The sequence below is a fragment of the Pterocles gutturalis genome, unplaced genomic scaffold, assembly GCF_000699245.1.
Source record: "Pterocles gutturalis isolate BGI_N339 unplaced genomic scaffold, ASM69924v1 scaffold23058, whole genome shotgun sequence".
Classification (NCBI taxonomy): Eukaryota; Metazoa; Chordata; class Aves; order Pterocliformes; family Pteroclidae; genus Pterocles; species Pterocles gutturalis.
Genome location: NW_010123645.1, coordinates 78,119 through 140,233, shown reverse-complemented (window position 1 = coordinate 140,233; position 62,115 = coordinate 78,119). Strand labels below are relative to the sequence as shown.

The 62,115-nt window shown below is 38.6% G+C and overlaps 1 protein-coding gene across 1 annotated transcript; it reads left to right on the top strand.

Moving 5' to 3' along the window:
* Positions 1 to 1,725: 1,725 nt before the first annotated feature.
* On the top strand, positions 1,726 to 33,287 carry TRIM66 (tripartite motif containing 66; the record flags this gene model as incomplete). Its single annotated transcript, XM_010077991.1, has 18 exons — positions 1,726 to 1,873; positions 5,508 to 5,640; positions 6,279 to 6,395; positions 7,170 to 7,284; positions 8,601 to 8,747; positions 8,893 to 9,010; positions 9,838 to 10,727; positions 11,731 to 11,892; positions 21,633 to 21,905; positions 22,076 to 22,304; positions 25,496 to 25,556; positions 26,274 to 26,448; positions 27,221 to 27,528; positions 29,067 to 29,190; positions 30,717 to 30,791; positions 31,929 to 32,081; positions 32,687 to 32,905; positions 33,228 to 33,287. Coding segments are annotated over 18 exons (3,507 nt in total), but the record flags the coding sequence as incomplete, so codon positions are not given.
* Between the last annotated feature and the right edge of the window lie 28,828 nt (positions 33,288 to 62,115).

The window sequence follows — 62,115 nt, the reverse complement described above, 5'->3', positions numbered from 1 at the left end:
AAAGCCGTAGTTACATGTCTTTTTACATCAATTATTTCAAAAGGAGAAGCACGAGCTCATCTGACTGAGACACAGCTGAACTGCCATCGTTTTCTTAATTTACCTAATATGTTCAAATGGGAATCTGTCTAGTCTTGTAAGAAAGTGTTTGGAAGCAAGATGTTTCTCAGTGTGTGAGACAGTGAAGCATAGATGATAGAATGTGCTATATACCAGCAGCAGGAGTTTCGAAAATATGCAGTTCAGAATCTCCTGCCCAAAACCCCGTTTTCACATCATAAATAATGTAACTCTGGGAACACTCTATTCTCTGCAACTTAAAAGTAATGTTAACACAGTACAGTGTCAACGTAAATTCTAGTCAGGCTGACAGCTGAACAGTCACAGGTGAACCTGTGATTAAGCATTTTTGGTTATTGCAGAGAAGGCAGAGCATCCCTCAACTTTTGACCTGTTCCCTAAGCTGGCCCTTCATGGGTACATTTTAAATTAGACACTTCTTTCTATATAACAAGCTTTGCTTCCCAGAATAAATACATTTGCATTTTGGTTATATATATATATTTGGTTATATATTTGGTTTGAACTGTTAACTCTACTTGCTGGAAAAAATTGTTGATAAACAAATGGCTAAAATAGCAGGGTGGCTTACACAAATAATTCCCTGCCTAGACAATCAAACACATTTCAAACTTTGCTTTGTTGTCTTATTGTCTAGAATTGCCCAATCTCTTTGAAAGAGATTGGGAATACTTAGAAACTCTTGGAAAATGAGTTAATAAGAGACCTGTTGTGAAATTCCAGCCCCATTGAAAGGAATGGTAACATTTACATTTATTTCAGCAGAACAAAAATTTTTCTTGTGCTGAAGTAAATCAGAATGTGACTCACTTGCATCTCATAATATAGGTGGATATAGATGTTCCAGTTAATGTTAAAGCCATGATTTAAAACTAAGATGACCAGCAAAGAACTATGATTGTTCTTCCATCAGCTTTTCTATTCCCTGAGACACCACAAAGAGAAGTTATGTTAAATTCACCAGGGTCTGCATCAGAGCTTATGTGCTGAGTGCATGCTGCCATATCCTTCTCTTCATGTTTCCCATCAGAATAGTTGGGATGCAATCGTAACTGAACTGAGCTGAAGCTAAGCTGATGCCCAACAGAAAGGACATCATAGGAAGTAATTTTGCCATCTGTTATTAGTTGCTTGAGTAGCCCTGAGTAGTAGCAATATTCAGGAACTATGCTTCAGTACAGTTGATGTATTGTAACCTTGTAGGAAACGTTTGAGTTTGATAAACTGGTGGCAAAGGTTTTATGCTTTGATGATAATAAATTACATCACTATGTTCACTCTGCTCATTAGTATCTATTTGTGGCTGTGGTAAATCAGAAACATTAATATTAAGAGTTTTCAAACAAGTCATTTTATGCTTGGTGCAAATCCTTTTTAAAAACAGTATCATTATAGCTATATTGAAATAACTTGAGTTCATTCTGGATACCAAAGATTAAATTACCCACTTCATTTACATGCTGCTTTATTCATTTCTCCTTTAGTGACACTTCCAGAAGGCATGGCCTGTATAACAAAGAGCATTTCCTAAATTGTTGAATCAGTAGAGATTAAGTTTACCAGTCTGAATCATAGTCTATTAAAGATAACAGCTTGTACGGCTAATTTGTTATCCTTGCATGTAATTACACTTTTTGTTCTTAGAGCTGCTCCACCTGTAAAGAGAAGAGACCTGCTCACAGTCTCTGTACAAGGTGCAATAAGTGGTTGTGCAGCTCGTGTACAGAGGAACACAGGCATGGCAAGGGAACTGGAGACTGCTTCCTGGCTGTATCCCTGAAGGGCTGCACAGGTACTGAAGACACACTTGGAAATTTTGTTTCTTCTCATGTCAGTTACTAAAAAGGAGGAGTTGCAGGCTCTGTGCTGCAGACACCATGCTCTGTGTGTGCGACTCAGAAGGATATGTATGTGCGAATGAGAGATGTGATTTTTCTGTAACTTTAGGGCCTTTGCCACGATCAGCATTCCACAGTATTTGAAAAATTTTGGATATTTGTGTTTTACAGAGGCTACCTTTTCCACATGCCTTTTCAGTCTGTGGAGTGATGGGCTAGGGTTTGGTAAGCTACAACAGCAACAGGCCTTGCTCTTTCAGTATTTCTGTCCTCTTTTGGGTAATTTCCTTCAGGAAACTACCTTAAGGTGTGCTTATGGACACGGTGTGGGAGTGGGAGTCTCAGAAGCAAAAGGCTGTGATCGCTACAGGATATTCCTTTTCTAAGCCTGGCAGGAAAACCGTGCTTCCTGAGTGTGGCCCCTATATTGCCATCAACAAGCACAAATGAAGCCCACTGGCAAGTATGTTGCATCCCTATGCAACGATGATCCACAGAAGGGATTATCATCTCCTGTTACTGAGGAGTATGCTAATTTACACTTGTGTAAGTAATTTGTAACCTAAATCGTTGTATAAAATTGCAAAACTTTTATTTTAAGTTTGCACTCTGCTCACATATATGAAGTTACTTGTGCTAGAGAGTTTGTGCTGCACTATCATTATTCTTCATAAGGCAGATGAAGGGCAGAACAAGGATCAAACATAGATGTAACCCCCCTGATTATACTTGGGTTTTTTTTGGCTTCAGAATTTTGCTTGTAGAAGCCTCTACTTTATGCTTGCCATAGATGGAGGAGTTCTTTTAAGTGCTGGGTGTTCATATCAAACAGAATTTGAGGCACTTGAGACCTGATATGCCATTGCCAAATAGAGTGTAAACAAAAAAAAAAGTCTGTACGAATAGTAATAGTTAAAAAAAAAAAAAAACCAGAACGCATGACATTTAAATGTTTTCTGGGTCTTTTCTAAACAATAATATAAACTGAAGTCCCCCCAGTCCTTCCTTCAAATGCCCTGATTGTATGGACGAAATGTTTTTCTTTTTGAGTTGATGGCAAGATAAGGACTGTGGTTAGGAGGCTCCAACTGTTTATAATTTAATTTCACTTTGAGTAGGGTTTACCAGCTCATATTGTAAGAAAACATACCTGTGGCTTAGTTGTGGTTTTGTGTGTGCTGTATAAATAAAAACACGCAAACACACAAACTAAAATGCTTTCTCATCTTTTTAGTCCTAAATTCTGTGTGCTGAAAGAAAATGAACAAGGAGGTTGGTAGTATATATATATATAGGCTAGTTAATCTAAAAAATTATTTGGGATGTAATTGTGGTTTTTTAAATTATTATTGTTTATGTCTATGTTATTTATTTAGGACATAGATATCACCTCAAGGTATTTCAAAGAAAGTAAATACTAGGATTTACTAGCACTCAGGCTATTTTTTTTTTTTTTGAGTTTAATATGGATAATTTGATTCTAAGTTTTCAGAAAACCAGCTTGCATGCTCTGTAGGTGCTAAACAGTTAAAGTGGCTCTTCCAAATCATGAAAATTGAGAGAGTTATTATGGGCTTTTTATTTTTCTTTTAAGATATAATATCTGACGCCATAGGGGACGAAAAAGTGATCTTCAACAACCACCTTAGTTGTATATTGGTTATACAGCCTGCTTGGTACATATTATTTGCATTGTCAGCTGCAGGTTTTAATGCAAAAATACATATTTGCAGTATAATCAGAGAAAGGTTTGCTGTTGAGGTGAGTTCAGTTTGTACCCTGGTAGAAAAAAATATTGGAGTGGGCCAAAAAACCCTCTGATTTTATTTCCTCTTTTAATAATGCTACCTATTACCATTTGATTCAGTAATAATATAAAACAGTAACTTTCCTGGAGAGTAAAGCATGATACTGTAGTATAACAATGTAAACTATGTAATGCTGCTACATAAAAATCTTGACCTAACCTATCACAAATTATCTTCTTGCCAATTATGTTAGGAAGGCAGAGGGGAAAGCCAGTTGAACTGAAGGAAGTAAATCAACCATCTCAGAAACATTTAGAGTAGACAGCAATCTAAAAAGTAGGAAATTGGAAATTTGGCATATTTTCTTCAAGGATGGCATGGATTTTCTCCAAATTTTCATTCTCTTTGTCAGCCATCAGATTTTTTCTACTTCTGTATTGCACATTTTCCAATTTGAAAATAGAGTCACTGAATTAGTATAGCTTGCAGACACTGTGTGTCTGTGTTACTGCAACTGTATCACTTCAGAGGCTTGATTCTGTAAAGGGCTCCATTTTACTACAGGATGAGACCATGGTCCCTGCCACAAGTTGGTTTTTTAGAATGTTTAGATAAGTAAGATAGGTTTGATGTGGGAAAACTGAAACATTTTTCTCATTTTACATGAGCATATAATGACATATAAATAAGTAAAGGTTTTATTTAATGTAAAGTTTGTATCAATAAGAATTATCTAACGATGTTTGTTTTGTTTAATTTCTTCTGTGTCAAAGAATAATGGGGTAGTGTCTTTGTAGGAATACTTTCAGGATGCAGTCGTGCTTTTCTTGTTAACCCTGTTTATGTCCCTATGCGCTAATAACGTCGATAGTTCTGCGGACAGAGGATTTGAACACTGACCTGCATAAGTCTGTCACTATACTTTAGCATTGCTTGTGCTTTTTGACCATTTTGAGAAAACAGTGCTTTTCACCAGTAATAATGATGAGTGATCCTTGCACTGGTTAATAAAATAAGGCTCTGGAGTCTGCATTTTTTGGGCTCCGAGAAAAGAGCTTTCCCCCTCCCTGCCTTGACTGTTAATATAGATGTACTTGTGAATGTCTTACTTCAGTGGAAGGGGTTTTGTTTTGCCATGGTTTAAAGGGCGGGTTTTTTTTTTAAATTATTTTTTATTCTTTCATTGACAGTGTTCCTTCTTTCTAAAACAATTGTGCAATATCCAGGAAAGACGGTGAGAATAGGTTGTACAGGAGCAATGCTTCCACTTTACATACCCACTGTCCATTCTTAATCTTCATCACATTACTCTAGAAAATCCTTTTAAGAACAGGTTTTAGTGCCTAATATCAATATCCCCCAGCTGCTGAAGTTTATATACTGCATTTACAACAAACACAAGTTTGAAAAACAATTCCCCCTGTGACTTTTTAAGGAAAAAGGATTTCCTTGCTTCTTCTGTGACTTCAGGTTTATTTAATATATTTGCTTTTCTACATTTTCCAATACAGATTTGTTGACTGGTTTGCCAGACGAGGACATTCAAAGTCATGAGGCAGGTCCCCAAAATCCTGAGAGATATTTAAAACTCATGACTGTTTAGAGGACAATATGACTTTGGTTTGATGATTTGTTTCTGAACCCCTTTGATCTCAGTTCGTAGGATGTATAAGGCCAGGAAAAAATATAAACAAACCCTGCTTCATATAATCAGATGGTTCCAGGGTCTGGGTCTTTTAAAAACAACATCAAGACTTTAAAAAAAATTGTGAGAGTTTGGCAACTCTTTCTAAACTATGAGTAACCCTTGTCAATGACACCATTGCTTTATATTCCTCAGCAACTGAAGATGAACCAAGCGAGTTTTCCTTATTTTGTTCAGTGCACACTCAAGAGCCACTCAAGCTGTTCTGTGAGACCTGTGATACCCTTACATGCCGCAGCTGCCTTCTGACACAGCACAAGGAACACAGGTACTACACATTGATTGCTTAATCATAATCCTGTCTAAAACTGTAGCTAATTTAGATTTAAGACTGTTCATCTGCATTTCCTGTCAGCTGAAGTTGTAGGCTAGTCCAAATTTAGAAGCCACAGCAAATTCAGTTGTCTTATGCCCAAGCAGTGTAACACAGGGGTTACAGCTATCACAGACTCACTCACTGCTCTCAGCAGTGTGTACCTTCCCAGTGGTATTTGCTGCCCAGATACTATATATGCATGCATGTAGTTAGTTCTTCGTAGTTGTCCACAAAGGCACGAATTGGACTCAGTACTTAGCATGGTTCAAATACTTCTGTTTGTCGTTATCAAAGGCATCATGACTGTACAAGACCAGAGTTAGCAACATTTAAGCATGCTGCTTGCCTGAGGAAGTGTGTGAGCCATGTAAGGAATTGTCTGTACACAGTGACACACTTTCTGAGTTGAGCCTGCCTATATGAGGGGTGATAAAGTTTAGCTTTCATGAGAACATTTGTAGTAGGAAATAAGCAGGGGACCATGTCCATACAGGTGTTAAGGCATCTGGTCCCCTAAGCTTGTCAACTGAGAAGTTGATTACTTATCAACAGAAAAAAACATGGTGTGAGAATTTCCCCTTCTTTCACAGGTTCAGACATCTTGATGAAGCTTTGCAAAATCAGCGAGTTATCCTGGAAAATGTTATAACTAAAGTGGAAGAGAAAAAAAATGGGATTCAGGTTTCAGCTAAACAGATTGAAGACAGGTAATTGCTATGGATGGTTTTTTCCATGGAAGTGAGTGATCAGTAAAAATATTATTTTCACTAATTGTAGGTTAAGAGAAATAAAGGCAGATGCTATATTTTTTTTTCCTTGGAGAGTAGGAAATAATAGGAAGAATAAAAACATCAAATTGATGATTAAGTGGTACTGACAAGTCATGGCATTGTAATACATTATTCTGTAGTCTTTATAAGGCATGTGACAGCTGACTTCAGAGTTAAGATTTCTTTATATAATGTTTCTGAACTAGTATTTGAAAATATTAGAAATAAAGATGATTTAAAAAATACCTTATTTCTTCAAGAACCTCAAAACAAGCTGCAATTCCTGTCAAGACTAGTATAAATATAAAAATATTTCATTATATGAACTGGATTTCATATTATGTATGTGTTAGCTGTTGGATCTCTCTTCTGCATTAATTTCAAACACCCCGGAAGAGTAAAAGTCTATTCATACTATTTATACGCTGGTATAAAGTGAAGGTTTTTTGGATATGGCTTCTGTGTGTATTTGTTGAGAAAGAACTTAAGACTAAGTCAATTGACACTGACCTGTAAAAGCCCCTTCCAACCCAAACCTTCCTATGATTCTATGTTTGAAGAGAAGTGTGGGAGAAGTTATGGGAAACGGAACAACTTTCATTGGAGTTCTCTGTCAATAGTTAGATCAGTTCTTGCGACAAATAACTACAAAGCTCTGAATAAATGACATACCAGTTGGCTCATCCAGGGATGTGTATCTCTTACCCATAGGTTGCTTGAAGTAAAACATTTATACAAAAAGGTAGAAAATCAAATAAAAATGGCCAAGATGGTTTTGATGAATGAAATCAATAAAAGAACAAACATCCTTCTTGAACAACTTGAAGTAAGTATAAGGCTAGTTTCTTTGATACCTTGGGAAATTAAACTAAATTAAATTTAATCCCAGTGCAAATGTAAAGAATATAGCATGTTAGAGGTATTGCTCCTTATGCTTATGTTTTCAAGTATTTCTTTTTTCTTCTGCAGAATTTTGAGTGGGATCAATCGTTGACAAAGATTCAGGATGAAGTGGCAAAATGTTTGCTTATCATGAGTTAACCACATTTTCTCATGCAGTTACTGAGAATATGTGTGCACCTTTTGAGTACCTACAAAACAAACCAGCTTCTGTTTTTGATGTTTAATTTATAGAAGACTGCTAGCAGCACATTTAATATCCTATTTTGAAAATGATCCACTGGTCTACTTTCTGTAACAGAGCCTGCAGTTTTAACTCTGTAGTTTTTGGATGTCCAGTTGAAGTAGATATAATTTTATTCTGAAATGTGCTGAGCCCAAAAATTGCTATAAGATCTGATCAGAATTTCCAGTTCTCAGTTAGTCTTGGGTAATTTTAGCAGGTATTGGGAAGACAAGGCACTCAGCACTTGCTGGCTACCTTTGAACTTACGTATTTGACTCAAATATGGCTACTCAGCTAAGTAGCCTTACAGAAAAGAGAAGCGTATGTTCTCATTTCAGTACTATTAAACATTAAGTAAATTCAGTGTTCATGTGTTTTGACAGCATTTCAGTGCTTGTTTGAGTTGGCTATAACCAGAACCAAACTGTTCGTACACTTGAAGTATATGCACAGTGCTCTGTGGGTGTCAAATGAAATCAGGAGGTGCTGGGCTCAAATCAAGCAAGGGCAGATAGTTCTTCACATAAAAAATAAGTGTGGAACTCCTTGCTGCAAGATATGGTGTGTGGGTTCAAAAGTAATTAGGCAAATTAATAGAAAAATACACTGAGGGTGATGATTTAGCCTCTGTCTTTGTGGTCCCTAGATAATGAATTGCTGGAGACTGGAAGACCATTCTGAGGAAATGCTGCATGCTTCCCCTCTTTATATTCTTTCTTGAGTGTATTCAGTTGTGTATTGTAAGAGACAAGAAAGTGGACCTGGTGCAAATGTGATCCAACTTCCACAGCTTTCTTGGGTTACGTTGTTCTGTTAAACAAGGTGGTGTAGGTTGTTTGCTCCTGAGAAGTCATCATTCTTCCTGAATTCAGACATATCTGTTGAATAGGATTTGCTTTCTTTTTATGATTGGTGGTTTAAAGAGATTCTAAATGACAATGTAGTGCCGATGATTGTATGCATTATGTGTGTCTGAAGAATGACTACTATCTTCTACTAATTCACATTATTAACAGAAAATCACCAGTGAAAGGAAGCAGAAATTGGAGCAACAACTGCAAGGTGTTGTGGTTTTAAGCAGACAGGTAGAACATGTGCAGAACTTTATCAGCTGGGCAGTGTGCAGCAAAAATAGCATCCCATTTCTCTTCAGTAAAGAACTGGTAAGAGCAATACTTATTTTCTCAGTAAATTGAAATTGTGCAGTAAATGTGAGAACTGTTTTAAGGATTTAATGTTTCTCAAATACAACATTTGTCATGATCTTATAATTGTGAATAAAATCGTCATCCTTTGATTTGTCACCAGATTGTATTTCAGATCCAGCGCCTGTTAGAGACAAACTGTAACACGGACATAGGCCCTCCTCTGAAGATCAGATTTACTTGGGATCACTCCTACTGGACTAAACAACTGTCCAGTTTGGGTAGGAAAAATATGTTGTTCCTTATTAGACAATTTTCTCTGGAGTTTCTGCACTGGGATTTGTGCTATTTTCTTTGTGTTACCCAGGGGCAGCTGGGCTCAGTCATGCCTGCACCCCTCAGATCCTTCAGTATCTTGGTGGCCAAGGGACCTGAGCAGTGCTTGAGACACTTACAATTAATCGGCATAAAGATGGCTTTAAGCCATTGACTGTATAATAATTATAGTGCTATCTGTATAATGAGTGTGCATACTGTGACTTTGTTTCTCACCAGCTATTAATTTTCCAACTGCAGTGCATTTTTACAGTAAATTCAGTTCAGTGGGCCGAATATTACAGGGAATATTACAGGGAATAATCTTCTCTTGACTAAAAGCATGGACAAGTTCATAGGTAGCTTCTATTTCTAGGTTTTACAATTCTCACCTACATAACATCAATATTTTTTATTTTTGTTGCTTTCACCCTGGAAGTAGTCTTTTGTACCTGTGCTTATGGATGAGAAGATAGGCTCATACTTTAGTAAAAAATGAAAGTATAAGCCATATCTGTCAGTTAAAATAGAACAAGTTGAGGTCAATTTTTCAAAGCAGTCGCTAGTAATTCAGCCGTGAGTTCCACTGACATCAGTGGGAGTTAGGTGTGATTTTAAGTCACGGAAAAATCTTGAAAAAATGTCTTTAAAGTATGTTGAAAGATTGTTTGAATAGGATATTTTAATATCTTTTATATTTGAAATGAAGACAAGGAAGTGCCCATCATTCACAGTTGTTATTGTGTAAATTTGTCGAGATCATAGGAGGGAGTAAATTTGCTGTTTTTTCCAGGAGGTTTCACTGTGGAAGGTGGCCACATTTCTCACTCAGATGTGCTACTCTGTGGAAATGTGCAAGGACTGCAGACATCCTTGTATCATGGGCACTGTTCACCAGCATCACAGCTGGAGCCTGTGAATAGCCAGCCACATCAGTTCCCACCTGCAGTTCAGTGTCCTGCGCCTGTGTGTTGCTCGCACTGCCTCAGCGTACCTCACTCAAACAAAGCTCAGCCTTCTTACCAAGACATAAACCGCCATCAGAATTTTTGGCAACCTCCTGAACTGCATCAGCAGGACTTTCCTCTGCAGTACAGTATGCAGCAACACAACAAAGAGGAAAGGGGTGCCCCCCAGCCTATGAAGGTAACACAGTCTGGGCTGGAACAGCAGTCACGGTCAGAGACAGAGAATGTGTCCGGGAGGATGGGAAAGCACTTGCCATCCCAGCAGCCACAGCAGACTGCACCCCTGGATTATGCTGTTGTATCACAGGAGGCTCAGCAAGTTCACACCAGCCATCCACAACCATTTCGCACGCAGGCTTCTTTGCAGACATCAACTGTGCAAGTGCAACTTGGTCATCTCCACAAGATAAAATCCAACCACTCGCAGCAGCCACCACAGCAGCAGCAGCTGCCACCAGCATCACCACCATCAGGTCAGAATGAAAACACCCACAAACAAGTCATCCAGCAGAGCCTGGACATAATGCACCACCAGTTTGAACTGGAGGAGATGAAAAAGGATCTGGAACTTCTTCTGCAAGCCCAAGGACAGTCCAGCTTGCAGCTGAACCAAGCCAAGCCACCTCAGCATGTTCAACAGACCATAGTTGGTCAAATCAACTACATAGTGAGGCAGCCAGCCCCAGTTCAGCAACGAAACCAAGATGAAGCACAGGTAAGTTCTCTAAAAGTTCTTTTCTATTGTGTTTAGTTAATGTAAGCTCAGAAATGGGAGACACCTTTGAGATTTCATATATTTCATTGAACTTTCAGTTGTTGTCTTGTCTATGTTTGTGTTCAGCAGAAGCTTCATGCATTATGCAGATTGGGCCAAAATTTTTTGTAAAGTTCTGCATAAACAACCTGGATCCCAAAGATGTGAATCTCTGAATAGACAGGGTGAGCAGCAGTTGGGAGAATAAAAGTGTCATCATTCCTCCTTTGCGAATAGGTAGCTGGAGGACTGCAGTAGTTTCACTCTCCATTTCAACTCATTTTGACTGGAAACTCTAAGCCCTAAGTCCTTGAAAAAATTAAAATTACCTTTTGATTCTGAATGATTAGTGAAAAGAGAATGAAAAACACCTTTTTTCCTGTCTGAGAGTTATTTCCCATTCTGATAGTAACTGCTCTGGCTACTGCATTGTGTCCTTTAAGATTTTAATCTGTATTCATACATGCTGTTCTGTTACAGTGTCAAGGCAATTCTCCTTTTTCCTTCTGTTGGTAAAAATCCTGCTTTTGAGAAAGTGATAGTGCTTGGTGGTGAGCATCCAAACTACAAAGCAGATAAGGTGCACAATAAGGTATCTTTGAAACTCATTCAAAACAGTGGGAATTGCCATGGAAAGGTGGCTGGGACTTCCCATTGTGTAAATTCTGTGGAGTTCCCACCTTGAATAGCTCTCAAAGCGACTTACCTGTCAGGGGCAGACTGCAGGCTTTGGAATAGCTGTACATCTCAGTAGCTTTATTGATTATTATTTTTTTTTAATTCATTAATGTTTGAGAGGAATATTTTTTCAGTTATCTCTCTACTTAGGGTTCCTTTGAACATCTTTGTTGTTTTAGAGTCTTTCCAGTCTTGTCACATTGTGTATGCTGCGAGTTGATGTGAATTTGTTACCGTTTTTCTTTCTGAGATTTCGAAAACACAAATTCTTAATTGTGGTTTGTAGGTCTGTGAGCGTTCCACTGAACTTGATGCCCAGAAGCCTGTAATTTCTCTTGACAACAATGATAGTCCCTCCCTGTCACAGTCACTAGATGAAGAAGCCAGTGTCACCGGTCACTCCCCTGAGAGCACGTTGCAGCAATCAGCTTTCCATCCAATGAGAAAGGTATAAAGAACTTTTTAAAAAAGATATTTAAAAGGGAAAACATGATTTGATGATATTGAATATCATATGGCATTGGAATTTGCAATCAGGTTGAAAAAATTAAAATACGGTAAAACTCGACAAAATGGCTTTGTAAATCTTGGAAGAGAGTCATAGCCTAACCTAGTGTGCATCCCCTAGTAAGATGCCTACGCACTGTGCTGTAGCCAGGATCAGCAACTGTTCTATAAGCTGGTAGTGCTTAGATCTGGTGGCATGATTGTTAAACATGAACTGATAAAAAAATAGGAGACCTATTTCTTCACTGAGTAAATTATGTCCAGTCCCTATCTGTAGGGATTTAACTGTCAATACTTGCGAACTACCATACTAACAACAGTTAACTTCAAAAAAAAAAAAAAACAGAGATTTTGATGAAATCAGGCCTGAGAAACAGCCTTCAGAATAGTAGCCCCGGAAATAACAACACTGTTACTGAAGATGTGGTGTCTGAAAGGGATATAATTCTGTTATACTCCTTCTCCTTGTTTATGTATAAGCAGAAAAAATAATAGATTTCTTTGTATCTAGAATATTTCAGCATGTAATAGAGCCATGTTTTGATCCTTCCACCTGCTGGGAGGCCCTAACTGTTGAAGAAGCAGCATAAACAAAACCAGGAGGGCTCATCTTTATCAGGAGATCCTTGCTGGCTCTGGATATCACTTGTGCATTTGAGGTAGAGAAGCTGCCTTTTATCTCTCCGTACAGTTTGTTTAAAGCACTCCAAACAGCTCTTCCTATTCTGGTTGCTCAAATTGCTGTTTGGTACTTCTGTGCATGACTCATGTTCTGTACCATGTAGAAGTCTTTCACAGATATTTTCACTTGGAATTTGTGTGTGCAGTATTGTGGAAGAATTCATCTTTCCTTACTAGCCCCAAAAAGGAAGTTATTTTGTTCTTCTTCAGTATGTAGCTTTGTTGCCTCAATATATTTATGATGCAATACCCATTCAGAGAGTTGTTGGAGAGCCTTTTGGGAATTGCAGAGACACAGAAAGGTAAGGATTACTGAGGGTCTAGAAGCAGCATGCAATTGCTAACTTAGTCCTATGGATGTGATGGAATTTCTGGATTGGGCTGATGGTGTCACAACATTCTGAGATGATACTCTTTGGCTCTGAACTTTCACACGTGGAAACAGATCTCCCTTAACCTCTGATGATAAAGTACAGGACTGAGGAAAGTCATGCAAATTTTCTAGGATAGGGCTACCTTTACTTTGTGATATGACTGTAAAAATTGAAGATGTGTATTTAAGACCTGAGCAAAACCATGAACCTGAACACATATTTCTCTTGTAATGCAGACGCACACTCAAAATTATTTGTGAAAATGAATGGTGATGCTAACCAACTAGCTTTAAGAGGCTTTTTCTATGTGCATTTTGAATAAGCTGTCCTTTGTCTTCTGGACCTGTAAAGGAAGGTTACTCCTAACAGCTTAAAGAAGAAAAGTTAGAAAGAGGGAAGAAAATGGAACAAAAAGTGCATGAGAGAGACTAATGTAGTCTGATGGGAAAAGGAAAAGAAAAAAAGGAAGCAGGACTGATTCATTGCTGTACAAGTTGAAAAGGATGCAAGAAGAGGATATTCCTAGAAAAAAAAATGGAACTTTTTCTAATGGTGCTGAGAAGTGCATACTCTTGTGCAGAAAGCACGTCTCTGTTTTTTTACTCGTTTCCAGATGCTTCTGCAAGAAATGAGCACATTCAACAGCAACAGTACCCCATCTTTGCTTGTATTTATCTCTTGTAATGATAAATATGGAAAAAAATGTTTGGGATGAAGCCATAAATGTACTGACAGCTCTGCCAATGGCTAATTAGAAAGTATGAAAGGAAACAGCACAGTAAGGAAGCCCTTGAAATATATTCTTCATGAATGCTGTTTAAATTGTCCGCTTTTGCTGACAATTAGATTAAATCCAGGCTTAAATGGGAGATCAGTTCCTATTTAAGAACAAGAAGACGCGTCTGTTCATTCCTATCTCTGTTTCATCTGATTAAATATTTTCACACTCATCTCCAGAGAAAAAATTCTGTCTGGGTGTTTGTCCATTTGCTTTCATATGGCTTGTATTCAGAACATTTAATCTATCTCAAGTGCTCGGAGGACATGGAAAAAGTGAATGTGGAGAAGTCTAAAATATTGCTCTTTGAAAATATGGTCGAGAAAATGTCTAGAGAAACCTTTTACTATCTGGAGAAGAACTGTATTCTGCCTTTTGGAGAATAATTGGTATTGGACTTCTTGGCCCTGTGTTGCAGCTCTGCTGAACTCTGACCGCCTTCGTTGCATGCAGCATTCCTTGTGGAGTAGGTAGTTCTCTGGCTGCTGAGGTTCTTTCATTAAAGAGAAAGCACTGAGAACCAGGATGTAGCCAAACTCAGAAAACTGTTTCGTGATATGTTTGCCAAGTTCTGTCAAAAAAGAAAAGCTTCCATTAGCCCAGTGGTTTCCTTTCGTTTGGAGGAAGTCAAGGCAGGATTATCAGAGATGTTTAATTACTCATGTAATTAAACATCTGTACATTAATTTTGCAACATGATTATGGTATGCATTTGATACTATTGCCTGATAACTAGATGAATTGTCTGCATATGGGATCATATTTATGTGTGAAGCAATATTGAGCAGATACTATTAATAGGTTGGGATCACAACTTTACTCATAAATGGGGAAACCGCAAACATGTTATTCAGACCATCCCAGACAAGTGCTAGTGCAGCCGTTACACCATGGCGTGAGGCACTCGTGTGGCATGTTAGTGCCTTGGAGTTCAAAGAATGCCTGTTCAGGTTATTTTGATGAGTCCTGTTTTCCATCCCTCACATTTAAAGCTGGTTATTGATAAGGAGAAGTAAAGAAGCAAGGATAAAACACTTCACACACTTGTAAAATCATAGAATCCTAGAATGGTTTGGGTTGGAAGGGACCTTAAAGACCATCTAGTTCCATGTAACTTCAGTTATGTGTGGGCTTGTTTACATTTGTTTCACTGTTTTTGAAACACTAATGGTAATATTTTGTCAGCTGTTCTGTCTTCCTGTGTATTCCTCTAAGTATTCTTTCTCTGTGAATAGACTTTTTGTGCAGGATAAATGTTTCTGTACTTAGACTACTGGTTGTTTGATATCAGTCAAGTACTGCACTTAGCATAACTTTGGTCTTGATTAGCACCTTTTAAGAATGCAACACTAAAAATGGAGTTTCCTGTCTATGTGCAAAATGGATATAATTTTCTCTTCGTGCTCCCCTGTCAGTATACTTCAGTTACATAGCTGGACCTCTGGTTTGGGTTGTGGAGTTGTTCCACCTCCATGTTTGTCAGATACCCAGCCTCTCCAGTAAGAATGCCAGCAAGACAGGGGATGAATCTCAGAATAACTTTTTTTAAGTGCAGATACATGCACTTTTGTTCTAGGGAATCATGCCAAGCTCTAGCAAACAGATGTTATACAAGCTATTGAATTGCTAAGTCACAGTGTGAAGGAATGAGTCCTCAATTAGATGAACAATTTTGTGGAACGGGTTACCAACTTTCTGCAATGATTTGTACTTTTACATAGTACGATATTGAGTTACTAATTTGCGCACAGGACTGGAGAGGTCATCTATTCTGGAGCAGAGGCAAGAATAATAAGATATTTTTGTCCTAATTGTGTTTTCAGGAGTAATAAAGGGCATACAATCCCTGTTTTGCTTGCATGTACCTAATTGTCATTTCTGCCTGTGATGAGCAAGAGGTCTGAGGGCTGTACCTAGCATTTGAAGAAATGTCATAATTACTGTACATCTATAGCACAAATTTGTAGTTTGAGCCTCAGGTACTGCTACAGCAGACTTTGGCATTGTTGCTGGGTCAGCTGGACATCTCTTCTCCTCAGACTCCATCAGTGCACCCCTTTCTCGAGTTAGGAGCAGGGCCTTCTCTTCTGGGAGGGAGGATACCTTGTCTTCCGCAGCTGTTGGGTTGGGTCCTGGGCCATGGAACAGTCTCTACAATCCCCACTCATCCTGAAAATCTAACTGTCTTGGGCACTGATGGTTCTGCCTTGTGGGACACTGATCAGTTGTGAGTAGGTTGGACAGTGTTTGTCAAACTCAGGTTTGTATATGGTCCTTAGCAACCTTTCAGGGTTTCTCCCCTTGAGCTATTGTTTCACCTTCTTCTTAAAATAAATCTCTGAACTGTCATGCCCTGTATTAGTAAATTATTACTGAACAGCTGTATCTGGTCATTTATAGCTGTAGCCAATAGCAGATGCTTAGGAAAGAGTATAAGAAACAGGCAAATATGACGTGATCCTTTGATGATACGCTATCCCAGCTTCTGAAAACCAGGACTTTAGGGACTTTTTGAACTGAAGGTTGTACCCAGACAATTGTGTTTTGCAGCTGTCCATGGACCCCTTCTCTGTGAATTTGTCTAATCCATTTTTTAGTCCATTTTAATACTATTGGTGTCCTCAGCATTTTGCAGCTGCAAAACTGAGTTTTGCGTCGCATGAGAAGTTCCTCTGTTTGCTTACTTTAAGTCTGTTGCTTGATAATTCAGTAGGATGCCTTCTAGTTCTTGTGTTAGGACAACCAGTGAATAATCATTCTGTATTCACCACCGTCATAATAGCTGAATTGTATAGGTCAAGATTGAGTTTCCTCTCAAACATTTATTTTTGAAGCTGAAAAGTGATTGCTCGTCTCTCTAGTGTCTTTTTTTCATGAAAGCCATTCTATACTTTGGTCCTTTGTATCTTTGGCCGTTGTCCCTATATTTTGTGGTTTTGATAAATCCCTTTTGAGACAGGGTGACCAGAAACAATGATCAAGGTGCAAGTGCATGGAAGTTTTGTATAGTGCTGTAACACTGATTTTTTGTTGTTCTTTTTCATTTGCAATAAGTCCCAGCTTAGTTCAAGAGCTCTGTTTGTCTCAAGCACCACAAAGTACCTGAAACAGGGAAATCCTAGAAAATATTCCATGCCATCCAAGGAATACTTCTCAGAGCACTCTGAGAGAGGCTTCTGGTGTTTTCCAGTTATGTGCAATGGTGGCATTTCTTGCCAGACTAACATAGTGACAGTTCATGGTGGAACCTCTCAGCCTCCCCTAGGACTTGATGTGTGTGAACTTCTAGGCTCTGACATGCCAATGCTGCTGTTGCTGCAGGATTATCAGAGAGAAAAGTTGATCTCAGTTTGCTCTAGGTGGCATTCTTGGGTATTTTGCCCCAACACATTTGTCCTAAGCTTTTTTAATGACAACTCTTCCATCTCGGTGGCAAGTACTTACTGGGAGCTAATGAGATTTTTTTGTGGCTTTTGAAGCATGTGAAATTTCTGGGAGAGGGGCTGGGGGGCACAGTGCAGGTTTTATTTTTGTTAGTTTTGCACTGAGCATGTTGTGATTAATTAGTGACTGAAAGTAGTAATAATTTAATAATAATTTAGTACCTAACCCTGGACTTTGAGCTTGGGACTGGGGTGGGTTTGTTGTTGCTGGTTTTTTTTTTCTTCTAATTGCTATTCATTTTAAGGACATTATAGGTGAAGGAAATAATGGTAACAGCCTGGAATTTAGGGTCCTGCAAATTCCTGAAGTATCTGAGTATTTCTTGACTTTAAAGAATTGAGCTGCTTGTAGCACAAGTGCATTCATGCTTAATGCAATTAGGTACATTTCCCAGAATGTTAATTTAAAAAAAACCTTTTCCTTTGACCTGGAAAAAAGGATAAATAAAACATGATGCTGCTTGCTCTGTACAATCTCTTCCTCTTTCCGCTTTAAGCCAGCTCCAGTGTATTCAGACAAAATGTTAAGGAAGATTCGGATTCTTTTTCTCATAAAAATGGAAAGGAAATTCTTTGGATTCTGTTCAGAAACTGGGAAATACGAATAGGAAGCATGTGTAGACTGTGTTATCAGTGCTGCTGTGTGCGGTGAGTTAAACAACTGGATTGGAGTAGTACATTTGTTTAACCTCCTAGCATAATGAGCTGCCAGGGGGATTGCTCCACTTAATAGCAGCCGTTCATTACTCTGCAACCATTTGCAGTGTGTTATTTCTCTTATAGCAAAGAGAATTGGCAGTTCCTAGTTTTAGCTGTCTTTATCTGTGACACTTAATGTCAACAGCCTTGAGACTTTGCCAAAACAATCCTAACAAATCCTAATCCCAGTGTTTCAAGGTAAGTATTTGCTTCTCAGAATTCTTCTGTATTAGTGCTGCATGTTTACACTGGACCTTTTTAAATGCAACAGTGATCAAGGAAATATTTGAACTGAACAATATGTTTATTTTTTGTTCCCTGGAGGCACTTTGCATGTTCTTTCTTCTTACATTTCACTACCATAGCTATGAAATTTGTGGTAGAAGGCATTTTGGGGTGGTGATGCTGCTGCCATTATGTTATAAGGATCATTAGACCAAAATTAATTATGAGATAATGAGAATTTCATTTATAGTGACACCGATGTAGTTCGATGTACCAGGCTGTACATTAAAATGTCCAAAGTTTCAAAATTAACCTACAGCTGAAGCGACCCTCTACCCAAGAGCATAATTAATGCTTGTTGTTGTTCAAAGGGTGCAATGTAAAAGCAATAGAGCTTTTATAAAACAGAGATCAATTCTTTAAAGGCATCCCGTTTGCAAAAACTAGCTGAACTGTCAAGGGAAGAGAGAAATTTTTGCTAATGGCAAAAGAAATGATTATTTTAGGGAGTGAATTAATAGGCTATTAATGAGCCTTGTTCCCAGTGCATTGTTCACTTCACACTTGACAGCAGCTCCATGGATCAGAATGGAATGTGTCTGTTCTTAACTGTGAGTTTTAATATTTTGCACTGAAAGATCATAATGTTGCTTCATCATTAAAATAACCACAAAATTAACTTTTGCCCCAAGGGAAAGACAGATGGCAGTTTGATGGCCTCATTATTCTTTTTTCTTTTTAACAAGAGTAAGGTTTTATATTGTCTTATATAATCTAAAAGGATCTCTGAAGAAACTGATGCTAGCTAGAAGAGTAAAAAAGGTATAGCTGCATAATGCAATTGAATTCCACCTTTCTAAAAATTTTAGTTATAACAAAGTCTTATGCGTGTGTCTGTTTCTTTTTTTTCTGCAGTAGGAGTTGTCCCAGCGACTGCTCCTAGTAAGTAAACTTGTCTCACTGAAGCCAGGAGTAAGTCTTACTATTGTCCTAGTAGGGCTAACGTTTTGCCTGCAGCGTATACACTTACACACGGACGGGTCTTCACAGGGTCGGATCTCAACGCATAACAGATGATGGCATGCTCCTGTAACATAAGTAAAGGAAGATGCGTGTAGTGATTAGAAGAAGTGGATAGCCACAAGGTCTCCAGTTAACTTGCTATGCACTTTTGGGTGGTGAGCCTACCACGTGTGTGCCTCAGCATGCCCATTTCCAGTGGAGCACTGCATTAGGTAGTTCCTTGGGACTCAGACAAGAATTTGTGGATGCTTCGTGCTTTTGAGAATCTGGCTAAATAAATATTTAACTGCCTCACAGGGACTTAATTAATGCTCACAATGGACTTTGAAATAAGTGGAAAAAGCAAGGCTGATTACAGTCCATCTGTTCAGTTCAAGCACAAATTCTGCTTATTGGCTTTATTTTCTGTAAGTGATATGAGAACAATTCACATGTTTATTTTGTCATCTGAAAAAGGCTTTTGATAAAAAGTGATGGAATGAAAAAGAAAATGTGTCCTCGATAGGCCATATTTGTCACTGCATGTGCAGGAACCTGTCACAAGCACATTATGACAGCAAATGAATATTTTTTGGTCTTTGTGGGCTTCTTTAGGATGTGTGACCATCAAAGCTGGATTCCTTTCTGACCTACATATATTCCTTTGGTTTGAAACTTGAGCATTCTTAGGAATGTTCTGTCAGAGGATACAGAAAATTGCGCTTCCACCAATGCATGTGCTCATTTGCTGTGTTCTAGTCTTCAGCTCAATGTAAGGTAGGAAGAACATGTTTGACTAGTTCCAACTGGTTCCAAGAAGTTATAGTAGCTCAAACAGCTTAGATGCAGGGACATTCGTTTTCCTGAAGAGGAGGAAAATGGCTAATACCCTGGCTTCAGAGACTCAGTACTCTCTGGGGTGCCTTCTACACGAAAGGACTGTTTAAAACATTTACTAGAGCACTGTGTGGTAGAATGGCACCAACCTTCCCTAGCCCTGCAGAAGAGCTGAATTCTTTCTGTCTCAAATGGAGGCTATTTTGTCTCATTGAATGTAAGTTGTCACTGTTCAGGCAGAACTCCACTGTAGTGTATTGCAAATTGAGCAAAAAGAAATTAAATTACATCCTTAGGTGGAAATTAATGTCTGTGGGCAGAGCGTTCTCTTAGCACATAGGTCACATGCATTGCAAGCAGAGAAATTCAAGACTGACTTCTTTGGCGTTTATGTAGGATTTACACAGGCACAACTGACAGCTCAATCTAGGCTACTGTCTTTACTGCTGTTGGATTAAGATGAGCAAAGGTATCAAAATCCAAAATGGTGTAACAGTTGAGAAAATACTAATTAAATGTAGGAAATGGGTCCTGTCTCAAATTCACTTCTAAGTCACAGGCCTCTAGCAGAAAAATATGTACAACGGTGAAATTAAACTAATTCAGATGCAATCACCACATTTCTTTTGCCTTGATTTATATTACAATGAGTGCTACTTACTCTGTTGTAGTCAAATAAAAAGGATTTATTCAGTCAGTTATTGAGGGTGAAACACCAATGAACTATGATGAAATAAATGGAAAATTACGTATTCAAATAGCACAGATCTTTATACTTCTTAAGACTGCTTATATTTGCTTCCATATGGAGTCCTGATTTCAGTACAGTCACACATTCTTGGATGTGAGGCAGCTTAAGGAAGTCACCTAGATGGGTGGATTTGCTTTGTTCTGCATGACAGTATTTTTGTGGGTTTGACAGTGACAAGTCATGAGGCAGTAGAAAATGCATGTTGCTAAAACTATTTCAGAGACTTTGGTAAATATTCCCTTTTTTGGAAACCAGACATGTACATCCTTTCATCATTAGTACATGTAGGATGTTTCTGGTTTACACTACATATTTAAAGGGCAAGTGCCGTAGGTTTTAATGGGACGCACTCACTAACTAGCATAAAGTTTCAGCATCATTACCGGTAACAATAGTTTCATCCGCTTCTGTCAGATCTGAATCTTATTTCTTCTGAATCTTCTTTCTGAATAAAGTGATACGATGATTTTTGAATAAAATTCTAGAATTTCTGATCTGAATCTTATTTATTCTGGAATAACTTAATGGAAACTAGTAGGGTTTAAATCAAGGATTGACTTAGTACAATGTTCTACATGCTTAGATTTCCCATTTATTGTAACAAGTTAAAAATTAGGATCCCCTGGACTGATCAAAGGAAGATATTTTTTGTAAATCATGGAAGAGTAACATTAGTGTCTGCTTTTCCAGTTTTCAGTTTTAACAGTGGAAACTCTAAAGCTTTTGGAAAAGGTGTAAGATTACAATAAATAGTTTCAAGCCCTCATGGCACAACTGGTTGATTACGTGTATCTGAAACAGAGCATCTCATCCATTATAGAAAGAACAGTAGCATTTTTCTGCTGAGAAGCTTATTAATGTGTTTGTTTTTTTATTTTTTTCTTTTCCCAGCATTCGGCATCCTTAAGCATTGTGGGCTTTTCAAACAGTTTAGAAATGGAATTACCTTCAACAAGATTATCTAGCTCGGCAGATCCACAGATGCAAGGTGCAGCTGCTGTAATGCTCGGCCCATCCCCGAATGCCCTTTTTGACTGTGATACTCCACCAGAGTCCATGCCCAGCTACAGCTTGATGTTGGGCAGAGCTCCAAGTGACCTGAGCCCTGGGGCTGCTGCTGGCCTTACACCAGGTGATGCACTCCAGGGCATCACTAAGTGCAAGGTAGGAATGACTCAAACTCCTCTACTGAAAGGGAATCCCTTTTCATTGATAGCACGTGTTATTGTTAGCCAGTTTTCTTTATCTGGTATTTGAAAACTGTTTACAAATTGTTTTCTTAAGATGGAAAGAAAGAAAACTAACATTTGGTATTTTTTTTTTCCCCCCTGAAGCTGGAAAATGAAGGTGACAATACTGTAGATCATCCTCTAGAAAACAGCTTGCCTACTGCAGGGCAAGATGTAGTTAATGAATTAACTCTTTCTATGCAAAAAGTGCTGGAAGAACCTATTAATCTTTCAATCAAAAAATCTGAACATTGCACTTCTCCTCCTGAACTGCTCAGCAACACTTCTTTCCTGCCCATGAATACTAGAATGAGACAACTTAGAAGCAGAGAAGGTACCAGGCTTTTCATTATTTCATTTAGTTTTTTGGTTTGTCTTTCTTTCTTAGCACTGTGCACTGCAAGCATTGCAAAGTAGTATGCTTATAAGTGTACTTACATCTAAATGTGCTTTTCCAGCAAGCTTCAAATATTATCAGGGTACTTAATCCAATGGAAAAGCGTGTTTCATCTCATTTGTGGAGAAAAAACATGGAAATCATATGCCTTGAATTTGTAGTATCTATGAGCCAGAAACAAGGGTGTCTGTGTGAAGTACCTGCAGTATCAGTTCTCTTAGAAGCACTCCTGTTAATGAGACTTGCAGTTATGACTACTGAAGAGCTGTTTTGAAGAGTCCAAATTCAAATTTTAAAAAAAATTACTTCCGAAATGTAATGTGCCTTCTGCGAAGTCCTTCACATCAGTAGCATAGCACGTTTTTGTTAGGTTAATATATTGCACAGTATGTTCTTTTGCTTGGCTCTGTCTACTGTGGAACATTCCCTTCAGCCAAGGCCTATTTCTTTAGCCCTAATGGAGAATTAGACCTTACTTAACTCTTTTCATGGGCAAATTGCCAGCATCCTTGTGCTACACTGGAAAGCCTCATTCCTGCAAACTCTAAAAGTCAATGGAACTATTCAGGCAAGCAAGGGATTGCAGGATCAAGCTGTTATCCTGTGACTTATGCCAATATTTGGCTGCTTTTCTCTGTAAAAGATGAATTAATATTTCTAGCTCTGTGCTGTATTTTTATTCAGAGAATTCTAATTAGTACAAAGGAGGCCTAGCTCAGTGAGCCAAGGAAATGTATTTGTCTTCTCCTATATGCACTATGCCAAACTGTGACAATTATGCCACAATCATTTGTGTGAGTTATAAGAATCAGGCACACCCCTAAAAAGCTGTGTCTTGGTGTCCTGGGTTAAGCTGAGGCAAACCCATCACACTTGGTCAGGCTTAAGAGTCTTTGAGAGGGGCAGCTTTGTAGTGTCTGGTTTGGATCGTGTGACACTACACACAGAAAGCAGCCCCAACATACAGAACCTCACTAGCTATAGCAGATGCTACAAATTTGCTCTGTGCAAAGCACGGGTCCTGCTGTGCAAGAGGGTGGAAAGACTAGAGCATTGAATTCCATATGCTCCCTTTTCACAAGGAAGGATCAGGAGTGAGCAATTCCCATCATGCTCTCACTGTTTAAAGGCATGCAGTGAGGGGAGACTTGGGGAGACACAGTCATCATATGCAGTGTGCAGCAGTGACAGAGATTCGTTTTGTTTCAAAGGCAACGTCATCTTTGCTAGTGGCTCTCAGTAGCACTTAATGTGCTGCCAAACCCCACTGCTTCTGGTATATATCTCCAATGACTCATCCTTGTCTAATATCAAATCTAAACATTTCAGCTTAATTTACAACGTACTTCTTATGCTGGCCCCAAGGGATGTGGTAACAATTGTACATAATTTCATAATTTTCCCTCTTACAGCCACTTTTCTTTTATCATGGCTTGTGTAAACAACCTCCCCTCCCATTTTCTTTCCTAGACTAAACAAATTTGATGCTTTCAATCTCTCCTCATGGGTCAGGGTTGTGATTTTTTAAAACCATCTAATTTCTGCTGCTCTGCTCTGGGTTCTCTGCAATTACGGAGTGCTGCCACAGCCAACTGCAGTGCTGCAGCTGAGGCCTCTGGGGTGCCATGCAGAGCCAGGGTATCAGCTTCCTGGTTTTACATTCCTCACTGCTGGTAGTACACTGCAGGATGGCATTCACCTTTTTGCAGCAGCATTACTTGGTTGACTCCCATGTAGTGAATGGTCCACATTACCCTCAGTTCCTTTGACAGAACAGTTCCCTAGTCATTATTTTCCTTTGTGATTACATTCATCTGATCCTTCATAAGCATAATACTTCCAGTTATCTCAATTCAGTCTTACTCAATTAGGAGATTTTTTTTTCTCTGATGTGCTAAGAAAATTTTTTCATTCTAAACATTCTTCACAGTGTTTGCAACCCCTTTAGTTCGGTGTTTCCCCCAAATTTTAGAGGTACTATTATTCCATGAGCCAAGTTGCTGATGGAAGTGTTAATTAATATTAGGAACCCAGCACTACTGGAACATCCTCTGGTTTGACAGCATGCAACGGGAGCTGCTCTGTCAGCTCAGTGGGTAGTAATTCTGTCCAGAGCCATGACTACCACCCTTCACCTGAGCACCAATCACAAGTGAATAACTCTTCAGGAGCGATGTGAAGTGCACCTTCTCAGTCCCGACTGTGTTTCCCGTGGCTAGGAACAACAGAGTATCTTAGAGGCACAGTGCTTTCAAGCCATGGGTTTGGTACCATTGACCCAAGCTAGATTTTCTTTACAAAAGCATTTTCCTGGCACTTGTGTATCTCCAGATAGCCATGATGTTTGATTTGTTTTCTTGTTACTATTGTCTATGTTAAACTAATTCCTAACAAAAGAAGGAGTTACTATGAAATTTGTCAGTGGACTGGTGATTACGAGGGCATGCACTAGGGCATTTGGCTCTACCCCACCCCATCTCTCCAAAGCTGTTTTGTTACTCTTGTGTCTAGTATCAGTCAACAGCTACAGTTACTTGAATGCTTATATAATGGATAGTTTTGAATTCATATGGTTAGATGTAACATACATTGGAGGATAGAAAAGAATCATACAGTGTAGCTTTCATCCCTCAGTGGGAGATGGGAGGCAAAATTTCCTTCCTGTTTTCCAGTAACTAGGATTATCCAGGAGTTTCTTAGCATGGAGCAGGAGACCACAGAGACTTCCTGAGCCTCAGGGGTTCAGACCTCAGTAGGTCTGTTTTGCCTAAGTGAAGGCTGTATAGCAAAGAGGCTTACTTATGTTCCATATATATGGATGAATGTGGCATGGCTGTGTACATATATTATTCCCTGGGAATGTAACCATTTTGACAAAATATTTTGGAAAGGCTCCTCATATGCAGTACAGAAGCTGTGGTTAAAAGCAAAGAGAAGGACAAAGCCTGTACCCCAGAATAGAAAATAGCATACACATTTTGTACACATATAGATTAAATGATTCCATAATTCACTTATGATATCATATTAAACACCAGTCAGAAGTACATGAATATTGAAGTACTTTCTACCCTAATCTGACTCTGGAATTATAAATATTTTATTCATTTTCTTATCTTCTGTTCCAGATTCCAATAACTGTGAAAAGGAACATTTTGAAATGGATATGAAAAGCAATCAGAATGTCAGGTAACAGAGTCTTTTTTTATACCAAAGCACTGGCCATGGAATTTTATACATGTATTTAGAAAATTTGTCATACTTAATGATAACTGAGAACTTCAAAAGAATGCAAGATTGCCTGTAGATAAAAATTCTGAAAGTTGTATTTTCTTAAACTTGAAAACAACAGTTTAAAAGAAGTGGTGAGTTCATGTATTTCTGTTATTCTGTGTAATTTTCCAGAATGAATAAATATTTGCAAACTTATCTCACTTAAACAATGAGAAACTGTTTAGCCCCAATTAAACCTAAAAAATATAATGGGAACAGGATTAACGTTATCTCAACAATTTTATAAAATTTTGTTTTCAGCTCCTGCTGTGATAATATTTTAAAGTAAATTTGACGATGTGCTGTGTTCCTGCTTGAAGCCAGCCATACCAAAAAGTATCAAGCACAACTTAAATTGGAAAAAATTAAAACAAAAATATGTGGAGCAGGGCAAAGTTTTTGCACAGAAGTTGGTAATGCATTTACACATACTAATTTAAAGTTATCACATTCACATTTCTTAAAGAACCAGCACGTGAAAAAGCCTCCATATTTTCAGTATTTAGCCAGCAGAGTCACTGTTACAAAGGAAGAAGAGCACAAAAAATAGTGTGTGAAAAATGTTGAAACTGAGTAGCGAGGAGAATTTTGTGGAATATGGCTGAATTTAACCATGTGTCGTTTTGATTGTAGAGCTGGCCCTAAGGAACAGAAGATCCCCTATGTGAGATTAGAACGTCTAAAAATATGTACATCAGAAGCAGGGGAGCTGCCGGTGTTTAAGCTCCAGCCACAGGACAATGAGCAGGAGGGCAATTTCCTCCTGATAATTGAATGTGGGACCCAGTCTTCAAGTATGTCTATAAAGGTGAGCGGAATTTCCTTGAGGCTTTACCTGCTTTCTTCCCTTTATCCCTCTGGCTTGTACCCACAGTTTCTGAAAGTTATTATACACTAAACAAGTCTGTTTCACCCTTGGACACTTCTGCGATGGGTTGAATAGAGAATACAGCTTTTAGTTTGCTGTGTAGCTCTCCAGTACTTCCATTTCTGAGAAGCCTGTCTCTGGGTTTGGATAGCTGTAGGATTGTTGGATTATAGCAAACAACCTAGCTCATCTGTCTAGTTACAAATATAGGATAAATAGCTTAAAACTGACCTAAATGCACATTTGAGTGATAGGAACGGATTCCAGAATCACAGTGAAATAGGTTTTAATGAGCTTTGTATTTTATTGCTTCATTGGAGTCTTGAGTGTGAACTTCTTTCCACAGAAGGAAATGGGATTTTCTGGTGGGAACAAATAAATATACCATTTTTTTGAGCTGTTTACTGTAAAATTTGTTAATAAGATTGTAAAGTATCTATCATCTTCAGATGTTCCTATCATCTGTTATATGAAATCTGTACAGCTCTCTCACCGTGCTATGACATTGTGGTATGTGGAGGAAATGATTTGATCACGGTGGCCTGGACAGCCAGTGGCAGACATGGGGCTGAGTGTGGGCCTGCTCAACCACAGTGCCCTCTCCAGTAGAGTTCACTGCAGAGAAACCATTTTGTCTGCAGATAACCACTGCTGTTACATGCTTATATATGAAAATGATGATTGTATGATCCCAGATTTTTCTTCCTTCAAGATAAATAAAGGTAGTCCACCTGAAGGACTGAAATCCAAAGAGGAGAACTTGGAGAACAGAAAATTTCTCATATCCCAGGCTACAGGACAGGCACAATCTTCTTCTGAAGATACTTCATCTGTTGATCAGAAGCTTAGCTGTGGCATTTCCATCATGAAAAAATCTCCAGTTACTCAGGAAGCCAATCCAATTGAAAATGAGGATTTCTGTGCTGTGTGTCTTAATGGAGGAGAACTGTTGTGCTGTGATCACTGCCCCAAGGTCTTCCATCTCTCCTGCCATGTTCCAGCCCTTCTCAGCTTTCCAGTGTGAGTATGTGTGACATTTCCCTAATATACTTGGTTTCTGCTCACTGCCTCAGGGCAGAGTGTATCCTCAGGGATGTATGTATCAACCTTGCACAAGGGCAAGGACTGCATCTCTCACTTGCCTTTTTTGTTACTTTTCTCGTAAAGAGAGGGATTGTCTTGCACACTAGGAACTAGATGAATTGTTAACAAGAACTGTTTCCAGCCTTGTATGCCCTTTCTGCAGTTAGGTGGCCAGTACAACAAAGGAAGTGGCAGGCCTGAGCTTTTAAAACATTATTATGACTTACTGGAGAAAAATAAAATCTTAACTCTCATTAACATCTGTGGCGTAGGCATCTCTTCTCTGCAAGAACAGTGACAAGCACAAAGAAAGAGCAATCAGTGAGTTCCTATTCAGTTGTCTAGCCAGTTTTTTGGGAAATGTAGGATTATTGGGGCTTTTGCAGAAATGTTGAGGACATTGATTTCCCTAAGACATACATTCCCTAGCAACTTGTCACAGATGAATTTTATGTGATAAAGAGCCAAAATTAGGTACATATCCACATACCAAACTTTAAAAGTGGGGCTGAATTTTGTGCATCACTGGTGGTGTATAATCCTGAATTCTGTTGCAAAGCATTACCAGGTGGGACCAGAGGATACTTCATTTGTGCCAAGCCCAAATAACTGTATCAGCTGAGAAAAATACATTGTGAGATATTAGTTTGGAGATTCTGGTTTGTTCTTTCTGTTGAAAAAGCAGGAATTTCCATCTCTTGGCTTTTCACTTTTTTCTCTAATAGCAAAGTCATTATTAAACCTCTAGTTTCAAAACAATATGAAAAACAAGTTTTTCTTTTAAAATAAACTTCCTAGGCAAAGTTAAATTCTAATGAAGTAAATGATTTCCCTTAACTAAAGTTCTGTATTCATAGTTCCTTAGTATACCTTCATCTGTAGTTATTCAGGCCCTGGTGTTGAAGAAGTTGCATCACTGCCTTCATGAAATTCTTCAAGAGGTTTCTGAAAATTGATCTACTATGAAGGACACTTATGTCTCTGCAGAATTATGTCTGTTTGGTTTGAGAACTTGTGTACTAGCACACATTATGACCTTTTCTGACAATGCTGATTTTTTAGATAAACATGTCAATTATCATATCAATATATAATAAATGTATCAATCATCAAATGTGTCTGGTCTTCTCTTATGACCCAACTGTTGTCTATTTTTCCTTAATATTTTTTTTTTTTTAAAAAAACAACAGCATTTGAATCAATGCAGCTGCATACACTGCCGGTACATGATTTCAAACACTTACTATTTTGTCTTTGTGACGGAAGAAGCGCAATGAGTGGAATCTAAGTTATTACACTTCAAATTAGATTCAAGTCTCTTGAAGAACATCTACCTCAATGGGCTTCAGGTTGGCTGCTATTGTAATGCCAGTTAAGGATGAGACTTGTTTCCAAATGCAGGGGTTCCTGAAATTTGTTATTTGACAAGGTTGCTGACAAAATTTGACACGAGTTTTTGGTTTCTTGTTTTGCAGAGGAGAATGGGTGTGCACACTTTGCCGTAATCCAGTGAAGCCGGAGGTAGAATATGACTGTGAAAACACGCGCTACAGCAACAGCTATAATGCACAATATGGCCTTGATGACTGTGACCAGAAGGTGGGAATAATTGTATATTGTGCTATTTAGAAAAAAGACATGATCTCAGCATGAGGCTTTGCCTCTTCATTGGAAAGATGACTGTTTTGATTTGGTTGCTACTCAAATATTTCAGAGAGTAATGAATACAACAAAAGCATTGTTAGTATTCACTTACGTTGTTCTCTTCTATACAGACATTGCTGTTCAATTTTAAAATTAATGACATGTTATAGAAAGATGAAACATGCAGATCTGGAATTCCTTTCACCTTTGAACAGGGAAGTCACACTCAGCAGCAGAGCAAGCTCTCCTGAGTCAACTTTACCTGGCTTTGTGACACTGAATGTTTTTCCTTTAAGACTTGGCACCTTCTCAGACATGCGCTTATGCCAGTTGCAATATAATTTGTTGTGATGTAGACACCTTTTGACTTTCAGTTGTATTGAAATCGTCATACAGTCTTCATATACCATTAATCCCCTTGAAGATGTCATTTAGGCACTGTTAAGTCAGCCTAGATGAAAGCTTATCTCTTTACGTCCCCATTACTGGTTTCCTTTACACAGTCTCCCATGAAAAAATGCCTTTTCTTAAAGTCCACTTGGTACTTGGAAGCCACAGGTTCCAAATAAATGTCCTGTGTATATTGGTGACAGCTGGACAGGGAGGCTAAGTGCACCCAGCTGAGTGCAGCTGCTGAGCTGGCCTTGCACAAATGAAGCCTAGAATAAGGCACTGATCTAGTCTGGGCACCATAAATAAAGACAACAGCAATGGTTCTTAGAGTACTGGGGCCCCTTGGCAAGGCCTAGGAGCATAGCCACAGCACTGCTCGAATTCATCCATGCTGTTTCCAGATCTGAGCTACGCTGTCCATGAAGAGCTGGACATAATTTCTTGATGCTGATGTGATCCTTGTTTCTGTTGGATTGGGTACAACTGGCCAGAAATAGTTGGGATGTGGGTCTTGATTAGTGAGGTTCTATTTAGAAAATGGAGTTGATTAGAAATTCCATTGCTTGTGAGCAAACATGGCTTATAATATTTTGTAGTGCATTTTTTGCATCAGTGAAAAAAACAAAGACTAGTATAAATATTTTACAAGTTGACAATGATTAAATGGAACTGTTTGCATGCAGTACTACCAACTTGTTGTATGAATGGATATGAAGAGTGTAAAACATCTTCCATTTAACTGTTTCCACACTGATGCTACTGTTCTTTAGTCAAGAGCCAAGGAATGCTTTTGGAGTGCAGAAAGAAAATAGTGATAGCGATGAATTTCCAAGAGTTTCCAGGAAAGAAACATGCATACAAAAGTTTTTACATTTTCTTTTCTTGCATTTCTTGACTATCCTCACTTTCAAAACTATAAAAGTACCAGGAGGCAAAACATCACCCAGATTGGAGTGAAGCGTGCCATTTTGCATCAGAAATGTACAGACTACATGAAAACTTCCTTTGTTGTTAGTATGATTGATTAACTAAAGGCAAGAATGAAACTCGCTTGTTTTGAATTAAAATTTAAAATTTGGCTTCTACAGAAGTGTGAAAAGCTGGTGCTTTCCCTGTTCTGCAGTAGTATGAGCCTCCCATTCCACGAACCTGTCAGCCCCCTGGTAAGTACTGCACACACCTGGGTCAGAGGGAATCCATAGAATACTCTGGCACACCTTGCAAGTTTCTCCTTTGTCTTCTTGAAAGGTATTAGCTAGCTTTTATTCTGAACAGTATTGCTTCCAAGGGAAGGGTAGGTGTTTCTCTCTTGCAGGTGCTTTGAAGGTGCCAGGTCAGAGGCAGGTAAATGCTAGCCAATGTTCCCGAGCCAGGTCTGGGTGCCAATTTAAGATGCTGGTAGGATACTAAAGGTATGTGGGGGGTTCCAGTGATTAAGAAAGTTGACTTGATGCATACGTGGAGAATATTGCACTGCCATAAGAGAGGTCTGCTTTAGAAATAACCCTGGACTCCCTCTTTTCTGGTGTTTTGCACAAAGGTGGTAATGTGACTGTGTTCAGGGGAGACTACTGTTTCATCCGTGTTTCCAATATTAACAGGCTATTTTAAGGAAGGCTTAGATTCACACTACTGTAACAATAGAGCACAACGTGGAACAAGTTGGAGGAGGAAAATGAGAGGAAAAAACCATTTAATGTGATGGAATTGTCCAAATAACAATATAAAAAACATTACACCTAATAAAGCTTGCAGTGAACTGATGAAACATGTTACCTAACAAGTAGGTTTTGACCCAGAAAGATTTAAGGGGTGTGATATCCTAGTAGCTGGTGCCCGTTGAAAAAGACTTCTGCTGAACTTTAAAAAGAGTGCACAGTAGCATATTTCTAGTCAGTCTTGGCAGACTGCTTCCCACAGTATCAGCTGCCAGTATCTCAGCAGATTATTTTTATAACTGCTTGGGGGAAATGTTAGCTAGTTGTCAATGTTACATATATTATTGATTATGGTTAAATGATGACATTTATATCTGGGGATAAACTTTAGAAAGTGCAAATAGCAGAGTAATCATTGAAGTGTACTATTTTCAAGATGAAACTTGTGAGCAAATATATTTTTAATCAAACCATTTTTGCACCCAGGAAGATAATGTGCAAGTGTAGGCACCAAAAGACTAGAGCTCTTCTTGATGCAAGGAAACCTCTGCAGACAATTCTGTCCATACTTGGATAGAAGTCACTGGAGAGGAAATGTTTTAATTAAAAAGGGTACATGCTCATATTTTATTCTTATTGCAGGCTCGGCATTATTATCAAATCATCAAAAGGCCAATGGATTTGTCAGTCATCCGAAAAAAGTTGCAAAAAAGGGACAAGTCCCATTATTCTGCACCTGAGGAACTTGTGACTGACGTGCGTCTCATGTTTTGGAACTGTGCAAAGTTCAATTATGTAGGTTTCTAATATGCATGGGCGGGGGGATACAAACCAGAGGGTTACTTGTTCAGGCTGTCACACTGGTGTAACTATTGACTCCATTGACATCAGATGTGGGATTGGGATATACAGAAGTGTTAATCAGTTTTACTCTTTGGAAATTGTGTAATTTTCTTTCTTTGAATGACAGAAATGGAGATATGTATGGATTTGAGAACATGAGATAATGTGGATCTGAAATTAAAGACGGACATCCACTAAGGACAACTTTTTGGAATGATGCTGAGTCTGCTGTGAGAAGCCAGTCATAGCCAACAAAATAGCTAGGGAAAATTCAGGTGCACAGAAATTCCCAAGCAATAATGACTGCTATTCTTTCTAGTTCACTGCACATCTCTTTTTCTTAGGCGTGCAGAAACATGTTCCTTAATAGCAGCATCTGGTTTTTACTTACATTGTAAATGCAGGGGGACTAATGGGCTGTAGAAAGTGCGCAAGATACTAATGGAGATGTAGCAGACAGAACCAGGGTGAGACATTAGGGTAGGGTAGTCATTTGGTTTTGATCCTTGATGATTTCCATGTGCAGTAACACTGACTGGTTATTTACTCTCTTACAGCCAGATTCAGAGGTTGCTGAGGCTGGACGAAGCCTAGATGTATTCTTTGAGGGCAAACTGAAGGAGATTTATCCAGATAGGCATTTTCCTGCAATGCAACAAGAAGACTCTGATTCTGAAGAAGCAGAGAGTCAGAATAGCAAAATGCTGCCCCAAGATTTTCAGTGGCCATCATACGGACAGGAGTGCACTCAGCCTAAAAGGAGACGGCGTCATGCTGTAAGACTGCAAAAGCAAAAGCATTTGGTTGCTAAGTGGCCACCCTGCTAACTCTGTTTACAGCTACTGATGGGAAGTTTTGACAGGGCCGTGTGGGAAAACTGTCAAGCTTCAAGCTTCTATCACAGAGATGTGATCAGTTCTACGATTTAATGTCAAGATCCTCTGAGTGGAATAATGTGTCAGTTGGGTAAAAATGTGTGAACATGAACAAATGAAGTCTCTCAGGCCACACAGTTATCTTCCTAGCAGAAAACTCTGCCAAGATTTTTAAGAAGACTAAGCTCTCTAGCTATTTACTGTTTGTTTCCTTTGTACACAGGAAAGTGAAAAAACTAAAAGAATGGTGTTTCAGCCAGCTAACAGCCTTCCTCAGGTATGACCTCCTCAAGATATGAGATTTGCTATGAGGAATCCAGCAGCATAACTGACAGAGTTAAGGTGTGTGGGAGGAAAGCAAAGCACTTGGGCTGTTTATTTAAACTCTCCTAATATGCTGACCATATGCCTTATTTCTAGAGCTTGCAGATAGATAAAGTGTTTGAATCTGTCAATATTCAATCTGTTAAATCATGTATATGTTTTGCAGTGTTTACACTAAAGTACTCATGTTTTGGTAATAGGTAATGATGATTAAAATTAACATGCTAATAAGATCTAATACTGCAGTACCATTTTATAATCTGTTCAACAGGACATCTCTGTTTTATAGAGCACAGGTAACCATGTAATAATGTTGCAACTCAGTGTGAATGTTGGCCATGCTTTGTGATAAATACAATGTGTAATCATAAAAGCCTGTTGTCTTGTTCGGTGATTTTTCTGGGAACTTGACTGCTCAAGGCTTGTGAGATACAGTCTGATGTGATTACCTGATTAGCTGTTTCTTTTGAAGCAGATCATTTTCATTAAGTCACAAAAGAAGAAGTGCTAATAGTGCTAGTCCTAGGGCTCTGTGTGAGCTGTTTCTGAGTGCATACTGGATGCTCTGTTTGCAAGGAATGATTCTTCTGATATCTAATTCGTGCTCGGTAAAGCAGTGTGGGATTTCCTGGGTCTCAAAGGTAGCATCTTTATACAACCCAAGCCAGTTGTTTTATTTTAAAGCAGATACTGGAATTCAGTAAATTAATTATGAAGCAAATTACTTGGTTATAGTAGTGCCTATAAAATAACGTCATATATTCCTGATTTTCTTTGCTTATTTCTTGTAGTTGTGATTACCAACAGAGCTAGAAGATGATGATAAAATGTATATGTAGAAGCTCAGACAGAATGAAAGGATGTCTAAGCTCTTTTTTTTTTTTTTTAACCAAATTCCACAGTGTATTGGCAGAACACCACCAAGGCCTGGAAGAGCAATTTTAGAGTTCAGTTGATCTAAGGGTAGCATGTAATTGTAAAGCCTGAAGGGTGGGATAGGTAACAAGACATGACACCTGATCAGAGAGTGATGGTTTGAAAGGTGCTTCCCACCTCTTCCAGAAGCAGGTGAGACAGATCTTTGCGTGGCCAATGCTTTCTTTCTGTGTGTGAGTGGCATCTTCCTCCTTAGAGCTCTGCCCAGCACCACAAAGCTGGGCTGTGGTCTGGCTCTGCGAGAGAAGAGTTGTTGCAGATCTCAAATGCAGTTAAGGTTAATTTTAATTAGGTTCCTGTAAATAAAGATTATATTTTCAGCATAGTTTATATGGGTTCTTTGGTCTGGTAACCATGTATGTTATTTTAGATAACACTTTAAAGTAAAGGTTTATATATGAAATAATAAGATGTGATTGTTATATTCTGCTATCTATGTGACTTACTGTTTGCCATTAACTTGGTAGTGAGCTAATGTTTTCTTTTCTTTGAAGAAATGAAAGTCTGGATATTATAAGCTGACTGGAAAAACTGTGAGACGAAGGGACAGCCTTTACATTTTCTGTATGTGAATTCCCATGTGTTTGCTTTCTGTCAAATTCCTGTTCTCAAAACAGTAAGTGTCTTGGCACAGGGAAATGAGTACAGGTTGGTAACTGAATTAATCACCCTTATCTGTGCTACAGGAGTCACCTTTTCTCAGTCGGTAATTAATTCCTCCACCAAAGACCTATCTTTTACCATTAATAGTGCAAAACATGATATACTGTGTAGCTTTCATCTAGGGGCAAAGGTAGAAATGGGAGAGACTATTGATGACTTCCTCTTTTCCTGGAAGAGCAGAGTCAACAAGAGCCTGCTTCTATTTCTTAAAGGCTCTAAGTTTGTTAACTGTACCATTAGTTTTGGAGAACACTTGTTTTAATAAAATTAATCCAGGGTATATTATAACTGTATTAAAAATAGAAGTGTACCAGTTTGTCATCATATATAAGATAGACTTTGGATGTGTGCTGGCAGGACTCTATGGCCTGAGCTCTCTTAAGTCTAACTTTGTTTTTGATTACTTCTCTAAGACATAGTAACAGTTAAAAAAAAAATTTGCAAAATTAATGTCATGTTGATAAGGAGAACAAAAACTGAACTCATATGTATGACTTCGCATACTTTCAAACAAATCTGTGGGTCAGCAACCTCACAATACTTTGCATATTGTAAGAACAACATTATCCATCTCGGACATTGCCTTAAAATTGCTAGTGTGTGATGGTCCTGCTGCTGGACACCATACCACCATGGCCCATAAATTCTTGGGACATTTACCCTGTTGAAGTCTAATTGCATGCTGGTAACGGCACTGACAGGTATGAAAGGAAGGGTCTTTCTTCTCAAGTCAGGTTCAGTAGTTACTTTTTCTTCTATCACACAGCCTGTTTTACAATCCAGAATGTGTAGGAAAGGAAGCAAGGAGGAGCCCCTGAAGTTTTCCACTGGAAGTAAGTGTAGCAGAAACCAATGCTGGGAACACTGTGGAAAGCCCAGCGAATGAACTAGGCCCCTGCAAATGCAAGCAATTTTGTCTTTAGTAATGTGTTACATGTAGAATGGGAAAATCCTCTTTGTGCTTAAGCAGTTGGAAAATAGATTAATTACACTTCAGTAATAGGTCTGTTCAAGAAGAAATGACAGCTACAAATTTGTCTTTCATTCCTCTACAGACAATTTCAAGGACATACTTCTCCCGGTATCATTACAGCAGAATGGTATTAGAGTTAATACAAACAGGTGCTTAACAATTCAGGTTATCAAATGACTGCATGTTTATATGTGTAATGTGCTTTGCTGGACAATAAAATATGTGAAATGTATTTTTGCACATCATTCTGAAATTTTTGCTCTGGGTATATCTGCTTTCAATTAATATGGATTATATAATATCATTTAACACTTAAGTTGTTGATAACTACCGATGGCAAAGCAGAATGGTTACAAAAGCAGCTATGCTAACACAGGAGATCAGCTTTACATTTGTGCTGGAATGTCTACTACCAAGTAGATATTTTACCTTTTCATTTTTCAATTAGTGTAAGTGAGAACCAAACCTGCCATGAACAAGTAACAAAAAATGTTTGTAGTTTAAATGTATGTACACATTAAAGTGCCAAGGAACATACCACTTACTAGTGAGATGAAAAACCTGTTGTAGTGTATTTAAACAGAAGGAATCAGAAAAGATATTCTAAAATTGAAAATGCTAGAAATTGAAGAATTATGGAATAATTTACAAAACTTAGAACAAAAATACTCTATTGGCAAAAAGTCAAGTGTATACTGCAAGTGTTTTTCTGTTGTTATTGTTTCCTCTCGGTTTAGTTTATGGGAGTATAAAACTATCAGCAGCAGCTTTCTGACCTGAAGGCCTCCTGGCTTGAGGGGTAAGGAATCCTTCTTTCAGTGTTACAGCTGTGCTGCCCTTTAGACGTAATTAAGAGAGAATTTGTAGATAAAGGTAACTTTTTAACTGTATAAACAGGAGAATGTGGAAAAATTTCTGGGCATGCAATTCCTTCAAGTGTAAAATGCAGGCAGTAGACTTCGAAGCTAAATACCAGCTGAGTTTCTCTGACTTTAGTTAGATATCAATGAGATAATCTGAGGGAAAATAAAGATAGGCAGTAGTTGTGGGCTAAGGAGGATGCACATTTTTTGAAGCTGTCTTTGTAGATCAGGAGAAGAAATGAGAGGTGGAGTCATTGGTTCTTGAGAAATGTTACCCCACTCTCTGCTCCTGTCCTGTAGTAAGTGTTCATGAAAGTCCAATTTAGTGTGTAGTTTTGTGCGTTTTCATGAGAGCATTTAGGAGATTGGTAGCATTTAGTCTACTAAGCAGACTTTCATATAAATTTATGTTAGGATCTTTAACAGTAGGAATGTGGGATTTGGATGGCTATGTTGTGAAAAGTGTTCACTGTGGTGGGAATACTTACTGTGGAGATGAGAAATAGCAACATTCAAATCTGTTGTGTCACATATCTGGCTCCACTTGCTCTATTTTCATTCCAAGTGTCTGAAAAGAGGTTCTTGAAAGATACTTTTCAGATAACTTCTTCCTGCATAGGATGTAATTTGTAACAGATTCCTTGCAAATTCTATCTCACAATATATTTTTGCTGTAGAAAAGTCCTTTTTAGCTTAAGGAGATAAGACATGCAAATGTTTTTCCCAAAGCAAATAGGGTAGTACCTGAAGGTCAGGGAGTGTTTTACTGCTTTTGGAGAGTGTCTGAGATGGTTACCAGTTTTATGGAAGTAGCAACACTGATTTACAGTTGTGCTGTGGATGTTAGTTTGTAAGTTACTGTTCTTGATCTTGATTGCAGTGCCTAGGACAATTATGTCAGTACAGAAGTGTTTCAGAGGCAGCCTGATACTCACTTTTTGTGAAAGTCAGGGAGGGAATCCAGGTTTCCAGTACAGATGATAGAGATGTCACTTAGTTATTTTAGGCGTAACATAGATGCTATGTTCCTAGATGGTCTGTGCTGAGATGGTATGTGTGCCCTTTATTCCAACATTCCTCCCTTCCCTCATGCACCTGATTACTTGCCACACTAGAATGGCTTTTTGACAATGTTTCTCATTAACAGTCATGAGTACACTTTAGATGGAAAAAACCCCTATTTTTATACACTGACATTTTGGCAGGATATGAAACATACTTAAATATTTTTCCTTGTTTGCTTATTAGCCTGCTCATGCTTCTGATGAGCTCAGTAAGAGCAGCAATGGTTCTTACATCTCTTATAAATTCAGTACTTGCTCGTTATTCCATGATATCCTGCTCTAGGAAAATGTGTTGGTGCTATTTCATTTTTTACAGTAGACTTCCTTGAGTTGATGTAGTGCAGGTATGGGACAAAAAGGAAAGTAATGAGATGCCTTATGGGAAATTTACAGTGAAAACACTATAAAACATTCAAATCAGACCTAATGTTTGGATTGTACCTCTGAAAAGGTGAGATTTGCTCCTGTGGATAGACATTATAGACTTAGCTGGTTGCCAGGTCTTGTGCTGACTGCCTGCACTGGGCTGAATTATCTCCTGGCTGAATGAACAAACACAGTGCTCTAGTAGTGTTTCAGATGTTGAGTTATGGTCATAGAAACTCACAGAACTTAATCTGGTTTTATATTGGGCCCAGCAAACGTCAGTGTAGAGTGATCATGAAAAAGCAGCAGAACAATGCTATCTTCAGACATTGAAAGTAAAACAGACAAACTGTGTTACAGTAGGAAAGTTAGGGTACTGGAGTAGTGGGGTATTTTATGTAGTCATTTCTGGATTGTACGGTAATTTTTAGTCAGTGTGTTCATTCTATAAATAATTGCATTTTTGCTATTTACTACACTTTTAATGCTTCTTGCAACAGCATTAAAACAGGCTTAAATTGAAGGCAAGGAAACAGTTTATGCACATGTCTATACTGTATTGTGTAGCTTGTGGTGCATAGTGCAACACTTCAGAATTTGCAGATCACTGGGCCAAGCTACACAGTTCTCTCCTGCAGCCGAACAGCAAATAGGAAACATCCTTCATCGCTCATAATGAAAATATTAATAGAATGGGATAATACCTATGAAACCAGCAGACTATACAAAAGTGTTCTGTAAATCACAGGAATTAAACAAAAACCTTATAGGATATTTTATTCTACAGTATAAATAAAAAAACTAGTATAGAGCTTAAAGTGAAAATCAATTCAAAATTCATCCTTACATCCTACCCAAACTCTGTGCTGCATTGTACACATAAATGTAAATACCTCAGGCATCTGCAGTGCAGTATATTAACACATACAGTTGGGCTTCAGTTTGAGAAATAACATTAAAAAATTCAATGCTTTAAGCAAACACAGGACACTCCTCTTTTTCCCTGTGGTCTCTGAGGTCTTTAGAAGCATTGGTAAACTGGCTCTCATCCATCTTTATGATGTATTTATAAGTATTTCCCATTTAAAACAGTGAAAAACAGCATGATAAACTAAGGGAACAAGTGAGCAGCAGAGATGGAAATTGAATATAGCCCTCAGGCCTGGCTGCACAATTATCGTCTAGCAGTGTTCAGTGAAGGTGTTGTGACATTTCAGGTTCGGGATGCCCAGCTAAAAGCGTTCGTTACAGAGGAGGGGATATGGCTGTGGCAGTGTGCTGCAAACAGTGCTTGACGTTAGCACCTCCAGCCCTGGAGTGCTACTGAGAATCACACAACCCTTTTCTTACCTACAGGGAAGTTTTATACAGTGAAAAGGAATGGGGTGGTGCTCAATCCTCTGCTGCAAATGTACCCCTGCGTTACAGCATGGGAGCAGCCGCAGTGGCCTGGGCAATGCAGATACTATAACGATAATCTCTGGTTGAGCGAGGTTATCTCAGGGATATGACAAACAGGATGGATTTTCTCCAGAGAATGAACATTGTAAAGACTCCCCAGAAGTAATATTCCATACCACTCGAGAAAAATGAAAGTCTTCATCTTTACTTTTGGTATTCTAAATACCACAAAAATCTCTGCCATGCCCGAATTATTGATTTGCATGAGTCTGCTGAACAAGGAAATCAGAGCAATGATCTTTTGAGCTGACAGTTTCACTGCTTGGTCGTAGCTCTTGCATCATGTTCAAAGCTCTTCCCAGACTGCTAGCGCTGTGCTGTGCCGTGTTGCATCATGCCAGCCCAAGCCCTGTGCCGGGGGGCCTGTAATCCCTGGGGGCAGGGGAGAGGCACTGTGCTGTGGACATGTGCCGGAGGGTTGGGAGCACCCTGGAGACATTCAGCCCCTGAGCTGGGAAAAGTGTCACTCCAGCACACCCTTCATCAGCTATCTAGATGACTCATATAGCAGAAGGATATGTAATGGAAGGATAATATACATTTTCACTCCTTTCGCTGTCCTAGTTAGGAAATACTGTAAATATCTATTTATAGCCACAAAACTCAGCCTTCTACTCCTCAGGCTAGAGAAGTGAAGATACCTGCAGAATTACTCTGATTCTGCAATTTATTAGATTTTACTGCTTCCAATTAATATATGTTCACTTTACAAATAAGTTTACATTGGTTGCCTCACCTCTTCCCAACTGTCAGTCCTACAATGCCCTTCTCATTTTGAGTTAAGTTCTCCTCCATTATTAATTCAGCAGTTTGTAATTAAATGATTATCTAGTCAAATTGATCCCTCAAGAGTACCTGTGTAAATGCATTGAAGACTGATTGATTTACTGATTGATTTAACTGAGGTCACTCGGAGGTAGTTTAGCCTTCAAACTCACCGTTATGAAGGATGAGAAACAGAGAGGAGCAGACCTCATGAGGAAAGGGTGCTCTCAGCTGAGGGCGGGACTCAACTGTGTCTTTTAACTTTGTACATCTTGTCTTGTAATTCCTGTGGGAAAAAAATGGTTTGGGAACTAGAGATTCAAAATTACAAGGGCTTTTGTGTTCAGATAACTTTACCTGTCAAAACTGCAGTTCAGATTTTTAAATGTATCATGGTAATTAGCTGTTTTCTCCTTTGTTTTACACTGTTTCACCATGTGGGAACAAAAAGGTGAGTAAACATAGAAGGGCAATACTACAGGGGTGGCATTGCAGTATTGTTGTTGCTGGTTTTGTCAGAGAAGTTAAGTTTTGTGTGTATAACTGTCCCCACTGACTGGAGCAAAATGGCTTCTGCAGCTTATATGAAAAGAGAAAATGCATGCTTGTATGCATACATAGTTGTAAAGGGGTGGGAGGAGATGAAGAGAACTTTTCTATTTATCCCTCAGTTAGCTTTTGCAATGAAATGGGTGTTTTCTCCGGTTCCTCAAGAGGATTTAGGTACTGGTTGCTTCCAGATGCGGTGGCACAGCCTGAGGGAGTCAGTAAACTTTAATGATGCAGCAAAGCTCGGGTTTTCCCGATACTCTCTTCAGACCAAATGACACAGTGAGGCTGCCCGCTTCTCTCCAGTGATGTGAGATTCACCGCCCTGTGGTAAATCACAGGAAGGATTTGGCAGGCAGGCTGCCAGGCTGACTGTAGGGTGTCAGCCAGAGCTGGTACTTGTGAAACAAGGCAGTTGGCTCCCTCTGCTGATTTGCAGCACATTTTAGTTGTTTTAAGCAAAGAGCAGTCTCTTCCCTTAGGTCCTGGAGGTTCCAGTATTGTTTTGCCTTCTGTTTTTAATGTGGATTCTTTCCCTGTGAAGTAGCTATGAAGCTGTATGTTTGCCTTTAGTTGAGAATCTGTACAGACCTTTACAAAGATTATTATATGTATTTATAACTGAGAATCAAACTGTAATGTGGCAGCTGAGTATAAGCATTTTAGGTAAGACCTCCATAAAATCATAATTACACCCATCTGTTTTCCTTAAGTATCCAGTAGAAAGGGGTTAGTGCTTATATATCTTTTGATAGCTCTCTTTCAATCTGGTGTTATGGAGAAAGAGGGAAATTTTTATTTTCTTTCTAGAAAAAGATAGCACTTAAATTCAAATATATGAGAAAACCAAGCTGAAAGTGTTTGTCAAAGGAGCTTAATTTGTATATGGATAGTGTCAAAACAGCAGAGTGTTCCAAAAGCCTCTCTAACCCTTACACGTCAATTATGGAAAAGACAGAACAGCCACATTTCTGATAAAGCTGTGGCCATAGAAATAGATATTAGCAATAAACAAACACATACTATTTCTTAAAAATATGTACAGTTGCACCAAAGCTGTTGGATATAAAAAGAGCTTTGTAAATAGCTGTAAACTGAATTCTCATTGTGAAGATGCACAAATAAGCCTTACTGTTATGGCCTGGCTATTGTGTGGTTATTTGACCAGATTCTCACCTGGGCTGTGAAAGGCCAGTTTCTACTGTGGCAGGACTGTGATACCCTGCCTCTGAAATTAATATGTTTCTATAGCCAGAAAGGGAACCGATCTGAGACACTGTTGGGGGAAAAAGGAAAAAAAAAATGGACTAAGAGAACTTGTCTACTTGTGTGGTTTTTAGCACTTACTGGTAACCATTTTGGGGACATTAGTGTTAGGATAGTAGATATTGCACACTTTTCAAAAGGATTGCCTGCAAGAATTTGACAATCTGCACCCAAGTTACGTAAACCTACGCTCCTCGTGCCTTTGATCTGTGCTCATGTACTGTATCGCTTGGAAGTTACTCTGGAGTCTCGGTGATTTTTGAGACCATTTGAAGGTACTTGAGGCTCTCCACAGCCAAACGAAGATGCCACTTGCCGCAGCCGCTTCCCGGAGAGGATCACGTTAACCTTACAATTCCCCGTGCAGTTCCCGCTGCCTTTGTGCAGCGTGTCCGGGTGCGTGTCGCCTCCCGGCTGCACTCGGCAGGCTGCGGCAGGGTACCAGGCACCGGCAGATGGAGCTCGGGGACCCCAGTCACTGGGGAGATGGAGAAATTTGTGTCGAAGGTACAGGCCAAGAGTTTGCCAGTTTCGTATGCTGCTAGTATTTGCCCTTTGCTATGACATTTTTTCCCCCTGAATGAACCTGCATTGAGAAATTAATACAAGTGGAGCACTTTACAAGATTTGAGAAGTCAGGTTGTCTAAAAAAATTTAGATAAGCATTTACTGCTGTGCTCCTCTGTCCAAATAATGCTTCCTGAATTTCACCCGTTGTCAGTGACACTGGAGGTCTTAATGTCACATTGTCACTGTCATGGCAATTAGTTAAAGGTCCTGGCACCTGATAAGCTTATTATCCTCTGTACTGTGAGGGATGTAAAATGTCTCTGCATCTCTATATGGGCTTTTAATGGAATCGCACAACTGTATGATAAAAGACATAATTTTACATCTCTGTAACTGCTTCCTCTGGAATTGCTGTTGCTGGGGCGGGGGAAGAATGGCTGCTGGTGGCACTTTATCTACTGTGTATTTAATGCCATACCTATCTGAGACAAAAATAACTTTCTGCAGGCCCTAAGGAGAGAAGCAGGTATACTCACACATCACAAGATAAATATTTGGATAAATAGCAAGGATATCTAAAGCCATACCTAAAGCTCTCCCATGAACTTTCTGTTAGTACACACTTATGCTGCATTCTGCTCAAAGTACAGCTAAGTAGCACAGAGGAGTGAGAACTTTCTAAAATTCCCCTTTCAGATAAAGGAGTTCAGATGTCACATGTCAAATGTAATGCTTTCAAACTCATCTTTAACAGGCATTTCTCACCCTTGAAAAAACATCTGGCTTTTGAAACAATGCCTCCTTTCAAGAACTTTGGCTTAAAAATATGGTGTGAAGGTCAAGATTGTCTTGTACCGACTGAGAGGAGCACAGCACCTTTCTTCGTATGTGGGTCTTGTGCTTAACATTTTGAACTAAAAAATGAAAATAGCACGAGAAAGTATCATTTTCTGTGTGAAGCTTTGATGTGTTTTGTCTTTTAGCCCCACTATTGTTATATTTTCGTAATACTGAACGCTTATTCTCTTATTAACAGGTTCCCTTTATTTCACAGGACTGCTTACTTTTGTTGGTCTTAAGTTTCCTGTCAATGTACACAGACAACTTCAACTTGAACCTTTCAGTGGAAGGAACACAGAGACAATTTGGTGTGTCTCCTCTGCACAGGCTGCCAGTGGAATAAACAAATGATGACAAACCAGGTCAGCTCAACCCAGACAGAGTGAAGGTAAATCATAGCACCGGCAGGCTGGGAGCAACCACCAGAAGAGCTGGAAAGTTTATATTAAAACCTCTCAGATCTCAACAGAAGCAGTACTTCTGGTGATAAAAAGTCTGCACATTGTATGTGTGCAATTACTTCAGAAGAGCAATCCTACTCTAATTGACCCAAAAAGGCAGTTACTCCCAAAAGACTACCAAAGACGAACCCATAAGTACAGTGAGAGAACACACCGGTGGGTCGGAGCAGGTGAGCGTGCCTGTTCATAGCACACCTGCCCCGTGCTGGGCTGGAAACCGTGACAGCCGGGGCTCAGCTACTGCCTGGGCTGGGCAATAAGGTGCAGCTGAGCAGTAGGAAACCTCCACGTGACAGCCTTCAGGGGGGTGCGCTGAACTTCAGTGTTAGAGGGGGGCAAGCAGCAACTCCGTTGGTTTAAAGGAACCTGCAGTAACAGACATAGGAACGAGTTAAATTAAAAAACCCCACAACTGAGTTAAGGGCACCCCAAGCCGTGGCACAGGCAGAGGGCTGAGGTGGGTGTGGGTTGCTGGATGCAGGTCTGACCACCACCTGTGCAACAGCCACTTCTGTCTGAGGGAAGCTGCAGAAGGATGCCCTCTGCAAGCGAGAAGCACTGGAGCCTCCAGCTCCGTTACCTGCACTGGGGAGAGGCTGGGGGGGGGCCTCGCCTTCTTGCTTTGAGCAGGCCATGGCTCCTGCTGGCCCCTTCTGCAGGCTCTCGTGCAGCTGGCAGCTTCCCTGGTCATGCAGGAGGTGGTGGATTTTTTTCTATGGCTCTGTTTATTTACGTATCAAATTTATGTGTCATGCAATTTAAATGAGTTGAAAAATACAAAGTTAATTTGTCTTAAAATGAGTAGTTTTTCCACAATCTAGATTTTTCTGGCTTAGTAGCTGAAGACTTTGTTATTTTCTCATATTTAACAGTATGTCTGTTTTCATTATGAACTGAATTTGTGATAAAGTACAGAGCTTAATTTTGATATTGAAAGTATCTTTAGGTAGCATGTACTGCTAACTTTTTCCATTTTCCCACAATAATACAGTTTATCAAGAGATTACAGAAAAGATCAGCTAAGAGTTCCTTTACTGAAATACAGCATATCGGTGGTATGAAATGCCAATTTACTAAATCAAGCCATAAATACGTCCTTCAACTTTACTGCTACTTTCTCCTCTTTCCCAATAATGTAGCTATGTCCTGATTGTATTGCAGCACAAACATTCAAATTCTTTGATCAAATCTACTTCATAATTGTGCAGACCCTGATGCTATAAAGCCCTTGCATTCTTTACATAGCAGCTTTGTTTTGCTTTGTATTATTCATTTAAACACATAAGTAATGCTTTGCAGTCAGTTTAGTTTGATATTCTAAAAACGTAAAACAGTGTCCCTGTCAGGGTTACGGCACAAAGGTTAGCTGCAGAGTCTTGCTTCTGTTTCCATAGCTGGTTTGTGGTTAAGATATGTATTTAATTTTCCAGAACTTTGATATTCATAATTCTGGAGAGAAAAAAAAAAAAGTCAGATAATTAAAAACAAAGATTTTGATTTATGTAATGTCATGCAAAAGCCATACAGTGAGAAGGCAGGATTACATTTGGGTGTTTTCCAGCATCGAAAATGTGGTGGAAACGTTGTTCTTCAGAGGTAAGATAGATATTCTTCCTAAAACACGTTATTACCAGAGACATGGAAGATGTGTTGGTATGTCCATGATTTTAAACTTCCATCTGCCTCCCCTAGACCCTAGTAGCCTTTCACTTATGCTGTGTTCAGTAGGGCTTAGAAAATGCTTAGAGTGTTTAAATTATTAGGTGGTTTAAAAAGAACTTGGTAAAAGGAAGTATCATTATTAGGTGTAGATAGAATTACAGTAAAAAGTTTTTGAGTGCTTTGAGGAGGACACTCAAGCTGAGACTTGCCTGATCTATTTCCACCCATGTTCCTTCACAGTCTTTTTTTCCGATTCATTTGGGAAGCTCCCTTATCTGTGCGTTGCTCAGTAAGGGGTATGCCATCTGCATGTGATTGTAAATTAGAGGCTTCATCCATCTACTATCTTAGATGAGTATGGCTTTCCTGCAGGAATTTGTTAAATGGTATAAATTTAATTCTCATATCCCTTCTGGAATATTGAACAAAACTCATTTTATGACTGCAGGGTTTTAAAGCAGAAGGGGCAGTAAACTAATACAATTAATCATTGTGTCATTGCTACAGAATAACGGACTAATTCTCTTTCTAATTTCCAGTTACTTATCATTTTAAATCTCACAGGGAAAGCAGCACTGTATAGAAAGCAAGAAGAACAACCAATTAAAAAAAGTGTTTTGTTTCATAATCTTAAGAAAGTGTAATGGAGCTGAGGAAATTCTGGTTGTGATTTATTTGTTGCATTTGTTATTTGAGTTTTCACATGCAGTTATATATTTCATTGAACTGCTTCACATGGAAAAAATAATTAATTTCCCTGTATTGACATATTTTGTGCATCAAATTTGCATTTTAAAAAAACACTCAAGTATTTAGAATAGTTGGTTCAAGTTAAAATGAACAAAACAAGCCATCTTAAACTCTTAGTTAATAATTATTTTTTTTAAGTCAATGGTGAAAAAATTAAAAATTCCTGCAATTACAAATATCCAATTGTAATCTGATACTCTGTCTTAATTCGGGCCACTTAAACTAAGTACTTATGTTTTAATCACAAGACTGTTTCAAATATTTATTTCACAGTTGAGTTCAACTTTGCCATTACAGGTTGGTAAGTATATTCTTTACCAGCTGATCATTTAAAATGTATCTACTACCTTTGGTGTGAGGCTGTGGGCTCTACTAAATCTTTTCAGGTTCGAGTTTAGACTGGCACAAGAAGGATGACCAATACCTCTGAAATCTCCCACTGGGACTGAAATTTGAGTGCTTTCAGAGATATTCAGGTCTCTTCTGCCAGAGGCGAGGGGATAATATCAAGAAGGTGAAGAGGATGGAAAGGAATGAAGCACCAGGAAAACTGTCTCAGCAATAACTAAGGAAGGAGCTAGGGAAAAAAGCATCCCTGAAAAGACTGTCTGGAGCCTGTGAAGATGCAGCTGAGTGCTAGATGAGGTGAAGGAAAAGCAGAGTGGGAGTGTGGAAGGGAATAGGAGGTGCTTGATGGGAGTAGAGAAGCAAGTTTTGGCACATGTGAGATAAAACTCCAGGGGATGGGTAGGACAGAAGGAGAGAGGGCTGGTAATATCTGACAGGAGTGAACAGAGGAGGAAGATAAATTGGTAGCTCCTGCTGCTGTACAGAGTTCAATATCATTTCTGGCAAAGAGCAGCAAAGCATTTAAAAGCTGAGCAGCATTTAAAAGCTGAGCTTTCAACTTAAAATTCGCATTAAGTAGAGGCCCAGTAACCATATCTGAAAGGTTAGAAGAAAAATAGTAAACAAGGCAGCATTTTTCCACTGGCTTTCATATAAGTACAGCTAATTGAACTGAACCTAGAGGAAGTCCTGATTTGAATCTTTTTTTTTGTTTGTTTGTTTGTTTGGACAGGAATTCAGCATGAAGTGTTACTTTGAAGTTTTGTTAATCTGGAACAACTTTAGTCACTGCTGAACTCAGGTTAGAACCTAACTCAGTAGTTAACTTTTGACGCTCTACTTAAATATAATAAATTCAATGTCAGTTTTGGGCAATACTGTTTTCTGCATTCCCCAGTTCAATCCCACTTCTCGTTTATCCTGCCCAGACTCTTTCCAGCCTTATGCTCTGAATCAGGCAGTGCCATAGGTTGTAGAAGTCCTTATGGTTGGATGAGTTGGAGAAAATTGGTAGGGTCTGGACTGTGCGAGTGGTGTTGTTCAGAGTTCTCTTTTTTTGGTATTTTTCTACTACTGCTTTAATCCTCATGACCAGCTTCATGAAGGGTGCAGAGGAATGACCTACCTGCCTGACAGACACTAAGGAGAGTATTTCTCCATGTTCTGCTGTACTTCTAAGCCAGCTGTCCTCTGCGCCTGATTGTCAGAGGAGCACTGCTGTGACAAGACATTTGGAAAAAAAACAACAGGGATTGTGTGGGTTTTCATCTAGAACTGACATCAGGTGTTTAAAACATTTAAAAGGGAATGCTGGGAAATTAATAAAGAAATTGCCATACAACAGTTTGCGCCAGTTATGTTGTTAGTAAACTTAAATGCTGTACAAGCAAGCTTTTGGAGTTTGATTTTTATTTTACTCGGTCTAGAGAACATGGTGTCAAGTGCCTGTTTTTTATTTTAAGAGTAGTCTTACAGACTTGATTGCTCTTTGATCCTAATGTTGTGTTGAAGGTATTTCAAAGTTGTAAGGAGTTATGTATGCTGTATCATAATGAAATGCTTGTCTGAAATTGTACCGATAGCCTGCTGTGAAAAAATCAATTTGCCATCAGCAAGCTGAATGTACTTGTTGCTCAATTTAGTTCACCCAACTATTTCACGTTCTTTCCCTATAGTGAAACAAAAGGGTCCTGAGAATTAATTACAGTGTTAGCATCTGCTCATGGCAGCTTTGCTGATACACCCAGTAGAATAAGATAGTTAAGGCGGGGTGAGATGGAGTGTAAAGTTTTTCCCACTAGGATTTCTAATGCAAATGTCTTATAAAAGACAGTCCTCTCTGTTGACTTCTGTACATACTTTTTCTTTCTGCAGTAGGGTACCCTCTTGTGTATAAAGGCAGAAAATACTGATCACTTGCAAATAATTTGTGTTATGTCGCCTTTTCATGGTTCATGTTTCTATAAATATTGCTGGCTGCACAGTGGAGTATTGTTTATCTGAATACTGATAACAACATTTCTTCCTTTAAAGCACACTCCAAACTTTTTTGGGATTAGTAGATGAATGAGAAGTTTGCTGAGATGACAGGTTCTTGGGATTCCTGGTGTTGAATCTCATATTAGTGCAATTCCAACCCGCTGTGTCAAGTACCCTGTGGAGCAACCTTGAATGCTGGACCAGCATACTTTTGTTGTGCAAAATCTTCTCTGACAGTTCTGTCTTTATTAACATTGAAACCAGTTAGTGTGCTAACGTGCCTATCTAAACTGAGGCTTTACTGTGCTAAACATAGGCTGAGCTGCAGCACAAGCCCACAGAATATTGGTAATTTTAGGGTTTTAGTATTCTATAATTTTGTATTTTGATGCATGTTCAGGTAAATATGAGCTAGAAGGAGGATCAGGTCCTGTACTTTTTGTCTAGGCTTTTTCTTTTTGCTGAAACACCACAAGGTATAAATTACCTTTCTTGGAAAGCCTGAGAAAACATGATCTCTCAATCCCAAGAGATTTTCATTATTTGTAAATTCTCTATAATTTCAGTCATATCGAATTTGAAATGTGTTCATTCATAGCACTGTATTTTGGAGAGGATCATCTTAGATTTCTGAGGGAGAGTGTCTGAAATTCCATCTTGTCATGCACGATTGTGATGCCAGTAATGGTGGTGGGCTTAGTCCTGTTTGCATTGGACAATTTCACTTTGCATAATTATAACAAAAAACCTGCGTTTGGTGAAGTAAGAACAGGTTCATTGTCTTCAGTAATTTGAAAGAGGAAAACTATGACCAGAACTAGTGGGAATTTTAATATTAATTGTTTCATATTTTGTGACAAGCTGCAAGCACAAATGGGACAATTGTGTTTGCATGTCTGAAGGCGTAATATATCCTCTAAGCTTTCAGAAAACTTGCGTGTGGCCCATTAGTTGCTTGTGGTGTTTGAATGATAAATCATTATCCAAAGAAAACAACCCAGGCTTTCAATAGATTAAGCTTTCACTTCTTGAAGACATCTGAATATTCTTTATGAAATAATTTATTTTTTTTTATTTTCTATGTATATAGAACATCGTCATTAATACTTGAGCTTTTGTATTTGATACTATTCTTAATTTTATGTCCATTAGGTTGCCAAATACCAAATGCTTTTAACTTCTTAACTTATAAAAAAATTGTTGATGCACTACCTGGCACTGGTCAGGTGTTGTGATAATTAATACAGAAGTGAAAACAAAAATAACTAAATTATGTATTTGATAAATTAATACTCTTATAAAACTGTAGTAACATTGTGTGATGTTTAGTATGCACGCCTGCATATCTTGTTTTTTCTGTCAACTAAAATGTTGACTAAGAGTTGAAAGAGTGGGTCTTTGCTCCCTATTGGCCTACCAATTGAAAAGCATTTCTGTGTTTTGTAGATATGCTTTATTAGAGCATCACATGGCATGAAATTTAAGCTCTACACACGGATAAGTTTTTGAAAGAACGTGTGGATCAAACACATCCTCTAACTAATAACCATTTTGGTACATACTTTGAATGATTCCTGAGTATGTCTAGAGAAACCCTTGAAAGTAAAAGGCGGTCTAAGTGAAATGAAAACACAACTAAACATCAATAACCCTGGCAATAAAAGAAGAGCCTATCTGGACCTCAGAACTCGGCTGTGTACCCCTGCTCTTTACTGTTTGTCAAAATGCACTGCACTTCTGCAAACAGGGGGGTAGTAAACAGCCTTGAAACAAAGAAGTTGCTTTTTCTAAAAACTGCATTAATAATGTGCTTCATCCCCCAGCCTGAGAGTAGAATCTGCTAGTGTGGAAGGAAATATTACAGCGATCAGCAGTTTACTGAAATAATTGTGCTTTTCTCCCCTCAATTTGAGCGTATTTAGTTGGCAAAGGTCATAAATACACAGTTTATAATGGAACAGTCATTTTTGTTATCTAAGCTTCTTAAAGATTTAACATACGGACTATTACATGCTGTTAGCCAAATTATTTGATCTATTACATATAGAAAATGCTGTTGTCCTTCAGAAACAGGACTTGCTTATATTATTGTGTTCTAAAATTGTTTAATATGAATTGTTTTAGCTATTACCTTTCTTTTAATCATGTAAGTGGTTCCCATTGTGTACATGAAGGAAGAGTACGTTGAACTTGAAAAAAAATCTTCATACTTTGTTATTCCTTTTTAAAAATTATGTATCATTTTTCATATTTAGCTCATGTTTGATTTTTTAATTATAAACTTTATATAACTTTTAAGATTTATAACTTTTAAGATTTATATCTTTTGTGTGTAACTATTGAATGACTGAACAGGTTTGATCAGTATCAGGCAGGTGTAAGGCTAGCTTTACAGGTGAAGCTAGCTTTGTACATGTTTATAGAGTTTTTATTTTTAAAGTGTTAATTTTCTGCGAGATTTTCTGCAATCATGTCTTTTATATTTATGAGATAAATTGAATTGGAAAAATGTTAAACTGGATGCCATGACTTGCAAATTTATTCCTATCTCAATGGTAAAATCAGTGAACGTTTGATCTTAAAGGAAGAAATATTGATGTCTTCTGAATATAAATCCTAACATGTCTTTGTACGGGGACCTCCGCTTTTCATCTGAGGTTACAGTATTTCTAAAGGATAGTTTGGTCCTAGCTAGGCTGTTAAAGAAGGAAAACGTAGAATAAATATGCCACCTTGTGGTTGAAGTAAATGATGCAGTAGGTATGAGTCAAATAACTTCCGAATAGATTCTAAGCATTTGTGACTGGTTGCTAGAATTTGAGGTTGTATTTTCTTAAACTTTTAGAGTTATTTTGAGGGTTTACGTGTGATCTTTTAGTATGAAGTACCGAAGTAACTGCAGTTGTACCATTCCGGTCTTAAGTGTTAAATAACTGCTAAAAATCACACGATGTAATTTCATTCATGCTCCTAATCACCACATAATTTTGGTATTAAATTCCATGTATTGTTCCTAATGTACTGAAGCACAGTTTTAATGCAGTCGTGCCAACCTGAGAGGATAACCAGAATTAATGGTTTTGTAGATATTCCCCTTATGAAAATACAATGGTGATGCAATCCTGTGGGGGAATTGTTCTCACTACATACCCAGATTAACATGTTATATATATGAATTTGCCTTTCTTAGCTGTACATCGTGGATTTCTTATGGCAGCCAGTGAAGTGCCAGGTGTCTACAGACCTTGGTGCTGTGGTTTTGAGTCATCTTTGTCTTGGTCAGTTTTATATGTGGTGTTCTGGACATTGAGGACATTGTTTCAGGGTTTTTTTTCCTCATTCAATGGTAATGACCTCTCATAGCTGCTGTATATGGGGAATGAAATGGAGAGAAATTATATCAATACTTTAAAAATATGGACCAGCACACTGTGGCTGAGTCAGCTCGTGAGAGCTCTCAACTGAAGGCAGTAGTGATGCTTGGTGTCCATGCCACAGTCCAGCCAGGTACCGTAAATTCCCCAAGCAGTTTCAGACAGAAATCTGATTTCTGCTCCTGTCATGAAATGTTGTGTCATGTTCATGTATTCTGTTTGTACAGCTTCCACAGAGTGAGAGCGGTCTGTGAAGTCCTTCAAGAGAAAGACTCCAGATAAAACATTATTCTTATTCTGGCCATTCTACCTGAATTTACTTGACCTCTTTATTCTTGCATGGATTCTTGGAGACTCATTCATTTTGGTCTTTTGCTTTGGGAAAGCGATGTTTGCTGTTCAGCTCAGGTTTGTTGCATAAGAATCTCATAACAAGCTCTTCACCATCAGCTAAGCTTGTTGTGGCATCATGAATCTTTGATGTGACATCGATGTGGGGAACACTTCCCAGTGCCACTAGAATGATTTAAAAGGTACTCCTGCGACTACCTGCTGCACAAGATCTTTTGATCTTTTTTTTATAGGTCAAGTTGGGGAGTTCAGAGTTGTGTGACCCCCAGAACTCACAGTTTCAATGTTGTTGCCATGCAGCACGTGCATTTTGTTGTTGGTTGAGGGAGTATGCATGTGGAAGAGCTTCTGAGTTACCCAGATCTCAGATGTGTCACGAAATAAGCTAATGGGGGTTACCAAGGCTGGTGTCAGCTTGTCCTGGAAGCCATCTGCAAAGTCAAAATCCAGCCTGGAGTGGAATCGTCTACCCTGTGTGAGCCCTGGTGCTCACCCACTGAGGTGATAGCCCCTTATCTTGCTCTGAGCAACCTGATCTAGTGGAAGGTGTCCCTGGCCATGGCAGGGGGTTGGAACTAGATGATCTCTAAGGTTGCCTCCAACCCAAACCATTCTAGGATTCTATGGTGTACTTCAAATAAAATTCTACCTGGACAGCAGCTGTAGGATCCTATCTAAGGAGATGAAATAGAATTACAGCGCTATACTGACTTATTGGAGAAAAACGGAATAATTATTTTGAAAAAATCTTGTAGAAAAGGGAAGAAACTTTTGTTTTCTTGTTAATAAAGGTGATATAGTCTTTCAGTAATGTTAAATACAAGGAAGGGAAAGTTATCAGCAGCTAGTGTTGTGCACAGCTCCATAATATGTTAGAACTGGACCTAATAAATTACAGCAATAGCTCCTGATGTTTTGCCTCCTCCCATGTAATCCTCGAGCAGTCAAATAGCTATGCAGTGTGACAGACACAAAACACAGCACTTTCGAAAAATCTCGAAAACAGTAAGAAGAGTATGCATTCGAAATGTACTGGCATGTATGCTGGATGTGCAATTATATTTATTCACATGTATATTTGTACATTTTGTTAATGTGTATCTTGATGGTTACCCTAGGCATTGGGATTTTTTTTTGTCTGAAAATCATGTGTTATTCAAATACACAAGAAGTGTCAATTACTAGGTTTTCTGCAACTGTTTGCAACACTGACAGTTACTATATCCTATATGACTTAGTATAGATTGCCATATTTAAAGATTTTCATTATTTTGCTGATAAAACAAAAAAATTATATAATGGTATGTTTTTTGCAGGCTTGCACGCTGACAACAGCCTAGCAAATCATATGAATATTACAATGTCCAACAGAATGGCCTGAGATGTGGTATTAGTACTGAGACGTTTTTCAGTCACAGCTTCAGGTTGGGTATTTTAGTTACTGAGCACAGGAAGGAATTTAAAACACAACTCAGCAGGCAATGATTAATTACATTTTGCTTGTCTGAACTCTTGTTTTCTTGTTGTTGTCTGCCAAGCACTGAGGTTTTCTCATGTATTTCATTAGTTGTTTCCTGGTCCCTTGGGCTTAGCTGTGTATTTGATAGACTTCCAGGATACTTTCAAATGTAGTGGTCAGTAGTGGCTACTAAACTTGGTCTTACCAGCTGGTCCAGATTTGGTGGAGTCAGAATAAATTCCTTTTGCTGACAAGACTTCCAGTTCTGATTTTTAAGTATCACAGGTTGCCTTGGCGCTTGGTGAGTGTGAACATTCACCCTGTACTCCTGCCAAACTTGGAGTAGGACAACTGTGAGTGCAGAAAGGCAGCCAGAAATCTTGAATCAGAGCTGTGAAAAATTAAGTCCCCTTTTGTCTATGATTCTGGGCTCTATTTTGCTAAAAACTACCAGCTTGACCTCTGCTTTGCTGAATTTTACAAACTAGTAAGTACAAGTAATCTGAAAAAGATTGTTCCAAGTTAATAAAGAGCTCAGAGGAAGTGGAAGGGAAAGACAGAAATGACTTCACATCCTGAAAGTTTGAATTAATAGTCTTGTTGTAATCGGCTTACTGAGTGGATATTATGGTGACTTCTTAGTTCATGCAATGGGTGTAGAGGTCTGTGTCCTTTAGCGTGGGTGATCAAGATCTGAAAGGTCTTTGTCAGATATCTAGAGGTACTGAGTTCACACCGTAACACATCAGCTTATCTCTTAGAAGTTTCCTGAGCCAGAATTTTTGTAATCCCATTAGTCTTTATTAAGACAAGCTTCTGTCTGAGTTTGGAAGGACAAATCAGTTTTTGTATCTTACCATCAGTAAGAACTAATTAAATTTGTGGCCACTGTTTCTGCTGTTTGCAGAATCAGTTTGCAGTGATATGTCAACTGCAATGGTGGTATCAGCAGTGCGGTGATCCCTGGTGGTGCTGCATGGTAAGCACTGTATGGCATTCTTAGCTTAAATCAAACTTTCAGGTTCTTCACATTCTGGTCACAGAAAAATAATTCTTCTGGTAAAATACAGGGCAAGAATGTTTCTGTCTAGCATATTATGGACAAAGGAAAAAAAATTGGTTTTAACTTTGAAGAAATGACATGGTCTTGTCCTTTTAATTGAAAGAAAGGATCCTTTGCCTGTGAAAATTAAATCCTCCACAGCTTCTAGTTGCTTTTCAACCTCATCAACCTGACAGTGAAATCGTGTAATCAGGTAATAGCATGCCTGAGGCTTATTGCAATTTTTTGGGCAGTGGTATCAGCAGATGATGTGCTCTGTTGATTTTAATCACTTAGAGTTTAATTCTGATCCCACTGACCTGGGTGTAAATGCAGAATAACTTCATCGACTTCACTGGAATTACCACAGACATCTCAGTGTAAATGAAATCTGAATTTATTGCATTGCATTTATGGTTCCACTATAGAATCTTCAGAAGTCACCAAAGAAAGGTATGGATTACTTTTCCCATCTCTTCACAACAGCTTTCTTATTCAAATAGTTTTTGTCTCTGTTGTTAAAATTGTCATGTATCTGTCTGTATGCTTGTACTGACAACTCAAGGTCGTTGTGCTAAATGCACATGCTAGTTGACTTCTCTTTGTCTTGCAGTCAGTTTGAGTTGCTTTAACGTTCCTGCAGCTTCTCACTAGAATTTCTCTTTATTCATGAGCTTTCATGCTGACTCTATAGTCAATTTGAAACTAATATGAATGTATTTTAGTGTATCTGTATGGATTGAGTAATTGAACATGTTCTAGAATACTTTTTTAGTAAGTGATCATAAAATAAACTATTGAAAACTTTCACTCCCTGATTGAGAGTCCCTCCCCATCTCTCCTGTAGCCCCCTTTCAGCACTGGAAGCTGCCCTAAGGTCTCCCTGGAGCCTTCTCTTCTCCAGGCTGAACGACCCCAACTCACTCAGCCTGTCCTTGTACGGGAGGTGCTCCAGCCCTCTGTCCGCCTTCAAGTAGTGTTTGTTCTGCAGGAAGAGTTGTGTTTGGTCCTTTTTGTTCTCAGGGCTTCAGCTGCAGGACAGCCATGAACCACTGCCCCTGAGGAACTAAGGAGTTCTTCACCTTCTTTTAACACATGGCCAAATGATGAGGCGTGGTGCACGTTCTATGTCATCACAACAGAAGAGCTGGTGGGGTCTGTCCTGATCCCTGATGAACCTAAAATGTCATACTCTTTGGGGAGAGCACGGGACGTGCCCCTGGCTCCATCAGCAATAGGGGAGCTTGTGTCCTTCCCCCTCTGCGACTGTGCAGCGCACAGCAGCCTGCTGCTGGGGATCCCACGGGAGGAAGCACTCCTGCAGACATGCTTTGGGTACTCTCTGAGCGTCCCTAGCTGAGCAGCCACCAGGGCAGACTGCACTGGGAACCCGATCCGGTTTGAGGTGCAAATTAAATCTTGAGCTGTTTTTTAGCTGGCGCAAGTGGGGCAGCTGGGGGTGTGCATGAAAGCAGATTTTAGGTGTGTTCAGATGTGGAGTGCCTGCAACACACAGTAGTGAAGGTCACCCCTACCCTCTGCCTCATTTCCTTTGTGTGTCTGACCCTTAGTGGCTGCAGAAGAAAACAAACTGGTCAGTCTAGAAGAAAAAGTCTCTAGAAGTGTTTGACCTGAATGATAGCTTTATCTTTGGTGCACTGCCAAGTTACAGCTCTTATTTTGTCACTGAGCGAGGGGTGATAGCGTATCCCAGCAGTTCTGCTCTCTGTACAGATGAAAAGCAATGAAACTGTTACAGCTAGACCGAGTGCTGTGAAGGAAAGAGCTGGCTGTGAATCTCTAGGAAAGTCTGCATGTGCTTTCTAGGAATTCCTGGCTTGCTTTCTAGTCATTCACCCCTCAGCTTTCTAGGCATTTACACTGCACTTTCTAGGTATATAACCTTCTGCTTTCTAGGTATATTTCCTCATCGCTTTCCAGGCTTATTTCCCCACCTGCTCTCTAGGAATTTTACCTATTCTGACCAGTAACTTCCCCCTGATTTCCAGGAATTGCCACTGTGCCTTCTAGAAATTCCCTCTTTTATTTTCAGGAATTTCCCTCTGCTTTCCAGGAATTCTCCCTTTCCCCCTTCCAGGAATTTTACCTCCTGGGTTTTGGGAATTTTCTTTATGCTTTCTGAGAAATCTCCTCCAGGTGGGAATTCTTCATGGGCTTTGTAGATTTTTTTCTCTCTGTCCTTCATAGGAATTGACCTTACATGTTTTAGAAAATTTTCCTTGTACTTTCTAGGAATTCCCCTCTGCTTTCTAGGAATTTTCTCTGTGCTGTCCAGCTATTTTCTCCTGTAAATTAAAGGAATTGCCTCTCTTCTTTCTAGGAATTTATCACTGGCTTTCTTGGAATTCACCTTTCATTTTTCTGGGAATTACATTCTTTTCTTTTAAACTGAAGGTAAATCATACTACTTCTTACGAATTCTTATGTATTAATTTATTAACTAATAGGATCAACTAATTTTATAGTTTATATTTGAGGCCTTTTGTGTTGAGCCTTTATTTTTTGCAAGAGAGTAGGATTAGCTCTAGCCTTTCTAAAGAATGGTGCACTGTCAGATTTTGGAAAAACCTACATAACATGAAAAGATATTCACTGCTTTATCAGAGCAGTTTGTAGTAAGCTATGTGCAGGCAGAGACCGTCACCTTGCTTTTATATGTACACATTGCCAGTGCAATGAGGTTCTGTCACTGCTTTTGCGTGTTCTAGGTGTTGCTCTTCTCTAAGAAAAATTGCAGAAGGTGGCCACAATATTAATTCATAGGTCTTGCAGTACTTGGCATCCAGTATGTATTATTTTTAATATATTAATATTTTACAACATTAATTGTAGCAAGTGACATTATCCTAATTTAACAGATAAGGAAAATTGTAGCAGGACAGTGATGTAACTTCTCAGCTCCGAAAGGAACTGCTATGTCTGAGAGAAGATTTAATTTCTGACTCAATATAGTAGCTGATACGCCAAAAGCAGAAATGAGTAATCAATAAGGCTTAAAACCTAGCATTCTGGTTTGTTTTGGTTTTTAATCAAGTTTGGGTATTGCAGATGCTAGAAATCAGAGAGGAACGGAAATAAAACAAGATCTGGGATGTTAGATTCTAATATATGGGCCACGTAGCTCCTTCCTTTCAACACCAGGAAGCTGAAAGTGGGAATTCCTAGTGTGCGACCATTCTTTATTCACGATGGACACAGTGTCTATTAGTATATCTGCCTTGACCAGTAACAACTAAATATATCCGTATGTGCTTGCATTCCCTTTGAAGACCTCACCATTGTAACTTTCATCAAAAGCACCTAAAAATACTTTCAGGTTGGGAAGGAAAAATAACTTCAAATAGCTTTTTGATCATGTCGTCAATTCACAATGGAAATGAAAGCAAGCTGCAAACATAATAGGGAAGTGTTTTTAGGTGACTAAAGCTGCCATGTAACGTCTCCTCTGCTATTTCCCTGTTTGTATCACGTGCATGTTATATTGTCCCTGCTTATTGAAAACAAAGCAAATATTCATCTGCTCCTCCTGTACAGCCTTTAATTGTATAAAATGTGCCTTTGTCAAAGTGACTTAAAGTGGTTGAGGCAGATAATTCACTGGTGGAGCGTTTGAGATTTTGGGTATTTATTGCCAAAGGATGTCTAACAACCATACTGTGTATTCCAGAGTACTCTCTCTTCTTGCTGTACACTGGTCTCCTCACAGCCACTCTTATTTTTATCTGTCCAGAGGGCTGTCTGCCATGCTACCGGTTAACTCTTTAACTGGTTAATTAAATTTGTTGTTATAGTTTCCAGTTCAAGTTATTAAGAAAACACTGCAAAATAATCTGTTAGGTGCACAGAGACGTTGTGGTAGGCTTTGTCTGATGGCTTGTCCTGTGGCATTGACACCCATAAGGCGATGAGAAAGGCCACATGACTTTCCTAAGGTGACTAAGGTATTGAGAATAGGAAGACTTCAGCAAAAGCTAATGTAAAAATTGGGTTTATTTCTTTGTTTTTTTTTACTTAGCAGTAGTTTGATTTAAAGCAGCTGTAGGTTCCTCCCTTATATATTTATTTATTTATTTTGAACCAGTAGTACTTTCTTGTGGCTAGATGAAGGGTCCACGAAGGTTTTCTGGAAAAGTAATCCCTCCTTTTTCTTGCATAGTCTTATTGATAACGTTAAAAAAAAATATATATATATCCTTCACTTTATTGATTTGTCAACAGAAGACTTTACTCAGTTCAGAACTTTTTTAATGCAAAAATTTTGCCCAGAAGCAAAATTTAAAATATACTCAGGATTTCAGCCTTTTAAAAATATTTTCAGAATATCTTCGAGAGAACAAAAATATTTCTATGTATCATTAAGCTCATCTCTTCTTTGTGCTAGTTATCACATTTTTTTCCTGGTAATTTTCAGAGAATCAAAGATTGTAATAGTTTTATTATATTACAGTTAAAATTTTCTTAGAATAAGAGCACTGATATTGTCAGAGACTTAAATATGGAAATAGAATATTAATCACATTTCATGTAAATTGGAGAATGTAGGTTATCGAGTGAGATCAGAAGCGCTCTCTCATTATAAAGCACTATATCAGAAAAGAACATTCTCTTAAGTAGTTTTTACCTGCTCGTAAGGATTTTGTGCTATTGTTTTCTAATAAGCCATTTGTCATTCAAAAGGAAAAGTCCTAGATCTGGGAAGTGAGGGACCAACCAAAGGGCTTAAGGATGTTCAAATGACATGTGAGTTTCTCTCTGAGGTGCAGAGGAGACTTTACAGAATGCCTACTGAAAACTTGGTCCTTGTTTTCTGCAGAAACACAGGTTGTACGCTCTCAGCTTAAGCCAATGTTTTCCATTTTCTTGAAAGTTGTATCCTTCTTCTGTCTCATTTGTCTGTTACGGTCTCTAAAATGCCATCACCCTTGTCTCCATAGACTGAAGGTCCAGATTGCCTGGGATAAGGGGTGCTGCCTTTCACAGCTGGGCAGGGCAGAAGCTTCTTCAGCATGAGGAGTGGGCACCTGGTGAGGAATGACCACAAGTGTAGGCACCCAGGTCTCTGTCCTGCAGGAGGTGAGCCAGTATCAGCGGTTAAAGGTAGTTTTCAGATTCTCACTCATGCTAGCCATCTGGAATGCAAGAATAACTCTATTTTATAAAGTTGAGCATCTTCAGCTTGATGGTTTTCCAAGAGTTAAAGGTAGTCAGAAGGTTTGTCTGCACACCCAGTAGATTTATTTTGTTACCACTGTATAAACTGATGAAGAAATACATGCTCTAAAGGGCTTGTTAGTCCTACAAGTAACCTGTTAGATTACATTTATGGGCTGTAAAGCCATAAATTAGTCTAAGGTTTTAGGTCTGGGTAACTATTTAGGGGAAAAAAATAAAGTTAAAGAAGTAGGTAAAACTCTATTAAATCCATGTTAGAAATAATCAGGTGATACCCAATTAGTTAATCTGTCCTGTAGTCACTGAGCACATGCTCAGTCTTTTCTGAATTTGGATTATTTGTTGACTCAGACCCTGAGGAATTGACCTCTGAGGCCACATGCTTTACAGCTGTGTGGAATAGTAAGTACTCTAACCATAACTAACTTGATTGTTAGAAATACTGGGAATGTACACATTCAGTGGAAGTTAATGAAATACGCATGTTCACCATACTTTGAAAATCAAGCTTTTTTTTTTAGGGGTCAGAGTTTACATGTGGTGGTCAATTTTCTGTTTTTCCTACCACCCCCCTGTACCCCGATGTCTTTCAAATATGGCATACTTCAGCTATACAATAGTGTGCAAATGGTAATGCTGTACTAATGATAGTAGATGAAAATCTGTAGGCAGAAGTTGGATTTGAAGTTGATTGTCTTTAATTTCTCCATAGTTCAATCTTATTGATGTACAGAGTCTCTTTTCCTGTCATTCCTGCAGTAGTTAACGCTCTGATGGAGACATATTCATTTTGTATCATAATCCCTTCTTTAATATTGTAGGCTTTAAAATTGTTCAGTTGAAAACTTTAAAAGCTTTTGTTGGAGGAGTTTGTATTGTATGTACATCTGAAAAGAAAATTGAAAAAAGTACTGAAACTAAAACTTCAGAATAAAATCCATCATTTTGGATATTAACATAAATGTGTCCCCTTTATATTTAACAACAGTTACTGGTTGCTATTCTTATCTATTATTTATTTCATAGTATAAAGATAGTCTGGTACAGAAAAAGTAAAATATACTTCATGAATGCTTTTTAATATTTCTTTCGGATGCAATAACTGCCACCATTTTCTATTTTATTTCTCTTTCTGTACCAGCTATGGATAATAACGTGTTATTATTTCCTAACTTTCAACTGCTTTGCATCATAACATTAACTTAGTTTTAGTTGTTAAGTGTATAGTCTATCACAGGAGATAAAAAAGAAGTGGCTTGTTTCTGATACTACTTAACAGTAGGTGTTGCGTTTAGGATTCAGTAAACATCAGCATTTGCCTCCAGCACACAGAAACATTACAATTCTGCACAGTCCACAACAGAGTTAACATATCCAGCCAAAAATTTAGGATGGTAGATACTGTAGGTAGGATTGTGAGTAATTCTGGAGTTTTTTACACAGAAATTGTTAATCTCTCTGCTATAGCGTACTACTTCTAGGAATCCTTCATTTACCTTTTTTTCCACGGAGGTATTCAGGGTTATGGAACGCTGCCTTGTTTCAAAGCCTTGTTTGTTTTGTGTACTTATTGAAAGAGCAAAAACTTCTACTGGTTTTGAATATGAAAATGAACTGCAGGTATGAAAATATGTGCAAATTTGATAATTATACAACATAAATGCTACTTTTTTGTTAGATGATGTCAGGTGATTTACTGATATTAGGCTGATCCAATATGAACTTCTTCCTTTATTCCAGGATTGTGGGGAGGAATGAGACTTGAAAATTTCAAGTACTTATGTGACTCCCTGGATGAAATGTGAAAGATGTTTTTGGTTAGGCTTCCAGGAGTTCAGAGTAAAATGCACTCGAATTGCTCAAAGAAATTATTCAACCGAAAGAGTTTAAAACATTTCTGTCAGAATATCT